The 72,089-nt window shown below is 44.1% G+C and overlaps 2 protein-coding genes and 1 long non-coding RNA gene across 3 annotated transcripts in view; all 3 read right to left on the reverse strand.

The window, feature by feature from the left end:
* The window catches only part of LOC115939761 (uncharacterized), an 18,043-nt gene extending 4,557 nt beyond the window's left edge, over positions 1 to 13,486 (reverse strand). The window contains exons 1-2 of the long non-coding RNA XR_004074532.2: positions 13,297 to 13,486; positions 13,114 to 13,187 (exon numbers count right to left, since the gene is read on the reverse strand). This is a non-coding gene — a long non-coding RNA (uncharacterized LOC115939761). The remainder of the gene's footprint in view (positions 1 to 13,113; positions 13,188 to 13,296) is intronic.
* Positions 13,487 to 17,945: 4,459 nt separating this feature from the next.
* On the reverse strand, positions 17,946 to 25,168 carry TSPYL2 (TSPY like 2). Its single transcript, XM_081808848.1, has 7 exons — positions 24,206 to 25,168; positions 22,864 to 22,941; positions 22,629 to 22,740; positions 22,398 to 22,543; positions 22,164 to 22,261; positions 20,792 to 21,630; positions 17,946 to 18,681 (listed from the first exon to the last, which is right to left on the reverse strand). The coding sequence occupies exons 1-7, from the start codon at positions 25,010 to 25,012 to the stop codon at positions 18,497 to 18,499; spliced, it is 2,265 nt and encodes a 754-aa protein (XP_081664974.1). The 5' UTR covers positions 25,013 to 25,168; the 3' UTR covers positions 17,946 to 18,496.
* A 1,140-nt stretch (positions 25,169 to 26,308) lies between these two features.
* On the reverse strand, positions 26,309 to 50,291 carry GPR173 (G protein-coupled receptor 173). The gene is made up of 2 exons (XM_081808856.1): positions 49,318 to 50,291; positions 26,309 to 30,372 (listed from the first exon to the last, which is right to left on the reverse strand). Exon 2 carries the CDS (start codon positions 30,273 to 30,275, stop codon positions 29,154 to 29,156), a length of 1,122 nt encoding a protein of 373 aa, XP_081664982.1. The 5' UTR covers positions 30,276 to 30,372; positions 49,318 to 50,291; the 3' UTR covers positions 26,309 to 29,153.
* Between the last annotated feature and the right edge of the window lie 21,798 nt (positions 50,292 to 72,089).

Here is a 72,089-nt window from a genome sequence, read left to right on the forward strand (position 1 = left end):
ACTCATGGACACAGATACAAAAATCCTAAACAAATATTAACAAACTAAATCTAGTACCGTATAAAAAGGAAAAGATCATGACCAAGTAGTGTTTATACCAGAAATGCAAAGGTAGTCTACCATGAGGAAAATCCATACACATCATTTACCACATTATCACATTACTGAGAAAAAAAAAAAAACCCATAATGATCCTAATAAACAGAAAAGGTATTTGACAAAAAAAAATTCAACACCCTTTTGTGATTTAAAAACAATAATAAAAACTTCTTAGCATAGTGACAGGTTGGCACTTGCTTTAATCTGGTAACACCTGGAGGAATCTACAGCAAATATCATTCTAAATAGGGAAAAAAGTTAGTGGTGTTTCCTTTAAAATAAATACCCAACAAGACAAGGATGCCCACTACTGTCTTTTCTCTTGAACACTGTACTGGAGGGCCTGTCCATCTCAGTAACACAAGAAGAATAAATGAAAGGCATAAAGATTGGAAAGGGAAAAACCAAGTTGTCATTATTTATAGCTGATATTGTTGTCAACATAGAAAACACAAAAGAATATACAGATAGTAATGATGTACTATACCTTGGCTAATTGAATTTAAATTAAAAAAAGAAAGAAAAAAAAAGAATATACAGACAACCTAGAAGGAACAAGGGCTCCTTGAGAAATGGCCAATTCTAGGGATGGAGCAGGAAAATAACAAGATGAGTAGGGAGCATCTTGTAGCGCCAAAGCAGGTAAGGCAGTGCTAAAAAAACAAAAGATGGAGGCATTTGAAAAGGGACACAGGAGCCAACTTGAAAGAGCTCCCAGTGGCCAAAGCTGGAACAATCTGAGCAACAAGACAAATGACAAAGTATTGGATTTATAATTAAAATTATTAAATAAATACACACAAGTGCATACTGATACAAACAGGCAACTGAATAAATAAGTAAAGAGACAGGTAAATAAACAAATAAGAAGAAATTAGTAGTTTTTACAGAAGAATTCCAAATACTACATGCAAATACACCCCCTTCCAGAGGTGGAGCTTAAATCCCCTCCCTCTCCTTGAGGGTTGGCTGGATTCTTCTAAAGAACAGAAAATAAAAAGGGAAAAATAACAACTTTACCATGGAGACACTTGGCAAACACTACCTTAACCAGTGATTAAGGTCAACATCAATGATGTCATGGGGATATCACATACCTCTGATATAATGTGATGAAAAGGGCACTTCAACTCTATGGTATTCTTTCCAAAAACAACCCCAGTCTAATTATGAGGCAAACTTCAGACAAATCCAAACTGAGGGACAGTCTACAGTATGCCTCAAAACTGTTAAGGGCATGAAAAGCATGGAAAGACTAAGAAACTGTCATAGAGCAGAGGGCAATAGAGATGACAACTAAACGCAATGTGGTATTTTGAACTGGATCCTAGAACAGAAAAAAAGACATTAGTGGGAAAACTGATAAATCCATATAAAGTCTGAAGTTTGCTTAATAATAATATACCAATATGGCTTTCTTAGTTTTGACAAATATATCACGGTGAGGAGTACACAGGAACACTCTGTACTATTTCTTTACTTACTTTTCCGTAACTGTAAAATTAGTCTAAAATAAAAAGTTTGCTTAAAAAAATAAAAGTTTAACAAGGTGAATGGCTGGAATATTGACACAAAAGTCAACTTCATTTCTCTACACCTGCAAGTGAGATAAAACATGTTAAATGACAAGATCTCCCTTATAATAGCAGGAAAACCATAAATACCAAGGAATAAGTCTAACACAAGATATGCAAGACCCTATGCAGGAAATTAGTAAACCGTACCAAGAGACATTCAAGAATTTATTTAAAATGAAAGGGTATGTCATGTTCGTAGCTAGGAAGACTCAGCATCATCAATATATCGATTCTCTTCAAACTGATCTATAGATGCATTGCAATTCCAATATTCCTGTAGGACATGACAAGATGATTCTGAAATGTGTTTGAAATAAGAAAGGGCCAGGAATATATCATATTCCTGAAGAAGAGTAAGATGGGAAGATGTTGCTGTACCAAATGTCAAGATTCTTTATCAAACCAAAGTAATTAAGGTAGTCAGGTAGTAAAGTAATTAAAGCCATGTGATACTGGCTCAGGGACAAAATACTGGCCAATAGCAGAGATCCCAGCAACGGACCAATACAGAAATGGAACTTTGGTGTATGACAGAGGTGGTGCTTCAGATCCCGAGGCTATCCGTGTGGAAAATAATGAAACTGGCTCCCTCCCTCATACCTTTATGCCACACAAAAATCAATTCCATTTGGATTAAGGACTTAAATAGAAAAATAAAACTTTTAAACTTGTATTCCAAGAAAATAAAGAATGTCTTTATGATCGTAGGTTAGGAAAGACAACACAAAAAACTGTGCTGGCTATACAGAAAAGATTGAATGGTTCAACTCACCGAAAATTAGGAATTCCTGCTCACGCAAAGACACCATAAAGGAAAAAAGAAGCCACATAATTGGCAAATGATGAGTATCCAAATAATTAAATAACTCCTACAAACCAATAAAAGTGAGAAAAATCCCAATTTTAAAAATGGGCAAAAGACATTAACAGTAATTTCACAGAAGAAGAAACATGAATGGCCAATAAACATGAAAAAAATGCTCAACCACATTAGTGATTGGAAAATTGCTAATTAAGTCCACAATGAGATACCATTTTACACTCACTATAATGATAAAAATTAAAAGTGGGACAATATCAAGTACTGATTAAGGTGTGGATCAATGGGATCTCATAAATTGTTGAAAGGTATGTAAATTGGCAACCTGCATTTTGGCATAATACTGTCAAGCTGAATGTTTACACATCCTATTAACTAGCAATTCTATTCCTCAGAACATACCTTAGAAAGATGGGTGTATAGGTGTACTAGGGGAAACGCACAAGAATATTCATAGTAGCACTGTTCCTAACAGCAAAAAGCTGGAAACAATCAACAGATAAATGGATGCATACTGTGTTTTATGGTCACGCAATGAACTATTATACAGCACTGAGAATGAACAAGCTACAGTTACATGCAAGAACCCAGGTGAATCTTTGAAACATAATAATGAGTGAAAAAAAGTAAGTCACAGAAGACCACATACAGTATGAGGATATTTTTCACAAAGCTCAAGACCAAGCCAAATAAATAATGTATTGGTTAAACATTTCCACAAATATGCAAAAAATGTATCAAAAAGAGCAAGAGAACGTTAAACATAAGACTTAAGAGAATGGTAATTTCTGGCAGGGGGGATGGCGGGGAATAGGATAGAAAAGGACATAGGGATAGATGTTATCATTAATGTTGCTCTTGGGTGGAGTTGTGACTTCTTCAGTTTTCATTACATTAATTCTTGATAACTCATGTATATAATTTTTTATTGCATATCTAATATATTTTGTATGAACAAACAGAGAATAGAAGAGTAGGAGAAAGTGAGGAATGACAGCTCTTTTGGAGAGTTTTGCTGTTAGGGGAATAAAGAAAGTCACAGTTACATGGGGATGTGTGATAAATCGGGTTTTAAATGTTCTTTAAAGATGGGAGCCATAGGAGATAAATGGAATGACAGAATAAGGGCTTTGGTGAACTGGCTTTCCCTTTAAAACAATGAAAATATGGGCAAACCAACTACAATCAACCATTTCAAAACTTGCAATTAACCAAAGACACAGAATGAAGTGAAAATCATCTGTCTAAGAGAAACTACTGAATCTTGGTGAGACAATGGGTTCTGTGACATTTTAACTTGTAGCTAACTCCCATCCTCTTTCCCTCTCTAGCTCAGTAGTATAGTAGGCAAAGGCTGACGAAATTACAGACAACAGAGAGGCCTGACTGCTTTGGCCAGGAATTTAAAAGGAAATCATAGAGAATGAGACAACCATAGGAAACTCTGAAAAGCCCTGATATATTCCCAGGTATCTAAAGGGCTGCGCACATAGTCAAGGCTATGCACATGCACAAAAAAGAGGTGGAAAAGGAGAGGCCCCAAGTCACTCACTTCTGGCTGACCGTAAGCAGAATGTGAAAGCTAAGCCTGCCTTGTAAACTGGCTAAAGTTTGAAGACACGCCTTCTCACACAGATCCCCTTGGCGAAGGGTGGAAGACATATGGACAAGGCATTTAAGGAAATCCAACCAATCACTGGCTGACCACCAACATATACCTACACAGGTGTGATCTCCTAGGAATCCAGGCTTAAAAATAAAAACAAGAAGTTTTTTAAAAATAAGCTAGCAGAGAACTCAGGGGCCACATAGTACAAGGAATATAGAATCCACAGAATTAGTTGAGAAAAGTCACCAAACAAATAAACAGCAATGAGAAAAACAACAACAACTACATATACACACACATACAACAACCACACATACACACAAATACCACACATACACATACATATCCCAGAAAAACAAACCTTGAGGATAGAAGAGGTTGATACCAGAGTTGTTAGAACAGAGTATCTAAAATGCCCACTTTTGGGGGCGCCTGGCTGGCTCAGTCAGAAGAGCATGCGACTCTTGATCTTGGGGTCATGAATTCAAGCCCCATGTTGGGTGTAGAGATTACATAAACAAATAAAAACTTTAAAATAATGCCCAGTTTTTGACAAAAAATTATGAGATATGCAAAGAAATAGCAAAGTATGTTACATGTACAAAAAAAAGCAGCCAAAAAAACTTGTCCCTGAGGGAGTCCATGTTTGGAACTTAATAAACAAAGACTTTAAATTATTACTATAAATATTTTCAAAGAAATAGAAGAAAGTATATCTATAGAATTAAGGAAAAGTTTGAGAACAATGTCTCACCAAATAAAGAATATCAATGAAGACATAGAAATCATAAAAAGAATTATTAAATCTGGAGTTGAAAAGTATAATAACTGAAATGATAAATTCATTTAGTGGGGCTCAACAACAGATTTGAGCTGGCAGAAGAGAGAAAGGGTAAAGTTGATGATAGGGCAATAGAAATTATACATTCTGAAGAGCAGAAAGAAAAAAGAACCAAGAAAAAGAAATGGAGCTTCACAAACCTATAGGACACCACCAAAAGTACCAACATATGTGTAATGGGAGTACCAAAAGGGCAAGAGGAAGAGAAGGGGCCAAAATATTGCAAAGGTGATGAAAAATATTAATCTGTACACTTAAGAAGTAAATGCAAGTAGAATAAGCTCAAAGAGATCCACACCTAGACACATCATAGTGCAACTGGTGAAAGCAAAGACAAAAAGAAAATCTTGACTGCAGCAAGAGAAAAATGACTTATCACATATATGGGACCTTCAATAAGGTTAACAGCTGACTCCTCATCAGAAACCATGGAGGCCGGAAGATAGTGTGATGGCATCTTCAAAATAGTTACAGAAAAAGACTGTCAACTCAGAATTCTGTATCTAGCTAAACTGGTTCTTCAAACATGAAAGAGAAGTTAAGATAAACAAAAACGGAAAGAATTTGTTGCCAGAAGACTTATCCTACAAGAAACACTACTTTCAGGCTTAAATTAAAGGACACTAAGTGGTAACTTGAAATAGGTATTATGAAAAAAAGTATTTTTATTTGTACCTCTTATTCTCCTATCTGTTTTAAAAGACAACTGTATAAAGCAATAATAATAAAACTGTGTTCATGGGCTTATAATGTAAGAAGTAATTCGTATAATAATAACACTACAAAGAAGGAAAGGGGAACAGAGGCATACTGGAACAAAGTTACTATTGAAATTAGAATGAATTCGAAGTAGATTGTTTCCAGTGAAGATGTTAATTGGAATTCCCAGGGCAACCATTAAAAATCTAACTAAAAATATATATAGTTAACAAGGAAATTAAAAAGTTAAAGTAGAAAATATCTACTTAACACAAAAGAAGAGAGGAACTGAAAAACAAAGGAACAGAAAAGACAAATGACATACAAAAAGCATATATTAATCCTTCACAAACACTTCCAAAAATAGAGGAGGAAACACTTCCCAGCTCATTCTATGCAGCCAGTACTACCCTGATACCAAAACCAGACAAAGACATCACAAGAAAACTGTAGACCAATATACTGTTATGAATATAGATGTAAAAATCCTCAACAAAATACTAGCAAACCAAGTCCAGCAACGTATAGAAAGTATTATATAACATGACCAAGAAGGATTTATTTCAGGAATGCAAAGTTGGTTTATCATCTGAAAATTAATCAATGTAATATACTATATTAATAGAATAAAGTACAAATGCCAGATGATCATCTCAATAGGTGCAGAAAAGCATTTGACAAAATCCAACATCCATTCATGGCAAAAAGACTCAGAGAACTAGGAGTAAGAGAGAACTTCCTCAACTTGATAAAGGGTACCTATATAAAACCAACAGCTAATATCACAGTTAATGGAGAAAGACTCAATACCTTCCCCTTAAGATCAGGAACAAGACAAGAATGTCTGCTCTCATCACTTCTAGGCAACACTGTACTAGAAGGTCTAGTCAGGGCAATTAGTTAAGAAAAAGAAAGAAAAGGCATCTAGATTAGAAAAAGAAAAGTAAAACTATATCTGCAGATAACATAATCTTATATATAGAAAACTCTAAAGAATCCACTAAAAACCTATTTGAGCTAGTAAGCTCAGCAATGTGACAGGATAGAAGATCAAGAAATAAAAACGTATTTCTATGCACTAGCAATGAACACTCTGGAAGTGAAATTAGGAAAATAATTCCATTTATAATAGTAGCAAAAAGAATAAAATACCTAGGAATAAATTTAACAAAAGAAGTATAAGACTCGTACACTGAAAACTACAAAACACTTCTGAAAGAATTAAAGAAGATCTAGGGGCGCCTGGGTGGCTCAGTCGTTAAGCGTCTGCCTTCGGCTCAGGTCATGATCTCAGGGTCCTGGGATCGAGCCTTACGTCAGGTTCCCTGCTCCACAGGGAGCCTGCTTCTCCCTCTCCCTTTGCCTCTCCCCCTGCTTGTGCTCTCTCTTGCTATCTCTGTCACTATCTGTCTCTATCAAATAAATGAAATCTTTTAAAAGAAAAAGAATTAAAGAAGATCTAAATGGAAAGACATCTCATGTTCATGGATTGGAAGTCTTAATATTGTTAAAGGCAATACTTCCTAAATGGATATATAGATCCAATATAATCCCTATAAAAGTCCCAGCTGTTTTTCTGCAGAAATTGACAAGCTGATCCTAAAATTCATATGGAAATGCAAGGGACTTAGAATAGTCCAGTCTTGCAAAAGAAAAACAAAGTTGGAGGACTCCCATTTCCTGATGTCAAAACTTACGACATAGCTATAGTAATCAAGACAGTGTGGTCTGGCTTAGTGACAGACCTACAGATCAATGAGGCAGAATTGAGAATCCAGAAAATTAACCTCTACATTTAGGATTTATGGTCAGTTGACCTTTGACAAGGGTTGCCAAGACAATTCAAAGGGGTAAAAATACTCTTTTCAACAAAAGGTACTGGAACAACTAGCCATCCACAGGCAGAAGAATGAAATTTGGACGCTTGCCTCACACCATACACAAAAATGAACTCAAAATGGATCAATGGATCACCGACCTAAAGGTAAGAGCTAAAATCCATACAATTCCTAGAAGAAAAAGCAGGAAGAAAGCTTTGAGACCTTGGGTTGGGGAATGTTTTCTTGGCTATGATGCAAAATGCTCGAGTGAGAAAAAAAATCGATAAATTGGACTTTCCTCAAATTAAAAACTTTGGTGCATCAAAGGACATCATCAAGAAAGTAAAAAGACAACCCACAGAATGGGAGAAAATATATGCAACTCACATATCTGACAAGAGACTTGTGTCCCAAACATATAAAGGACACTTACAACTCAACAATAAGACAATCTAATTTTAAAAGGGCTAAGGATTTGAATAGACATTTCTCCAAAGAAGATACACAAATAGCCAATAAACACATGAAAAGATGCTCAACATTATTAGTTATTAGGGAAATGCAAATCAAAACCACAATGAGGTACCCCTTCATACTCACTAGGATGTCTATAATAAAAAGACAGGCAGTAAAAAGTGTTGGGGAGGATATGGAGAAATTGAAACCCTCATACATTGCTGATGGGAATTTAAAATGGTACAGCCACTTCTGTGAACAGTTCCTCAAAAAGTTAAACATGGATTTTCCACAGGGCCAAGCAATTCTCACTTCCTAGGTGTCTACCAATGGGAAAAGAAAACACACATCCACGCAAAAACTTGTGCACAAATGTTCAGAGCAGTATTATTCATAATATCAAATGTGAAAACAACTGAAATGTCCATCAACTGACAAATGGATAGGATACACAAAATGCTGCATAACCATATAATGGAATATTATTTGGCAGTAAAAAGGAACGCTACATCAACAACATGGATGAACCTCAAAACCATTACGCTAAATGAAAGAAGTCAGTCATAAAGACCAATGTATTATACGATCTTGTTTATATACAATGTCTAGACTAGAGAAATCAATAGATAGAGACAGAAAGTAGAATAGTGGTTACCTATGACTGAGGGGAGGGGAGGTGTGGGGAGGGACTGCTAATGAGTATGAAGCTTCTTTTCTTGGTGGGGATAAAAATGTTCTAAAATTGATTGCAGTGATGGTTGCACAACTCTGTGAATATACCAAAAAACACTGAATAGTACCCTTTAAAAGGCTGAATTTTATGATGTTAAATATACCTCAATAAAGCTGTAACAGAAAGATGGGAACAATAACAGAATGTGTGCTAATGGGAATGATCTTGTAGAGAGGGGGAAATTGCTGAAGCAATGTCTTCAAGTAGGTAAAAGAGGATGGGGTCTAGTTCCAAAGTAGAGGGACTGGATTTCGATGACAGCAGGGCCAGTTTATCCATAATAACAGAGAAGAAGGCAGAGTATGCGGATACAGATGCTGTTTGGTGGTTAGGTGTGTGGTGATGGGAATCTATGCAGGTTTTCTTCTTCTGGTTTTGTTTTTTTTTTTAAAGATTTATTTATTTATTTGAGAGAGAGAGAGCATGAGAGGGGGAGAGTCAGAGGGAGAAGCCAACTCCCCGCCGAGCAGGGAGCCCGATGCGGCACTCCATCCCAGGACTCCAGGATCACGACCCGAGCCGAAGGCAGTCGCTTAATCAACTGAGCCACCCAGGCGCCCATCTTCTGATGGTTTTGATCCTTCAGTCAAGTAGGCAGCTTGAGCATAGGATGGAAGGAGTGGTATCAGGAGATTTGAGGAGAGAGAAGATACAAAACAGTTCAGCTAGGAACGTAGGAGAGTGAATGGCCTAGGGAAGTGCAGTGGGGTGGGCAGAGTTGAATTTAACCAGGGCTAGGGTTTTGCCCTATAAACATGCTCAAGTGTAGAGGGCCAAGGAAGTGAGGATGTATGCAAAGGAATGATTATCATGATGGACCATGGAATCTAAGATGATTAAAGGAAGGACATGGGAACACGGAGGAAGTAAAGGGTAGTGAAAACGTTCAGTCTTGGTGGTGTTGAGGGATTGTTGGGAGCTGGGGAGCTAGAGGGAGTAGACTAGAAGGATAAGAAGCACTGTCTGGATGGCAGGATGCCTGAAACAGAGTATGGAGGTGGTGCAGTCATAGGTACTGATAAGAAGAAGGGTAAGACTGTTGGAGAGGGTGGTTGAGGTGGGGTTGTAAGGCAAGAGCATTATAGGAAAGCAGATCACAGAACTGAGAGACAAGAACATTGGAAAGATCATCTATGAGGATATTAAAATCACCAAGAAGTGGGACTGGGGTAGTGTTAAAGAGTGACAGTGAGCTAGTAGCTAAATTCTAGGAAAGAAGTATGACGGGGGCAGGTATGTGTATACGTCTATACCTGACTATAACACAGATGGGTGGGTAATGGTCTAGTCTGATGGTTTGAAATTTAAAGCAAGGTGGTTGTGGGGCGCCTGGGTGGCTCAGTCGGTTGAGCATCTGACGCTTGATTTCAGCTCAGGTCATGATCTCAGGGTTGTGAGATGGAGCCCTGTGTTGGGCTCCACTCTGGGCATGGAGCCTGCTTAGAGTTCTCTCTCCCTCTCTCTGCCCCTCCCCAACTCCCTCTCTAAAAAAAAAAAAAAACAAAAAAAACCCCCAAAACAAGGTGGTTGATATGTACATAATCTTAAAGTATCTCCCCACAAATCACTTACTAATTACAAAGGAAAAAAGAGTAACTATACTGGAGAAACCTGGCAGACACCACCTTAAACAAATAGTCAAAGTGAACAAAACCAGTATTGGACCAACTGACATCATGTGCCTTCTGATGTAAAGCACTGAAGACACATCTCTTCTGTGGTCTTCTTGCCAAAATTACATAATGTAACTATAATCACAAGGAAACATCAGACAAACCCAAATTCTATAAAATAGCTGGCCAGGACTCTTCAAAAGTATCAAAGTCATGAAAGACTAAAGAACTGTCCCAGATTGGAAGAGTCTAAGGAGATATGACCACTAAATGCAATATGGGATCCTGAATTAGATCCCAGAAGAGAAAATTTATATTAGTGGAAAAACTGATAAAATCTGAATAAGTTCTGTACTTTCATTAATAGTATTTTACCAATGTTAACTCCCTAATTTTGATAATTGAACTGTAGTTGCATAATTTATTAATACTTAAGGAATCTGAGTGAAGGATATATGAGAATTCTTTGTACTATTTCTAGAAGTTTTTAAATCTGAAATTATTTTAAAATAAAACTTTTTTTAATTCTAAAAAAAAAAGGTGGTTTGAGGAGGAGAGAGAGAAAGTGTCTGGGAAGGTCAATTAGAGTGAGGACACCTACCTTCATGTCTTGGCCTCCTGGCAAGAAGGGTTTGAGGGGGCTCCTGGGGAGCAGCGTGCTCAGGAGAAAGCCAATTTCTATTCAAGCAGTGGTTCTCAGCAGGGGGGTAGACAGTCAAGGGATGTTTTGGGGCATTTTTGATTATCACAATAACTGGAGATCACTAGTGACATTTAGTGGCCATGGACCAGAGGTGATCAGCATCCTGCAGTGCACAAGACAGCTCCACACAGCAAAGAATTGTACTGCATTCCATACAACTTTAGAACATCCCACCAGACAACAATGTAAGTGAAAAACCCGTTCGTTTCATTCACTCATTTCTCCATTCATTCATTCAACAAACATTTATTGAAAGAGCCTATTCTATCCTAAGCACTGTTTTAGGTAATAAGGATACATCAAGGTACAAAAAAGACAAAAATCTCTGCCCTTCTGGAGCTTACAATCCAGCAGCAGAGTCAAACAATAACAAACACAATAAAGGTGTAGATTATATATCATAGAAGAGGGTGAGGAGCACTATGGAAAAAATTGGGGTATATGCTAGGGGAGAGCTGCGATTTTAAACAGGATGGTCAGGGTAGGCCTCACTGAGAAAGTGACATCTGGGTAGAGGCCTGAAGGAAGTGAGGGCATGAGCCTTGTATATATTGGGGGGGAAACTCCTTCCAGGTCCAGGGGATGGCCCAGTACAAACCCCTGAGGTGGGAGTGTGCCTAATATGTTCAAGTAGCATAAAGGAGGGCAGTGTGGGTAGAATAGAGGGAACAAGTGGGGAGAATGGTAGGAGAGAAGGTCAGAGAGGTTAAGAGGGCCAGATCATGGATTTTAGTATGTACTGACTTCCCAGAAATTCAAATTAACCATATAAATTGAGGGAGGATTGCACTTGGTTTTGTTTAAAACTTTATGAAGAATTATTCATGACTCGGAAAATCACATCACCCTACCCATGGTTTCTGAGTCAGCAATCAACACACATGTAAGTGTCACATTCCCAGATACAAGGATCATTACGTGCAAGACCATTCATTATGTCTTCTAGTGAAATTATATCCCAGCCTTTACATATTGAAATATATTGTTTTATTAGAAATTACTCTTCCTTTACTTCTCCCTTATATTACAATTAGGACATTACATTACATTGGTTTGGGAGGAATTATGTGTGGAGACAGATTCTATTATCTATACACTTCATTTCAGGATAGTGAAAGGGACGTTTCAAAATAGAAATTATAAAAATGGAGCGTTGGGTCCAGTAGGTATGAGAACCACTAAGGCATGGCAAGAAAACGAAGGAACTATTCAGAAGCCAAGGTGAGAATGGAGATTTTGCTGGTGACTGACAGTGAGTTCCAGAAGGCCTGGTTAAAGGATTTCAGGATGGGGACAGAAAAGAGGGCTGTGTGGAGATGTAAGTAGGAGAATCCTGGTCTTCTTGCAGTAACCAGCATAATAAAGGATAAAGGGCCTGGTTCACTGTTTCATCTAAGTTGCCCCCACCCTGGAGGTCTCTGCCTGTTTAACACAGTAGGGTGGGGAACAAATAGGGTTCTTTCCTCAGCCAAAGCCAGGCTCCATTTTGTTTGTTTGTTTGTTTTTGTTTTTTACCCACAGAACAGTCCAGAGCCCCACGCTAAGCTCACAGATGCTCTCAGGCCAGACTCATTGCTATAAACAATGCACCTCTAACCTGCTTAGAGAGATGGGAAAGAGACATAAAGATGAAAAAAGTAACAGAAAAAGAAGCATTCAGAAAGAAGAATCAATGGGGGTAGGGTCAGAGACAGGCAGGGAGAAAACAAAGCCAAAGACCAAGAGAGATCATGTATTTTTTTTTTCAGTCACGACAGTCATCATTTATTGAAAATTTTCTAGGGGCCAGGCACTGGGCAAAGTGATGTACATGTATTGTCTCAGATGGAGATTATTAGACTCCCATTTGACAGATGAAGAAACTGAGGCATAGGTGATGTAGATGGCTCAAGGTCTCATGGCTAGTTTTAAGTGGTAGCGTCAGGGTTCAGCCTTCTGGGTCTGGGCTGTCTAGTATGTCTCAGAGAAGGAGACAGGCAGAAATATCGAGACACACAGAAAGATGGAGAAGGAGACGGAGAAGAGCGGCAGAGAGATGGAGATTTACAGGCACGTAGACGATCACGTGAGCTGCAGACCTGCACAGAACCGTTTCCCAAAACACAGGGGTGGGCATGGGTGATGGGCTCCGCAGGGTACTCACCTGGTTGTTGTCTGCGGCTGCAGGGGCACTCGCCCTCCCTTTGCTACCCGCACGATCCTCCGCAACCCGCTGACCTAGGGTTAAGAGGCCGCCCAGGTAAAAGCTCGCCCAGGCCCCACCCCTCATGCTCCAGCCCGGCCTCTTTTCCTCACACCCCCCACCCCCGTCTTTACAGCGTCTCACCAGACACCTCCTGCCCTCCGCGCCGCCGCTGCCGAGCGCGAGCAGATTCGAGGGGGGCCGGCGGCTGGACCTAGTGAACGCACTGGACGCGTCCCTCCAGCCGGCTGGAGAGCTAGCGGGTTAGCAGGCCTCCGCGGCTACTGACCGCTCTTGGGCTCCCATTGGAGGAGTGCCCTCCTGCCTTTCCTGGGATTGGCTGGAGATGGAAACACTTTAGTTTTACCCCCCCAGGCCGGGATCCAGGCCGAAGAAAACTCCGCCCCCCTGGGGGTCTTTGATTGGTTTATGAGCCAAGCCCACCCTTCCATAAGATTGGCCAGGAGAGGAGGACTTGTCGTTGACATTTACCAGGCTGTTTGACAGGCCTTCGGTAATTAGTTGGCAACACGCAGACGCGAAGCCCAAAGTAGGCTGGGCGGGAGTCACTGAACAATCGTAAATGCCCGGCTTTCTTGACGTCTTACTCTCCGTAAGCCACCTTGCGTAAGCCCACGCTCTAAGAGACACGACTCTACCTCCCACCTGCAGGGATTTCTGAGCCAGGTTTCTTTCGCTCAAAATGAGCGTAGTTCCTAATTTCACCCATGGAGGATGAGGTGGTTATGGGGGTGTAGCCAGTCACCCACCAGCCCCTGCCGCTAAGACATTGGTCAAGTGACAACCTCGCTAGGAGTCTTAGTTTAACCATCTGTGAAATGGGAAGATAATTTTTAAAAATCCTTCCTAACAATGCCTTTGTGAGGATTGAGAGTACACAAACTAATTGCCTGGAGCATATATAGTTAAGGTCTCCCCTTTTAATTTCTTGCCTTTCTCATTGTTTCAGACTGAGGAAACTATGGCCCAGAGAAGCAAACTGATTGGCTTGAGGTCACACAGCAATAAGATCCTGAATAAAACTCAAGTTCTGTCCTCCAAAGGAAAGCTATTTAAGAAGGAAGGAGAGACGGGAAGGACATTTCTATTATCAGGGGTTCTTAATTGGGTCGATGGACCTCCAGTCTGGTCTGGGGACAGGGTTTGGAGGGGCCCCTGCATTTGGATGGGAAAAAGTATACATCTTTAATTGAAATTTAGCATTTTTTCAGTAAAGAATGTAACAGAGTAGTAGTATCTGTGGTTCTGTCACCAATAGAAATCACAGAGATTTTCGTATCACATTATAGATGTTGTAGATCTGTTGAAATATCATGTAATCTCATCTCTATTTTAATATGATAGTCATTAGACCCTCCACTAGATCTTATGATTTAAGGGATTAGTGAGGAACACATATACTACCATAGCACATATCTGCTTTTTCCATATTTTAATAACTATATTTCAATATAATCAGTTTCTTTTGTAACTCTAGGTACTTTATTTTATATATTTAAAAAATATTGTTTTCTGAGGAAGGGTCCATAGGCTTCACCAGATCGCCAAACAGGTTTATGGCACAAATTGTCAAACTCTGGGAAGGAAGACAGACCTGGTTTATCATGTTTCTTTATTGTATCCTTATCACCCAGTTTAGTATCAGACACACATTGGTGTTCAATAAATTTTCCTGAATGAATAGGATTCCTCCTCAACCAAGGAAGCCAGTGCTGGCACTCTTGGTCACCTGAGAAGGAGGGATATTCCTGAATCTGGTTTTGTCCCTGACAATCTGCTTTTGTTCACAGAAGTGTGTGGAACTTTGAAAGTTTGGTCCCAGGAGAACCTGGTCCCTGAGAACCTCATCCCCATGTGCAGGGCCCTCTGCTGCAGAGGAGTGGGGTAAGCTGTGAAGGATGCAAAGACAAGTAGCTTCAGCATGGGAACAGACCCTGGGGCACAGCAGGCCCTTGATTCCTCATCCTCCACCTGGTTCTCCTTCTGGTTTCTGTTTAGGGTCCCAGCAAAGGGGGGGGGGCTGTCTTCTTTGGTTTTCAGCAAAGACTATATTTTGCACTTGGTTGTGACCTTAAAGACCTTCAAGAACAGCCCTCGGTTTTGGAGGCCCAGACTGGGCAGGACCTGAAACCACACCACACACTGAGGAGTGAGGACACAGGAAAAAGATGTCACTCTAGGCAAAGAACACCTTCTCCTCCCATGCCTCAATCCAAAACATGAGCACCCTAGCCAAATATATTAGAATCCCAAAATTGGCTCCTAACAGTGTCCCTGAAGCCAGATACCTTCTCTGACAAGGTGAGTGAAAAGGAGCCTCAAATGCCAGGATGAGGGGCTGGGGATTTGATTAGGGGAGCAGAGAAGAATCAGGGAAGACATGATGAGGGCCAGGCTTCGGAGGTCTGCTTCAAGGCTCATCTCCATCTTGGGATCCTAGGCATGTTGCTTCTCCAGGGCTGATCCCCCAGGAAGATTAACCTAAGTTTGCAGATGGGAAAACTCAGGCCCTCTAGCGAGGGTGATGGAATCACATTGTGAGGCAGAGCACACTGAAGGAAGGATACCCAAGCTGTTTTTCTTTCAGACTGGCTGGGATCCTTTCGCTAGGCTGACCTCTTCCCCTGGCCCACTCCAGGCCCTTTGCCCCTGCTGTTTTCCCCTCTACTTCACCCGCTGGTCATTGGGACTAGCTCCTGATTGTGCATGTAGGTATCTCTTCCCTCCCCACAAGATGCCTTTGACTCAGGATCCTGAACTCTCAGCTCTGGCCAGGCTAGAGTCTCCTCTACCCACCTCTGACAGTGCAGTCCCAGGTCAGAACCAGAGGAATCAAAGCCTTCATGCTCCCCCCCGAAAACATTTATCAGAATCATGGAGTAGGTCAAAGATCTGGTGTTCCAACTATTTCAGAGTTGGCCCAGGGAGGGAAGGGGCCTTGCCAAAGGTCCCACAAGAACCTGGCAGTCATCCTCGACTCCTCTCAGTCCCCTCTTTTCCCATATCTAAAGCCCATTGATTCCAGCATGTAAAAAGCTCTCACAGAACAGACAGGTTTCTTGTGCAGGAGAATTCCAATTAATTTATGTAGATACTTCCCCCTCAAGGAGATGGAGCTGAACTCCCCACTCCCTAAGCATGGGCTACACTTAGTGGCTTCCTTCCAAAGAGTATGGTATGGAAAGGGGGCTGGGGCAGGGAGGCGGAGTAACTTTACTGTGGAGAAGCCTCACATACACTACTACCTCAGCCAGGTGAGCAGAGTTAACATCAACAGTGATAAGACATATTGATAGTATGTACCCTTGATATGATGAGGATGGCATTTTCCTTCTGTGATCTTCCTTCCTCAAACCCATAACCCTAATCTAATCATGAGAAAGCACATCAGACAAATCCCAATTGAGGGACATTCTACAAAATACCTGACCATTATTGCTCAAATGTTGATGACTCTAGGTTATCAAAAACCAGGAAAGTCTGAGAAACAGTCAGTCACAGCCAAGAGGAGCCTGTGAGGACATGACAACTAAATGTAATATGCTATTCTGGATGGCATCCTGTAACAGAAAAATTACCTTAAAAACTAAGGCAATCTGAATAAAGTATGGACTTTAGTTAATAGTATTGATATTGGTTCATTAATTGTGACAAATGTACCATGCTAATGCAAGATGTTAACAATGGAGGAAACTCGCTGTGGGGTATATGGGTACTCTCTGTATTATCTTCGCAATAATTCTATAAATCTTAAACTTTTAAAATAAAAAATGTACTTAAAAAACCTCCCATATCCGCCCATTACACCATTCTCACCTGAGGATAGCGTCAATTTCCTCACTGCTCTCCCTCCCTCCAATCCATTCTCCTGGCATCCAGCAGAGGGCATTCTCCGAAACGGAAATCTGACTGTATCTGACGCTTTCCATTAAAACATGGGCGTTGGATGGAAAATTCTGGAGGTATATTGCAGAAGACCAACCTGTATATTTGTATAAGTTATCATTATGAGCCACAAAGAATCTGGAGGTATTTCTGATGTCCGCCGAAATAAAGTTACTCTATCCAAAATCTAAAACAAGTAAGCCTTTCCAAGCTCTGCCTTTCAGACACCCAACTCCCGACCCCTCCCCCACCCCATCACACAGCTACCTAGTAATTTCCCTCTGCTTTCCCCTTCTCTCTATGCACTCTTTGGCTCGAGCCATCTTTTCTTGCCTTCTCTTCCAGGCCCAGTTCCAGGAATCCTGCACCCTCTAAAACGGGAGAGCATTCCTGCATTATTAGGATGTAATGTCTTGACAGATTATCATTTTTTAAAAACTACATGCAAATGAGAAAAATGGATTCCAATGGCTCCCCATGCCCAGCTCACACTAGGCCTGAGGAAAGGTTTGACGCACGATAAATAAAAAGATGAATCACTGAACAAATGGATATTCTAGGGCGCAGGGCGTTTCTGTGCGCCTGCGCAAGAGGGGATGGCGTGGGAAGCTGTTTGCTACCTGCCGGGGTCCATTGCTGCCGCTGGTAGGGGGTGGGGCTTTCTCAGCCTCGCCCTGCCATTGGCCAGGATGGTCCGCATTGGTCTGACGCAACACCTCTGCGGCCTGCAGAGCTCTCCCCGAGAAAGCCAAACATCCCCCCCCCCACCCACACACCACCATCTTGCAGACCAATGCATAGAGGAGACAGCGATTTGAGGGTCTGTGAAAGAGAGAGTGGCTCCTGGGGATGGCTCGCCAAGCAGGACAAAAGACTAGAAGCAGCACTTTGAATTTGCTCAGAATTTTATTAGGATTACCAAGGTTCACAAGGAACAAGGAGGGGCTTCTGGGGGAGGGGGGGTAGGAACACCGCAATGACAAGCGGCCTTGCATAGACACCAAGGCGGGCTAGCGGGCACAGCGTGGGGCGGGGCGCGAGGGATGGAGGGAAAGAGAGGCTTGGGAGAACAGGGTGGCAGCAGAGCCCCCCAAGGCCACAGCGGCCCTCCCCGCTTCGGGATCAAGGGTGTCCACTCCACACAGCACGAGGAGGGGGATAGAGGGGCCCTGACCAAGGCATCACAATAAATACGTTTAGCAGCACACAGAAGCCTGCAGGGGAGGAGGGCCAAAAGGAAGGGGGAATCCCCCTTTCCCTCCCCCCAAAATAAGAACTCTGCAATTACTAAACCATAAAAATAAACTTTTAACCCGTGTACGAAGTCGGTCACCCCCCAGAAGTGCAATGTGGGGCCGCGCGGCCCTAGCTGAGGGGGAGGGCAAATGGGGCAGGGGGAGGGGGATACAGAGAGGCATCCCCTGCAAGGGTAAAATGTTTATCCAGTTTTGCCCCTCTTCCCCGGGTTGGCCCAAGCATTTTGGACCTGAAGCACCTCCTCCATGTCGGAATCTTCAGAGTCTTCTCCTCCTTCTGAGTCTTCTTCGATCCCTTCCTCGTCGCTTCCTTCCTCATTATCGCTTCCATCCTCATTATCGCTCTCCTCCCCTTCTTGTTCACTGTCTGCAAGGAGGGAGAGAGGCAAGGAGGGGAAAACCGGAGGGTGATTAGATGAACAGGCAGATGTCATTCTTTTTTTGTTGTTTGTTTAAACAATAGAAATTTATCTTCTCACAGTTCTGGAAGCTAGAGGATAGCACTCTTAACAGGGAACAGAGCCCATAGCCAGGGTTTTGGGGGCCTGGAACACTTGCTAAGCACCTCTGCTTGGTGTGTGTGTGTGTCTGTCTGTCTGTCGTGTGTGTGTATGTGTGTACACTCAAGCAAGCCTGGAGTGAGGGAGGAGTGGAAGGGAAGCAGGAAAGCAGGGTGGGCTCCCTGTCTCTGGCCTATCAAAATTGATACATCTCTGAAAGTCGCTTTTTCTCGCGTGTAATGTGTTAATGTGTGTGTCTTCCCGAGCTCTGACCTCAGCTGAATAAACGTTCTGTTCATTCCAAGGCAGCTCCCCCACTCCTTCTCCACAGTCTGATCCAAACAGGCCCAGTCTGTCTTCTTTAGCCCAATTCCCCACCCCCACTCCTACCCTAGGGCTGGGCAGATAGCGCTTCCTCCCCTTCTCTGAAAGAAGATGCCATCCGGTGGCAACTCCTTGTTTCCCTACTCTAACTGAATATATGTCTACATTGAATTTACTCACTCATTCAATGCCTTCTTCCTTGCCCCTGCCCTCAATGGAAATTTGCCAGAGACCCCATGGCCAAAACCCCCAGGAGTGGTTGGTCTTCCAGCCCCTTCTACCTCCCCCAGGGGCCCGCCTCTCCAAGGTCTGCCTGCCCACAGCCAGGCTCAAACATCTCCCTTGCCCACCCTCTACCAATACCTTCCTAGCTAAGGTTTGACTCTACTGCCTTGCCCCTTGCTCATTCCCTCCTATTTCACTGTGGGTCTGGCTCTGCCCCCACTAATATATTGAAACTACTCTTGCCAAGGTCATAGCCCTAAATCCAATGGACACATCCCAGTCCTCATTTTACCTGACCTTTCAGCAGCACTGGATACTGTTGACAATCCCCGCCTTCTGAGAACGTTCCATGACTCAGTTCTCTTCCTAATTCTACCCTCTCAAGAGCCTCAGTTTCCTCATCCATAATAGCACCTACCTCTTAAGAGTTGCTGTGAGGATCAAATGAATTAATAAAATAAGTAAATCATTTAGAATAGTGCCTGGCACATAGTAAACACTTCATTAATGCTAACTGGTCCCAGAATCCAGAGCTAGGATTCTGCTCTGGCTTGTTACCCCCTTTACTTACATCTTCTGACTTCCCAGACATATAACCAATCACCTGCCTGGGCTACCTGTATCATATGTCCGACAAGCCTTTCCAACCCGATGTTCCTCCCTGCATCTCATCAATCCTGCCACCATGTCATTCCCCATCCTAAGAAATGGCACCTCTGTTTGCCAGTCATCCAGGCCAGACCAAACCTGGAAGTCATCTTAAATACTGCCTTCTCCCTCAAACCCCCACATGCAAACCTTCCTCAGCATTTTCTAAAATGCATGCTTTGGTGAAGAGTAAACAATAGCTTCTGTGGTCAAGAAGTTTGGGAAATGCTGGGTTCCACAATGTTTAAATGGGTTTCTTACAGCAGGACTTTTCAGAGCCTTTAAGGTGCATGTACATGTGACTCCACCTGAGAATATTAATGTATGCAGTATGTCCCCAACATAACTGACTACTGGACGTTTTTGTGAGAAGCAGTTTTCAGGACTAGTGAAGGATCCTCCCAAAAGACAAACAAGCCTGAGAGTTCCCTGAAACCCTTGCCTGCGTACAGAGTATGCTGAATTATGTTTGTCACTTCCCCCCTCTTTCTGTGTGTGAGCCTGTCCTTCTCAGTTTTCTACCCACCTTCTCCTATCTCTTCACTCTTCCTGTGTCTTTTGCTCTGTTACAACCTATCTACCCACCACCTAGAAATGGAATCTATTTCTTTGGTTCTGCTACATTTGTAAGTTAAAGGTTCCCTGGCCTTGCTTTGTTTAAAAAGTCGCACAAAATGCTTCTTTTCTCCACAAGAGCAGACTGTATTCATGCCTTGATGCCTTGACCCTGGCCAGCTTTTCTGAGAAAAGGAGGGAAGACAAAAGGGGCTCTAGGCTCACCTTCCTCACTGCCCTCTTCTTCCTCTTCCACTGATGATTCTTCTTCAGAGATGTTCTCTACCTCATCCTCATAGTCATCCTGGTTGTTGCTGTTATCCTGATCCTTGTCAGGGTCATCAATGTCATTCTTGTAATCTTCGATGTCTCTGTCATCATCATCGCTGCCTTCATTGTCACCTTCATTGCCATCATCATCACTGCCTTCGTTGTCGCCTTCATTGCCGTCATTATCTTCATCATCACTGCCCTCATTGTCTCCTTCATTGTCACTGTCGCTGCTGTCCTGGTTGTTGCCATTGCTGCCATGGTTGCCACCTTTGGGGTTCTCATCATCACCATCAGGGTTCTCATCACCATCAGGGTTCTCATCGTCATCAGTATTCTCTTCATTGTCATCAGGGTTCTCTTCATTGTCATCAGTGTTGTCCTCAGGGTTCTCGCTGTTTTCATCAGGGTTCTCATTGTTGTCGTCAGGATTTTCGTTGCTGTCATCGGCACTCTCATTGTTGTCGGTGGTCTCGTTGTCATCAGAGCTCTCATTATTATCAGTGGTCTCGTTGTCATCGGGGCTCTCATTGTTGTCGGTGGTCTCATTGTCAGGGCTCTCATTGTGGTCAGGGCTCTCACTGTCACAGAGGCTCTCGCTAATGTCAGTTATCTCATTGTCAGTGGTCTCAAAGCAGTCGGTGGTCTCCATGAAGTCAGAGATCTTGACGTCATGAATGGTCTCATTGTCGGTGATACCATCGCTGTCTGAGGTCTCGCTGATAATGTCTTCCATTACATGATAGTCATCAGAGTCTTCCAGGATCACCACCTCACACTTGTCCCTGTTTTTACTGTGGAGAAGGCTGAGGTTGAGTATAGGGTTGGTGGAAGGCAAGGCAGACACTGAAAGGTAGTAACTGGGGAGCCAGCAGGCTACAAGGGATCCCAGGGATGAGGTTAGGGTGGGGAAAGTCCCATTTCTGCTCCTGACTACATGACCTCAGGCCAATCACACCCCATTTATGGGCATCATTCCCCACTTGTAAAACATATTGGACTGGGAGCGCCTGGGTGGCTCAGTCGTTAAGCGTCTGCCTTCGGCTCAGGTCATGATCTCCAGGTCCTGGGATCAAGCCCTGCATCAGGCTCCCTGCTCAGTGGGGAGTCTGCTTCTCCCTCTCCCCCTGCCTCTCCCCACTGCTCCTACTCTCTCTCTCTGTATCTGTCTCAAATGAATAAATAAAAAATTCTTTAAAAAAAAAAACAAACATATTGGACTGGATTCTCTCAAAGGTCCCTTTGGCTCTGTAAATCCTGTGTGACATTAGCCTAATCTTTGTCCCATCCCTAACAAACCACCTCTCAGCCACCAAACCCCCATCACCTTTCTTCCTTTTCTTGCTTCTTTTTGTTTGCCCTGTAGCCCCCTTCTCCCATCATGTAGTAGCGCAGAGGGTTAACCCACAGGTCGTTTTTGATAATCTGTTGAAAGAGAGGGTGGGTGGGGGGAAGGGGAACAGAGTTATGAGTACAAGCCCCAGAGCCTACTCCCAATTCCCCAAGCATCCAGAGGCAAGCCTAGCAAGGTTTTCTCTGGCAATGCCAGGAGGGGTCCCACCTCAGCAATCCTGTCAGCCTCTGGGAGGCTGTGGTTTGAGAACCAGCTGAAGAAGCTGTGGTTGGTGTCCTGGTTCCTGTGCCTGCGGGCCTGGGGTTCCTGGCCCCGGTGCCAGCGGATTGGAGTGGAGTGAGACACCAGCCGGCCTGGGGGGAAAGGAGGCTATGGAGAGGGCAGTGGACAAGGACAGATGGGGTGGGGGTGTGGATTTTCCCTAGGGCTGCCTCTTACCAGAGCGGTTGCGCTGGAACTCCTTGACAATCACCATGTTTGTGAAGTAGGGGTTTGTCTGGAAGTACAGCTTCATCTTGTAGCCCATGGAGATATGTCTGAGATCCTGTACCTGCTCAGGGTATAGGTAACGTTGGAATACCCACCACACCAAGGCCCCTCCCACCCCACCCCCCTCACCTCCAAGGGCCAGATCCTTTGCCCAATCCTAGTAAAAATGTATCTTTGGCCTGACCTGCAGATTGGTCAAGTAGCGGAAAATGTCTTCATCACGTCGGTTGATCAAGATTGAAATTTTGGGGTGGTTGAGGAACTGATGGAGGGAGCAGTTTAGGTCAAGGAGTGACTGTTCAATGAGAGAAGGAGGGAGGGAAGGCCAGGCAGGGCAGAGCAAAAGAGAGGCTGGAACAGAATTCCCTCTGTGTTGATGTGATGTGTGTGGAGCAAGTGGACTTTTCTTCCCATGATACTATGTGGTGAGCCTGTGTTTATGTGATGTCAAACCTCTGTATTAGGTTGCCTTGCCTTGGTTCATATTTGCTGTGTGTCTGGGTGCTAAGGGTCTACGTCTCTGTGATGTTGTGTCCCTGGATGCTGAGAGTTTGTATTCAGAAGACATTGTGTGTCGGGGGCTAAAGGCCCATGCCCTAGTGATGTTATATCTGGTTGCTGAGGACCTGGAGTCACATGATGTTATTTGGGTGTTATAGGTCTGGGTCCACATGATATTGTGTATCTGGGTCTGAGGGTTTGTGTCCAAGTGATGCTGTGTGTCTGCAGGCTGAGGACCTGTGGCCACAAAATACTGTGTGTGCCTGAGTGCTGACAGCCTGTGATCATGTGATACTTTGTAGGAGAGTGCCAATGGTCTATATCCATGTAATTCCCCCAGTAAGTTAAGCCCGTGTTCCTAACATGTTGCATGTATGTATGTACGTGCCCGAGAGATAAGCTTTTCACCAATAGTGAATGAGATTCTTCTTACTCTCTTATTTCCTCCATTTAACTCCTTGATCTCCACTTCTAGGTACTCCTTTGCCTGACCCTTTAGGGGCTGGAGCCCCTTTCTACCCCCCATCTCTCCAGCCAGGACTGGGGTCTCCCTAGTATCTAAGCAGAGACCTAACCTTGCAGAGCCAGGTGTGACTTAGGCACCCTTTCTGGGCAATTTCTCTGCTATGTGACCTTCCCCTCCCTCTTCACCATATCTGAGTCAGTTCATCTTCTGTGTGTCCCTCCCCTCCTCCTTTCACCATCTCTGGTCTAATTTTTCTGCTGTGTGCCCTTCTGTTACCCTCCCCATTTCACTGCCTGTGATCCATTTTTTTTATATTATGTTCCTCCTCTCCCCTCTTCCCCATCTGTGGCCCAGGTTTTATGCTGTGTGCCCCTCTCCCCCTTCACTATCTCTATCTAGTCCAGCTTCTCTGATGTTTTGCCCCTCTCCTTCCATTCCTCCTCCACCAAACCTAGTCATTTTTCCAATAAGGGTCCACCCCCACACCCTTCCCCCCCTCACCTCCCCCCCCCCATTTTGTCATGGGCTCCTAGCCCATGAATATAGATGACAAGGATACTGCTTTGACCCAGAAGCCTGGGATATGCTGGATGATGAGGTCTCTGCGCTCCAGGAAGGGTCTTCGCATCTGGATGAACTTGCGCTTCAGACGGAGGAAGGCCTTGCCTGCCTTGATGTTCACCGCCTCCAGGTCCAGTTGAATGTTTTCCAGTGCCTGCAGGATGCACTCTATCTTCTCGGCATTCCTCTCCTTGCTTTCCTTCTTCATCTTCCTCTGCTTCCTCTTCCTCCTCCTCCTCCTCTTCCTCACACTCTCCTTTTCATCCTCGTCGTCATCTTCCACTATGATGATAGCCTCTTCCTTCCCCCTCGGACCGGCTAACCTCTGGTACCCCCACTCCCCTGCGCTACAGGTTTCTAGGGCCTTCTCTCCGGCAAAACTGCTGGGCTCTATAACCTGAAAGTCAATTTCCAGACTTCCCCCAGAAGCCTCCGAAGGAGAGAAGGTTTCTAGGCTCTCCGTGGGAGGGGGCGCCCCCCCATACCCTGACTCCATCGCAGGCTCCCAGCCGGGACTCCCAGCACCCAGGGTGAAGTACGCACGGATCCCTCCCTCCTCCAGAATGACATAGGGCGGCGGTGGGGGCAGAGCGGGGCCCAGGCCCACCCCCCTCATGTCAGCCAGCACCTGTGCCGCCTCGGTTTCCTCCCGGAGCCTCGGGCGCTGCTCGGGTGGAGGTAGGGGCAGTCGCAGGAGCGGCGGCGGAGGCGGCGGAGGCGGCGGCGGCAGCTGGTCGTGCTGAGACGGCTCTGAGCTACTCAGGCGGCGGGCCTTGGCCGGAGGCCCCTCATCCTGGCGGTCCATGGTGACCGCGCTCACAGGTCAGGGGCTCGCACTCGCCCCTTCGCTCTCAGCCAGGCCGCCGCTGCCTCTCACACCTGAAGCTCAGCCGCAGCACCTCACGCGAGCAGCTCTCCTCACAGCCTCGCTCTGGCGTTCCCTCCCACAGCGCCTGCCCTACTCCCTCCGCGCCAAGCGTCCAGGACCCGCCCCCTCCCTGACGCAAAGGGCCCGTTCTGCCTCTCCATTGGCTGCCAGCCTCCGCCGAGACGCTCGCACTCCCTCGACCTCTGCCCGCTCTCACGCAATCTGCTTGCCAACACCACACCTCATCGCTTTCCGATTGGCTCCTCTAGGGCCCGCCAATCATCGGGCTGACTCCCCCAGCGACGAGAGGGACACTGCAGGACGATTGGCCGCAAGGAAAGCTGAGGGGAAGAAGCCCCTCTCCCTCACCCTTCCAGCGTTTTATCCAATGGGAAAAGTACCAGTGGCTCTGAAGACCAAAAAACAAAACAAAAATCAAACGCAGGCTCTGAGCAGGATGTGCTCAAATAAAATTGGGAGAGCCTCGGTGTCGTTTTCCCCCTTCTCTGCCCTCCCCTCAACAACTACGCACTTCTTAAATCTGCCCCTTCCCCTCTTCCCGGCGTTTGTCCCTGTGGCGAACCGTGATGTGGCCCCCGGGGCTAGGGTTGCCCTAAAGGAGCCTGGAATTTAGAAACCTAGGACCTTTGATTTGGGGCCAGAGTTTGACGTGGCGTTCTGCATCTCTGCAAAATGGCTCTAGAAATAATCACACACACGAAAGTAACTTCCTCTGCGTCATTAAAATGATTGTGATTCCGTTCGTCCGCCAGATTTTTCTAGGGTTTTCTATCTCTTCGTCCACTCGATACTTGCCCTCCTTCCAATCCTTTCCTCAGTGTATGCCGTTTTTAATTGCATTTTAGATTTTGGGGGGTCAGATTGATGGTCTTTCCTGACGCATGGTGGTGGGGTTCTGGCTTTGGTCTGGGATTCACATCACGGGTGTGCTCCTCACTTTGTAGCCCTAACCAAATCACTGCCTCTCTCTGAGTTTCGGTTTCCTCTCCTCTAAATTGGGCATCCTTAAGACACGTAGGAAACTGCCCATTGCAGCCTTTCTGTGGTGGCAGGAAATTGGAGGCAACCTAGAGACCCATCACCAGGGGAATGGATAAGAAAAATGTGGTATATGTAGAAGATGGACCACTAGAATGAATTAGATCTACGTACAGCAACAAGGCTGAATCTCTCAAGAACAGAATGTTGAGTGAAAAAAGAAACAGAACAAGATTTATAGTACAATACTGTTTATGTAAATCAAAACACATAACAATACCATATATTTTTCACAGATACACATATATGTAAATAAACACATGAACGGTGAATTGGAAGGACATACATTAAATACACGAGAGTGGGTGCCTATGTGGGAGGGGGTATTGGATCAGGGATGGGTGATGAAGGGGAAGAAACAAAACAAAACAAAGAATAAAAGGGACTCGCATGGGCCAACGATGATGTAGTGTGCCAAGAACTGAGGAGTATGGTCAACTCAATTCTGTGCACCTGAGAGAATAAGTAAATAAATAGTAAATTGAGTGCCCAGGGAGCAGGCTAGCTGGGTAGACTCCCAGGCTTAGGTTTATCCCCCCTGTAACATCCCTCCTCTGAATTTAGTCAAAGCTTACCAAAGTCCCAGCGGTATACAGTGGACTCTTCAGAAGGGCTCCCATCCCCGACTGAGCAGTCCCTCCAGAAGCCATTACTTTGTAGGGGGCATTTTCTAACCCTGTTAGTTCCCCATTCAGGTTTGATCCCCAATTCCCAGTGCCTATTCTCCAAAGTGGTCCACTTTCAGGAACACCTTGTTTGCATTTTGGAGAGGAGACTGATACAGGAGTTGGAAGGGTACCCGGGGGCTCCAGGCTTTGGGAAGAGATGGGGTTCTCAAGTATCCTGTCCCCCCATGTTCAGAGCCTGGGCCAAAGGAGGAAGATTTTATGGGATGGGAGTCTACCCTCTTGCTGCATACATACGTACGGTTTTAAAATTCTTTTCTCCAACCACTCTACTTCCTACTGCAGGCACATAACTCTAGTTTGTCTCCTTTCAATTAGGTGCATACATGTACGTGTGTGTGTGCGCCATATGTCTCCACATACAGGCATTTGCTCACATGTGTGCACCAGGCAGTGGTGCCTCCCCACACAAAGTCACACAGACACAGTCCCACTTGACCATACCTCCCCACATGTGGTCATGCAAACAGGACACACACACACACAAACACACAGAGTCAGAAAGAGAAAACATCCAATATAGCATTGTTCTTTTCAGTTTTCCATTTACAAAATCCAATGGTGAATCCAGGCAGTTAGAAAAAAGAAATGGAGGAAAACCCTCCAGAATGTACCCTACCTACTCCCACCCCTGTGGTTCCCCCCCACCCCATTCCCTGGGAAAGGCACCCCCATCACTATCACTGAGAGAACAGGTACCCTCCACCCCAGCCTCTCAGCCACTCTGGCCTGCCTTTCCAGGGCCACTCCACAGCCAGGCTCATTCATGTCTCTCCTGCCTAGAGTGCCCTCCCCATTCCTCTAGGGTCAAGGCTTCCCCAGTTCTGGGGCTGTCGTGGGGGTAGAGAGGGAGCTTAGGACAACGGTTTCTATCAGGAAGGGAAAGGGGGTAGATAAATACAGATCTCCCCCTCCCCCAGGAAACGAGAGGGGGACAAAAAATCCAGGCAAGGCCAGGCAAAGGAATGCCAGCTTGGCTCACCAGTCCATAAGAACTGGCAGTGATGTGAGCCCAGAGTGGACTCTGCCCTGGGAAGGAGGCTTGGGCTCTCCCACCTGGAGAATCTGGCTGCAGTCTGCTCCACTTTGGGTGGAGGGAGGAAGGGGGAGAAGGGCTGTTCAGGGGAAGGAAGTTGGGGGCTGAGGGCCCAGAAGGCCAAGGGCTACCAAGAGGGGCTTGAGGCCCCCGAGGCTTGAAGGGGACAAAAAGAGGTCAGATAGGAATGGACTCAAGTCCACAGTGCCTTGGAGCTTATATCACTGTGTGTTATACCAAGGCCACCCCCCAACTTTTCATCCTCAGGAGAATAGTGTGAACCCAGGAGACAATTCTGGGGTTGGTTCTGCTCTGACCCCAGGTGCTGGGATCCAGTTACTCTGGGGAGTTTGGCTCTCTCCCTACACTTCCCTGGGGGAATGCTCCTGCCTGTATGGCACCCACATCAGCCCTAGTGGGGCTGGAGTGGATTTCCATCCTCAGGAAGAAGAGTTGGGGGCTGGGGATCCAGGAGGCAGCTCGAAAGAATGCAGCCAAGTTCGGGTCTCTTCAGCTCGAGGTGTGCAGCTCACATCCCGTTCTTCACCTAGCCTGGGCCCATCCCAGGGGTCCTTCTCCCTCCCCTCCTGGCTTCTTGAACAGATGCTCAAGAAACACTTGGGAGGTCTGGACATGGTGGGGAGGGACAGGAAACCAGGCTTGGGACCAGGGTTAGCTTAAAACAACATTGCACACAACATAGCAATTAAACGTCTCTGCTCCCTGGGGACCCAGCACCCCCTTTGGTCCCGGTTGTCAGCAGATGAATTTCTCCTTAAACATCCAGCCCTTGCTAAAGGACTCGGAAGGGGAGGGTGCATGGGAGCAGAGGGGGCAATAAGAGCTCTGGAAGTCTATTTTACAGGACAAATTTCCCACTTCTGGACTATGTCAGAAGGAGAGACATTAAAGCAAGAAAGCCTGTCTCCTCAGCTGTTAGTAGAAAAACCTGCATTCTCAGTCTTAGTTTCTTTTTCTGAATTGTCACTTCTGAGAGAGAGAGGATGAAAGAGAGAGAAAGAAAAAGAGAGAGAGAGAGGAAAGGAGAGAGATTGTAGAAGTGGAGAAGGAGGCAGCGAAGACAGGCCCCACAGCATTAGAAACGCCTCTTTCCCAGTCCCCCACCCCAGTCTCCAACCCTGGGGAGCTGTTGGCAAAGGTGCCTCGATTCCGGGTGGTTCGAGGGGCTAGGGCTGGAGCTCAGAAAGGCTCCTGTATGGGGCCCACCCTTCCCTTACTGCTGGCTCCATCACGGTAGCCATGACCTTCTCCCTGCCTGTCTGCCTACCAGCTTGCTTCACATGACACAGTAGGGTTCTCTGGGAGCCGGGGCACCTCCTGTGCCCCAGCAGGGGGCGTGAGTCCTCAGGCACTTCTTGAGGTCCTTGTTGAGCAGGAAGCAGACGATCGGGTTGACAGCAGCCTGGGCGAAGCTCATCCAAACAGCAGTGGCCAGGTAACGGTGGGGCACGGCACAGGCTTTCACAAACACTCGCCAGTAGCAGGCCACGATGTAGGGTGACCAGAGGAGCAAGAAGAGCAGTGTGATCGCGTAGAACATACGGCCCAGCTGCTTTTCACCCTTGACCTCGTCCATGCCCAGCAGCCGCCGGCTGGCTGCGTGCCCATTCTGCCTGATACCCAGCAGGGTTGGTGGCATGGGCCCACGGCCAAAGCCAGCGATCCAGTTGGCAGCAGCCTGGCCAGTGGCCCCAGGGCCATGGAATGTCCAGTTCTGGCTGATGGCGGGCACCATCTGCACTGGCTTCATCTTGCGGTGACGATACTCGAAGAGGAGCAGCTTGCCATAGACAGCATGTGTAGCTGCCATGAGCACAGCCAACATAAGCATGAAGCCCAGCGTGTCATTGGCCTTGAAGTAGCGATGCTCAAAGATGCACTGGTCCTCCTCGCGGATAAACTTGTAGGTGCCCACATCAAAGACGGGTGGGAAGGCCATGGCCACAGACAGGGTCCAGGCCATGCAGATGACAGCTGCGCATGTCCAGAGTGTCATGCGCTTGGCATAGAAGCGGTGGTGGGCGATGGCCATGTAGCGGGTGACGCTGATGCAGAACAGCATGAAGGCCGCATGGAAGCAAAAGAGCACGGCCATAAAGGCCACAATCTTGCAGCTGAGTGCACTGAAGGTCCATGAGGAGCCATGGCGCACAGAAGCCAGCACAAAGGGGAAGCAGACGGCAGAGCGTATGCCATCGGCCAGGCACAGGTCCAGCAGAAAGTAATAAGGAGCCTTGTGCAGGGCACGCTCCTTGAGCACCAGCAGGGACAAGATGGTGTTGCCCGCCAGGCTTACGCACATGATCAGTCCCAGCAGCACCAGCTTCACGTAAGCTGATGCCGATGGTGGGGACAGTGCGCCGCTCACCTCTTCGGGCTCTCCGGTAGTGTTGGCCATACTGAGGGGCGGGGGCTGCTCCCAGCCCTACGGGATCAGCCAGTCCGGTATTCGATGGGCCGTGGGGGACTCCATCAGTTGTCCTGTTGGGCTGCACCTGCAAATGGGGATAATGGGGGAGACGCAGACAGAGAGAGACAGAGAGATGCCAGCAGGAGAGAGCCAGAGAGAAAAACGTGGACAGAGGCACAGAGACACAGTGAGAAAGGAGAGAACAAAACAAAAATGGTGACAAAGATATAAATGGATACAAATTGAGAGGGAAATGGGGGAATGAGAATGAGAAGAGATAAGAAGAAACAGAACCAGAGACAGGAAGAGAGGGAAAGGGAAGACAGAGATAGAGATGGAGAGAGAAAGAGAGGGAGAGAGAGAGAAACACAAGAAAAAGAGACAGCGAGAAACAGATGGAAAGAAAGGTGAGGAAGAAACAGAAAGGGCAGTGTTAGTGGGTCTACACGGTCTCCGCACTTACTCCCCGGCTGGTGTCAGGCCCTGCCCCTGGCCCACTACTCCTCCTACCCCCTCCCTGCTGGGGGAGGGGGCTGCTTCACCTCTCTGGATGTCCTCCATTACCTGTTTCCTCCCTTGGGGGGGGTCTGTGGGGCGGGGGTGTTGGTGCGGCTCTTCTCCCCCTTTGCAAAGCCCTAAGGTTATGTTCTTCAAACTTTTTTGACTGCTACCCATAGTAAGCCAAACATTTTACATCACAACCTGGTACACATACACATACGTGCCCACATAACTGAACCAAAAGTTTCACAAAACAGTACTGATCCTATGTGTAATGTACCCCGTTAGTTCTATTCTATTTCACGATTTTTTGTTAATGCTGGTAGCCACCCATTAAATGAGCTTTTTTATTCATGATCAGGAATGCGCTTAGCATGCTCAAGAAAGAGTGGGAAGACCAGTGTGGTTGGAAAAGGGCGGGGAGGGGAGACAGTGGTAGAAAGTGAAGTCACAGAAGTGTCTGGAGCCAGACTGTTTAGGGCTGTGGGCCATGATAAGGACTTGGGTTTTTATTTTAAGTGGGGCAGGGAGTATTGTGAATATAAAGATATGAGTGTGCTTGTGTGCATTCATTCATTGAAAAGCGATTTATTGAGCATCTACTGTATGCCAGGCACTGGGGACACAGCTGTGAACCAGATAGAAAAGGATCCCTGCCCTTATGGAGCTGATATTCTAGATGATAAGGAAGATATATAGGTGAAGTATAGGAGGTCAGATGATACGTTCCTAAAAAGAAAAGTAAAGGAGGGAAAGGGGATAGGAAGTGCTAGGGGTGGGGGAGGTATACTTTTAGATGAAATGGACAGGGAAGGCTTCATGGAGGCTGTGTCATCTAAGCAAGGACTTAAAGGAGGTGAGAGTGAGCCATGTGGTTATTGGAGGGAAGAGAAGTCCAGGCAGAGGGAACAGCTAGCGCAAAGGCCCTGAGGTGGGATCACACGTGGTGTATTTGGGAAGAGCAAGGGGGCTACTGTGCAGGGAACGGAGTGAGTGATCAGAAAGCAGTGGGACTTAAGGTCAGAAAGGCGGTGAGGCCAGATCATGTAGGCCATGGTGAGGACTGTGACTTTTACTCTGAGAGGGGAGCCATGGGAGCAGAGGTGAGATGTGATATGACTTGGGGTTGAAAAGGATCCCCCTCGCTGCTGTGGGGAGCACAGACCAGGTGGGGCAAAGGTGGAAGTAGGGAGACTACTCAGGAGGCTCCTGCAGTAATTCAGGTGAGAACTAATAGCACTCTGTGTCCCTTGCCCTGCTTTATTTTTCTTTGTAGAACTATCTCTTCTCATGCACTATATAATTTACTTAAAATTCAGTTTATTGCCTGCCTCTCCCTATTAGAATGAAAGCTCCACAAGGGCAGGGAGTAGAGACTCAGATACTCTCCTCTAGAAGAGCAGTGCATAGCACAGTAGGCCCTCAGTCAAAGGCTGTCATATCAATTGGCTGAGGGACTAAAGGGGCTGGTGGCTCAGGGAGGGCTGCCTGGAGGCATCCAGGTGGGATTTGCTGAAAGGCAGCCTGGGCAGTACAGGAGTGGGAGGGCACGGGCCAAGCTTGGGGGGAGGGGAACAGGAGGGTTCCTGGTGTGTGTGAGCTGTGGGCTAGCGGGGGAGGAGTGTGATAACGTAACATGATAGGTCCCAGAGGGAAGGAAGCAAGCTGGAGAAGCTCAGAACTACTGTTGGGGCTGGGATGGGCTTGAGGTTGAGGGACATGGGGCTGAGTGGAGCCTTTCTACCCTCTCCCTCCCAGGAAGTCACCCCTCGGTATTGTTTCCCAGCTCGCTCCAACCTGGCCTGCCACAGCCACCAGGGGCCAAGCTTTTTTGATGGTACCCCGAAGTCTCAGACACAGTGCCAATAGGCCATGAGAAGGTGCTAGGGCAGGGGCTTGGGAGAAGTGGGGTTGGTGGGCCCCCTTTCAGCCCCCTCAAGGCCTGATAGCTCCCACAGAACTGTGGACCAGCTGACCGCTGGGTGTGTGTAAATTTGTACACACATGCACACACATACTCCTTAGCCTTGAGGGGAAGCAGGGGGAAAGCATTAGAGACAGAGAGAGATTGAATATAAAAGAGAATCAGAGAGACACACAGAGAGTGACAGAGGAGAGAGGTTTGCGAGAGAGAGACAGAGACATAGGAGGGAAAGGGGGAGAAATAAACAGAGAAAGGGGAGCAGGCCTTCCACACAAACAGGAAGAGACAGAAATAGAGACCAAAAGGAGAAGAGTGAAAAAAAGAGAGACACACATAGAAACAGAGTAGAAAGAGAAATAGAGACAGAAAAGTAGAGACAGAGACAGAGAGACAGAGAAGGAGGGAGAGAGAGAGAAAAGTGACAGAGACAAAGGGAGAGAGGGAAGGAGGGAGGGAGAAAGAGAGAGACAAAGACAGATAGGAGAGGGATAATGCCAGGAAAGAAAGAGAGAACAATAGAGAGATAAAGAGACGGGCTGGGAGAGAGGCAGAGATAGAGACAGAGAGAAGCAGAAATAAAGATGGAGAGGGAGACACAGGGAAACACACTAAGATCCAGAAGGCGGATAATTTGTAGCCCAGAGTCTCAGTGAAAGCAAACCAAACCAAACCAAAAAAACACACACTAAAATGCAACAAAACAACACAAAACAATAGCAGCAAACGAACAAAACCCTGGTGTTGCCTGGAAAGCTGGGGCGACTCTACAAGTGAGGAGAGGGTTCTTCTGAGCAGACTGGCAGCCACAGCTTGGGCCCGTCCCAGGCTAAAAGTGTGAGCACACGCACAGAACACATACACACCTGTGCGTGCCCAGACGCCCTCAGAAAGATACGCAGCTACACACAAGCTCACACAGACACATAGGCTCCTGCTATGGAGACCTAGGGACAGCAACCGGCTCACACACAGGGACATGGACTCGCACGCATGCGCACACACGGCATAGGGTCTACGGGTCCTTCTTCCGCAGGCACAGTGTATACACCCTGTCTAAACCGGTGCATCGTCTTCAACAGAGACGTTACTGCCCCCTAGGGGACATTTTGGAAAACCGCAGGAGCATTTTTGGTTGCCACAACGCTGGGGTGTAGGTCGTCCTTCTAACATTTAGGGGTCCAGGGCAAGGATGCTGGCCATCCAGTGATGTGTGGGGCAGTCCCACACAGTCAACATGTGTCCCGAATGCCCTAGGACTTTGGGTTTGTAATGAACCGAACCTTGAACCTAATAACTCTATTTCACATATAAATACAAATTTCCCTCTAGTTTAATATAACCTGAATTACTCAGGAATATAGCTGTCAAGTAAGTCCAGAGGAGACTGCACTTTGTTTGGGGGAGCACTTTCTTTGAGCTGTCAACTATTTCGGAAAATCTCACCCCTAGGCCTTTGCCTGTCATTTTCCTGCACTTTGAGCAAGGGGCAGTTTCTGATTTTTCCCCTTCCAAATCCACATTTATTCCTAAGATGTTACAAGCCTCTAACTACCTTTTTGACTTTCCTGGGGAGTGCCATGCCCAAACATTCACATATCAAAATACAAATTACTACCTTATAAATCACTTTCTTTTAATTAATTTGTATTAGAGTTAATACAATATGCATATCGTATGAAACACTATATGGGTTTTCTTTTGAAATTATATGTGCAGAGAGATTATATTATCTAAGAACTTCATGTCTATATAGTAAAGGGGTGTTACAAAATATGTTACATAAAAGAGGGTGTTAGGTATGAGAGGGCTGACAACTGATCATATACACACACTCAGACACACATGCACATGTAATGGCTCATAAACCCACAATTAAAACTCCCCTAACACACACACACATACACGCACACACACAGATGAACACTCAAATCCTGACAGATAGATACACATATGCAAACCTACTCATACAGAGACTCATACATACAATCTACCTGATTATTCAAATCCTCCCACATGATCAAACAAACTTCTGTGACACAGGCATGTACACAGTGGCATACCTATATCATCACATACAAATACTGTTACACATAATGACACTCAAAGTCACTTGCATATGCCACCATACTCACATGCACTTGAAACCTGCCACATGCATACACACACACAAACACACACATGTATGTACACACGGACAGAACGCCCCTCAGATATCCACAGATATATTTGTATGGAGAAAAAAACAGACAAGCACAAACTGCTCACATATACACACATGTACATACTCTAACACACGAGGCTGACTGATCCAAACCCTTTCACATAAATTAGGCACACTCACCAAAACAGACATGTACATCCTGGCTCAGGTACACAGATACCCATTCATGTACGTACTCACTTATGCAGAGAAGTGTACCAGCTCCAACACACCCTCCCCTGCAATGTGCAAGCATAACCAATCACAAAGAGAAAAACCGCCCATGCATACGAACACTCCTGCACACACAGACAAGGGTACACACACAAGCTTGCTCACATTACTTGATATACACACACCGCAACAGCTCTACACCCAGAGACAAACCCGCACACCTGCACATACCAGCCGACTCCTTCAGGCACAGGTGGAAACATTAGCAGAGCTGTTTGGCTGGTGGGCACCTGCCACAGCAGGGAGCCAGACCAAGAGAGGCTCTAGGGGGTCAAAGAGAGGTTGTAAATGTTTGGATTGCTTCCTGTTGAAACATCCCAGATAGTCTGATTATTACTTTGATTGCCACTCTTGCCCATCAGTGAGGTTTTTTTGGTTTTGCCCATACATGTACAACACCTGTTTTTCTTTTTAATTTGACCTTATTTAAATTTTTCCACAATTTTTTTCTACAAAAATAGTTGCATGACTGTTGCTATTATTATTATTATTATTATTATATGGTAGCAGGCATTCCTAAAGAGAGTATAACTATTTTGTTAATTGCCCTAATTGTTCCTTCTTTATAGAAAACCTTTTTTCCGGGCGCCTGGGTGGCTCAGTCGGTTGAGCGACTGCCTTCGGCTCAGGTCATGATCCCAGGGTCCTGGGATCGAGTCCCACATCGGACTCCCTGCTCTGCGGGAATCCTGCTTCTCCCTCTCCCACTCCCCCTGCTTGTGTTCCCTCTCTCGCTGTGTCTCTCTCTGTCAAATAAATAAATAAATCTTTAAAAAAAAAAAAGAAAGAAAACCTTTTTTCCTTCTAGAACATTTCAGATATAAAAAAGTAGAAAGAGTGACGCCTGGGTGGCTCAGTCGGTTAAGCGTCTGCCTTCGGCTCAGGTCATGATCATGATCCCAGCTTCCTGGGATCGAGTACCACATTGGGCTCCTTGCTCAGTGGGGAGCCTGCTTCTCCCACTGCCTGCCGCTCCCCCTGCTTGTACTCTCTCTGACAAATAAATAAAATCTTCAAAAAAAATAAAAAATAAAAAAGTAAAAAAAGTCCTATAATGAACGTCAGTGCACCCATTGCCCAGATTCATCAACGATCAACCCTTAGGGTCTTGTTTTGCCTATAACATCACCCACTTCCCCCACTTCCAGAGTATTCTGAAGCATAGCTATTATACCATTCATCCATAAGTATTTCACAGTGTTTCTAAAAGGACTCTTTTAAAAACATTACAATATAATTTTTATTATTTCTTGGTTTATTTACTGATTTACTTGCAACTGGCTTTTAATATTAAAAATTAGCCAAATCTGATTCTTCGTGGGATTTCATAATTTATTTCAGAATAAATTATTACCTTTTGTTTTTAGGTAAAATATTTGTCAATAAAAGAATAAAGCCTGACTGTGGTTGAATTGAATTGATTCATTAAAGGGAAAGTTAGGCCTTTAAGGCTTTGTTTCCAGAGTGCTGTTCTCTTAAGAATGCAGAAGACCTCAAATTTGCTTTTTTTATTTTTTATTTATTTATTATTATTATTTTTTTAAAGATTTTATTTATTTTTTGACAGAGAGAGAGGCAGGGAGAGAGGGAATACAAGCAAGGGGAGCAGCAGAGGGAGAAGCAGGCCTCCCGCAGAGCAGGGAGGCCGATGCGGGGCTCAATCCCAGGACCCTGGGATCATGACCTGAGCTGAAGGCAGACGCTTAACGACTGAGCCACCCAGGCGCCACCAAATTTGCTTTTTTTAAAAGTCAGTTTTCAGAAGTCACTAAGATCTGCTGGCCCCTTCAATACTTCATATTCAAGTAGATTTAATTTTTAAGATATTTCTTTTCCCATCAAAATGGATTTCTTGATTAAAGCTGGAAAATCAGGAGACTCACAAGACAAACACAGTCTCCCTCCAAAAACTCCAGGATCTCCCTAATTTAAGCAGTTTAATAAGGATTGTCCCAAATTTGGATCCAGCTGCCAAGTAAGCCCTCTCATCCTCAACCTGTATGTCCGATTTGTGTGGAAAAGTTATCAAAAGAAACTTCATACTGGGTGTTATACGCAACTGATAAACACTACATCTGAAACTAATGATGCACTATATGTTGGCTAACTGAATTTAAATTAAAAAGATTTCAAAAAAAGAAACTTCATTTCCCAGTAGGCTATGTTGGTCAACTGGCCATGAAACACTCTCACGAAGAGAAATATTTGGACTTTTAAAAGCATCTCAAAATGCAAATTAAGAAACCTGGCTCTTTTATGAGATGGGTTAGAACATTCTTTTTTCTTTTTAATTTGGGTTAGAAAATTCTTAGATGGAGCTCAACAAGCTAGTGACAGGATTGCATGATTAACAAGTAAAGCTAAGATGCCCCTCCCAGTAGTATCTCAGCGTTCTGCCAGGAACGTTCTAGCAGTCTGCCAAGAAATTGTCCACATCATATTTGGGACCAGTGAAGTAAAAAGAACAGGAAAGAGGTCACTTTCAATTATTGCTATTAGGAGACACAGTGATGATGGGTCAAAGGACCACTGAAATGACACTAACTCAGAAGACTGTTGAATCAAAAGGGTTTTCATTTTATATTGATGCATCGCTAGATGTTGATTAATTGTGCTCAGTTCAAAGTACTAGTCAGAGAGCCCGAAGAGAAATGCAAGAAGCACCAAAATAAACTAAGGTTGAAATATTCAAAGTGATACATGAATATTTTCTAATATCGTGGATACTCTGCATTAGTCTGTGGACTACTGAGATGGCATGAAGTTTACATCTGGAATTTGTTCTGAAAATGCCGAGATTCATGCACCAAGGAGCACTCACCTATAAAAGTTTACCTGTAGGTCTAATTTCCACAGTAAATGATGCTAGGTGAATTTGATTAAATCCAAGGTACTACCCACCCGTGTGTTGGATTTCTGTGAAGCTTTGGGATCAGTACACTTTTCTCTATTGTTTTAAACCTAAGTGTGTAAGGATTCTGTAAAAGATTTATGAGCTAAAAGAAAATTTTCAGCATTTTTTTGTGAATGATTCTCATTTGCAGATTTGATGCTTACTCATTTCAACAAATGGCTCTTTGAGCACATGAAAAAAATTACATCAAAAAATTTTTAAGACACTCAAAAATATATGAAAGTATACTGTCAAGGTTTATGGATTCAAAGCCAAACTTCAACTTAGAAGTGAGGTCATGTATGGTTCCCTGGGTGATACTTAGTTGGTGCTATTAAGTTGACTACTAAAAAAGACTTATTAAGATGAGTAGAGCAATGTCTGTGTCTACTTAGGGCAAAAGTTTCATCAATTATTTTGAAATACTCAGAATGAAAATTTTTGGTTGGATTCAAAATGCATGTGCATTTGTTACAAGAAATTTCAACATCACATTTGATTAAAAGAAAAGAAGTGTTAGATTTTAAAAAGGATCCTATCTTTGAAGCACAAAATTCAAAGACTATGAATTATCCAAGTTCTGATTATTGATAAGAAAGGAGTTTTAACCAGTAACCCTCTCCCCCCCCCCAAAAAAAACCTCTTTGGCCATTTGCTGCCACTAGTCATGCAAGCAGTTTCCTGTTGATGATGACCACCAAGAGACAGAAGAGATCATTAGCTATTTATTTCGAGCATAAAACCTGGGTCTCTGCCTGGCCATGGCAAAAACAAGTGAGTTATCAAAGGGAGGTGAAACAGGGATGAATAAGCAGTTAGTTGTTGCATTTCTTAAGAAAGATTGGTATGGGGCGCCTGGGTGGCTCAGTTGGTTAAGCGACTGCCTTCAGCTCAGGTCATGATCCTGGAGTCCCTGGATCGAGTCCCTGGATCGAGTCCCTGGATCGAGTCCCGCATCGGGCTCCCTGCTCGGCGGGGAGTCTGCTTCTCCCTCTGACCCTCCCCCCTCTCATGTGCTCTCTCTCATTCTCTCTCTCTCAAATAAATAAATAAAATCTTAAAAAAAAAAAAGAAAGAAAGAAAAAGAAAGATTGGTATGGTGTGAAAGTGTCAGAGAAACCAAAATGGTACCTGATGACCCCAAAGCTAATGCTTTTAAGGTGAGCTTTGCTGACCTGCAGAATCATGCAGCTATGTGTCACACATTCAAGCTAATTACTGAGGACATTAAGGCAAATGGTGCCCGCACAACCTCCACAGACTCGGTCTTACCTTCATCAACAAGCTTTTCAAGATCAAGAAGTAGCAGGTCACAATAGAAGTTTATATCTGTGTCAAAAGTACTAATGGTTATTTGTTTCTTTTGTTTTCTTTGGGTTTTTACCAGGAAATACAATAACTTGATGTAGAACATTGATGCTCAGCACAAACTACTTTACCAAATCATGATGGAAATGTCCATAAAGGAGTCAAATTACCCTAAAATAAATAAAGGCAGTCACAGTCAAAGGCTCAGGAGTGGGCATGAATGCTGACCATTACAAATTTGCACGAGTCAATAAAAGTTATGTTTCCAGAAGTGAGTTCAGTGTGCTATGAAAAAATCCCGAAAATGTTTTACTTGAAAGTTGTATACAAAAAAGTTGTATACAAATTCAATATTTAATAACTCCCCTAAAACTTTGCATTTTTTGTTTTCTTCATCACAATTTGTATAATGTAAAGAAATGTAAGGAATTTCTTTTCGCCAAACCCCAGTACCCCTAAATCCTCTTCAGTTTACTTCAACGTGCCATATAGATATTTCACTTTTTCCATGTGCCAGATTGGGAATGCCCTAAGACCTTCACATCCAGTCACACCGCATAGACACTCTAGCACACATGGAAAGATAAGTGCACACAGGAACACGTGTACATCAAGAATCACATTTGCACTCACATCCAGACTTACACCAGCTGATAAGCACAATCAGGTGTATGTGCACTGGTACACACACACACACACACACACCTCTTCTACACAGAAAGTTAGGCATGTGTGTAGGTACCCACCTACCGGCAAATCATGCAAAGATATACGAAACACACACAAACATACACACATACAGATAACCACCCTTCATTAGAAATACAGGCCTAGGCAGAGAAAAACTCACCACACACATGGGCACATGCAGACACATACACATACAAACCAAATCATATGGACCTGGGGCGACTGGGTGGCTCCGTCAGTTAAGCGACCAGCTCTTGATTTTGGCTCAGGTCATGATCTCAGGGTCATGGGATTGAGCCCCACTGGGGCTCTGAGCTGGGCGGGGAGCCTGCTTAAGATTCTCTCTCTCTCCCTCTGCCCCTCCTCCCCCCACTACTGCACTCTCTCTCTTAAAAAAAAAAAATAACAAAATCATATGGACCTACATGCTTTCAGACACAATCATGCATGCATAGACATAAGAACTGACATTCACACACAGGGTAAGTCCGATTCACATCCTATAGATCCTCCCCGAACCCAGGCTCTTACATTAAGAGATTATAATCCACTATTTTATGGAATACTACTCAGTCATCAAAAAAATGAAATCTTGCCATTTGCGACAACGTGGATGGAACTAGAGGGTATTATGCTAAGTAAAATAAGTCAGTCAGAGAAAGACAATTATCATATGATCTCACTCATATGTGGAATTTAAGAAACAAAACAGAGGATCATAGGGGAAGAGAGGAAAAAATAAAACAAGACGAAAGCAGAGAGGGAGACAAACCATAAGAGACTCTTAATCATAGGAAACAAACTGAGGGTTGCTAGAGGGTTGCTGAGGGGATGGGGTAACTGGTGATGGACATTAAGGAGGGCACGGGATGTAATGAGCACTGGGTATTATATAAGACTGATGAACCACTGACCTCTACCTCTGAAACCAATAATACATTATATGTTAATTAATTGAATTTAAACAAAAAATAAAATAAATAAGATCCACTACCTTATACAAACCTTGCCTTGGTACACACACATTATACACACAGTACAGACATGCTCACACATACTGGCTTATCGCTCAGGTTCACTGCCACGCACACAGAGGCAGGCACGCATAGACAGAGCAACGCAGACTCACGCATACATAACCATATGGCCACCAAGGCTTATAAACACAGACACAAACCCTCAGATGCACACACCCATTCACACCTATGCATTCATTTCTACAACACAAATACAAAGATCCTAGTACACGGCCATATGGACACAAATCCTTTATACACACACATCATCATCATCATATATAAACCTGGATATTAGCCTTCCTACATGTATAGACTTAACAGGGATTGACGCGTACACATCTACATCCTGACTACTACAAACCTGTTTACATCTTCCGATAAAAACATACTGGTGTGTGTGCGTGCACACATGCACACACGCTCATATATGCAGCGTACCAGCAACACAGGTAACATCTGCACTCACGGGGACACACATCACCACAGATACAGATGTGTGCATTCATACACCCAGATGTACACTGGGAAATACACATGCGTGGCCAAACCCCTCCATTGACCTCCTAGACACATACTTCCTTTCTCATACACTCAGGGTTTTATATACACACTGGGACACATATAAGTATAAAGCTAGTTTTATGTACAAAAACACTCACATACACACAGAATCAGCTCACTTTCTTACACATACACACGGATACAGATAATGGGGCAAATATGCACATAGAAACGACTCTGTTGCATTTGCAGATGGACACATACTGTTACTTACACACCAGGCATGTCAATAATTGTAGTACTAGGTAACGTCTGATATGGCACAGAGGACTTATTATGTGCCAGGCACTGTCCTAAGCACTTTCCAAATATTAACTCATCTGATCTTCACCCTATGAGATAGTCTTATTACCCTTACTTTACAAAGAAGAAACGGGGGCTTAACTGAGATTAGGTGACCTGCCCAAAGCCCCACAGCTAATAAATGGCAGAACTAGGATGCAAAGCCAGAGCCTGGCTCCGGAGACCTTGCCCGCTGAACTTACTCACATGGAGAAACACACTCATCTCACACACACATACAGATTCACACCACTCTAGCACAAACACATGCACACACAAGCCACGTACCGATAGCCACACCCATGTGTGGCTACACAAACATGGATTTGCTCAGCACATACACAAACATGGATGTGCTCACATTTACGGACACTCTAGCAGAGGCATATATGCCCTAGGAAAGATATACACATTCCTACACACACCCACAATCACACACCCCACCCAGACACACCCACACTATCAAACACACAAAACACCCAGATACACCACCTGCGAACCGTCTGGATAAATCCACACTCACGTGCAGATACACCCACAATCTCAGATTCGTTCCCACACCCAAACACTCTCATACACACTATGTAGATATGCTCACATGCACACACCCTCACCCAGATACACTCACACACCCCACACAGATGGACCTATATACTCTCTTTCACACACCACCCAGATATACCCTATCTGTCTCTCACACACCAGCCAGAGAGATGCCCACAGTTCTTACTTAGATACACCCACACTCACACCCCAACCCAGATAGGTGCACATTCTCTTTCTTACACACACCATTCAGACACACCCACTTTCACACACATACCCAATACTGATACAGCCACACTCTCACACACATCCCATCCTCACACACACACACACACACACACACACACTTCAAATACACCTACATTCACAGCCACTCCACCCAGCTACAGCCACACTTATGCGAACTCCCAACTCAGTACACCCACACTCTCATATGCAACATTCAGATATACTCAAACCCATAGACACCCCTAACCTAGAGCCCTCATATTTGACCCAGGCACACCTACAGTCTCTTTCACACATGGTATCAAGACACACACCCGCAATGACACACACACCATTCAAAGACACTACACTTACACACAGCCAACCCGGATACTCACACTCACAAATTCCCAACCAAGTACGTTCACACACACAGGTACCTACACATTATCCAGAGACACCTGTTCACACACAAATCCTATCCATATACACCCATATTTTTCTCTCTCTCTCTCTCTCTCTCACACACACACCCCAAATACAGTCCCACTCACACAGCCCAACCCAGATACATCCACCCTCTAAAACATATACACCATCCAGATTCATCCCAAATGGACCATTGAGATACACACACACATCAACTAGATACACTCTACTACCATCTAAATACATCTGCATTCACACAAACACATTCCACCCAGATATATCCAAGTCTCACACATACCATCAATTTATCCTTCCCCAAACACTCCACTGCCCAGATACATCCATGCTCTCATCCCCTCCACACCACTCAGATGCACTCACACTCCAAACACACCCTTTCCACCCAGATATGTCCCCCAGACTCTCTCACACACCCCATCCGGTTATAAACACCCTCACACACATATCCAAGTACATACACACCCAGATACACAACCAAAGCTCTTACAATACACCACCCAGATATACCTTACTACACATTCCACCACCCAAATACACCTGTGCTTTCACCCACCCACCATTTAGATACACTCATATCCAAACACACTCTACCCAAAGTATACCCACACACTGTCTCACACCCAGCCCACATGTACCACTACACTCTGTCTCACACACCATCCAGATATATCCACACCTCACACACATGACATCCAGATATACCCGCTCACATCCCCCAACCCAGTTAAATCCAAACACTTACAACCATCCAGCTACACCTACACATTCCTCCCACCAGATAACATCTATGCTGTCACACGCCCACCACACTCAGAAACACCTGCACTCTCTTTTATACATACACACAATCCAGATCCCCCTCTCTTAAACACCATCATCCAGAATACCCACGCTCCACACACCTAATGCAGATACACCCACACTCTCTCACACACACCTCACACACATCTCATCTACATACACTCCCACACACCATCCATAGATACTCCAATTATATATACACTCACACACATCCCCATCATCACCCAGATGTGCCCAGATTCTCTCTTACACACACACACCATCTAGATATATTCCATCACACATTTCCACTGCCTAATAGACTTATATGCTCACCCACCCAGACACCATCCAGATATACCCATACTTAAATGCTCCCACCCCATCACACCCATACTCCCTCATGTACACGCTCTACCCAGAAACACCCATGCTCTCTCCTAACACAACACAGATACATCTACACTATAAAACACATACATCATCCAGACCCCCCACTCTCTCTTGCACCATCCAGATACAGCCATACCCACATATTCCTCAAAAACACATGGCTTCACACATTCCCACCCAGCCATACCCAAATTCTCATACTATCCTCCACTCAAATAGGCTGATGTTCTCACAGTACCTCACAAATGCACCATTTACATGCACCCACACTCACACTCACCCCTCCCAAATATAGCCAAATGTCTCACATACATATCTTACCCAGACTCTCTCTTACGTGCATACAACTCAGATCCCTTCCCTCTCTCTCTCTCTCCCCACCCTCATTCTCTTACCAAATATACCACCTTCTCCACACACACACACACACACCATACTCTACCCAGATACACCTTTACTTATACATATACATTGACATCTAGATTTCTGCCTGGATGGCATAGTTTGGGTGCTCTCCGTGAAAACCATTTGCCAACCTTAGACACATACAATGCCATTTTGTCCTGGGCCTTCAAGGGTGGGGGGATGGGAAGCGAGGTCTTTGGGTTTCAAGAAATCCATTTCTAAAAGGTCACAGGCCCCCTTCCCTAGGAAGACATCAGCCATGATTGGTTCCTACTTCTTGAGAGTGAGTGATGACAAGAATTATCCTGAGACACCCTCCCCCCACCGCCCCGCAAAAGCCCAGCACATGGTTGAGGCCAGGGAGGTCCCAGAAGAGGGTCATGGATTGCTCAAGTGTTAGAGCTCGCCATCCTGTAGGGTATCTACCCAGAGCCGGCTATGGTCTAGCAGGGTGCCACTGAGTCTTAGACATGCACATCAGTACATGCTGGGCTGTGCACACAGCATCACACAGACTCATAAGTACCCTCCTTTATCACTCCCTCGGGGATTAGACCTATCTGCATAGGCCCAAGGCCAAATGTCTCTCCCTCTCACATACAGACCATCAGACCAGCACATGCACAAATACCTACACTCACCCGTATGCATAGACACACTCACAGCAGTGCACACTCACACTGCACTTGGTCCCACGCCTGCACATCCATTTACTCTCAAACATAGGTGTACATGCATTGCACACATTCACGTGACATAACGCCTACGAACGACCCACATTCACTCACAAACACAGGTGTACACACAGGCATACTTCCACATGTCCACGGACAGGCAGACTCAACATCACACCCCATGAGACAACGAACAAACAGGACACACAGAGGTGAGCTCCCAAATGTATACACACACATACCCAGATGTGACCACATAAGCATTTTCACACACACTCACGTGTGGGTGTACTCATGTACATAAACACCCATTGACCTGCTTGTCAACGAGACGATGTATTCATATACAGACGTTGTAATACACACAGACATATACATACAACTGGGAGTGGATGCCCATGAGCACATTCACATGCACACAGATGTGTATATCATTCATTCCTATATGCACACAACCAGACATGGAGACACAAATGTACTTACAAAACACACTCACACAATCATAATAAGAATGCACACCATGTGTGTTCAACACATGTTCACACACCCATATGAGAAGCCATGCAAACAAATGAAGATTCATTTATATTTAAATTCTCAGATAGATTTGGACACAAAGCTATGTTCACACACATGCACACATGGAAGAACAGTCACATACTTATACATCTGCACAAGAAGTGATAACACTTAGCGCATACACATGCAAAGACATACACACACAAACATATGTATGGCATGCAAATTCAGCCACTTACACTGTTCTATGATGTATGTTCCATAATAAATACAAACACACATATACAAATAATTAGAACTACACAGACTGGTACATTCACACACCTGTACATTCAGACAGGCACACACAGGCATATTCTCACACACACACACACACACACTTAGATGTATATGAACACATGGGCAAATATAAAGACATGTTCACTCAAATGCACACACAGCCAGATGTTCACACATACTAGCATATACACACACGTACACTCATGATCACTCACAGGCTTATCCACACTCACACATTCACACTTGTACTCAGAAATTCAGACAAAACACATATTGAGGTATGTGCACCAGGTATTACGAAATCTAGTTATTCGTGCATACAACCAGACTTGCACTCACACATAAGAGTGTACCCACAAACACAATCAGACATGTACCCAAATGCATTCTTTCACCTATGCACACAGCCTTTTGTGCATGTATACAGAGGCATAGACCCCCCCAGAGCCATAACCATACACAGAATCAAATGTGTACACAATGGCACACAAAATATGTTTTCATGCACAAAACATGTATTCACACATTCCCCCCCATACACAATTAGTTCTCTTTATATGAGGGTGATCATCTACACTAACACTTCCCTAACCAGAGTGAGCCCATAGGTCTGTCTACAGACCTATGTACTCAAACACACACACAGACATACACACAATTGAAAATGCTGGAGAATCCACATGGACATCAACGCACGGACCTACTCATACACATACACGCTAGACATGCCCACACAGAAGCATACTGACACACACAGACCCTCCCATACATGCATGGACACACACACACACGCCCTCACACTCACAAACACACCATTTAGATATACCTACACTCATGTGCACATATAGACACACACAAATGTACACAGATAAGGCTAGACGTTCATCTAATTGGGCATGCATACCCAGGCACTCTGAAACCCTCATACTCATATGCATACAACCAGACATGGACACTCAGAGACAAACTGATACCACACACATATACAACTAGACATTCAACAGGCCTGTTGGCTCACAGAAACAAAATCTGACCCAGCCTCAGAATCAAACATGCCCATTTGCTCACCCAGACAGACATGCAAAGTCATACCCACTCCCCTGTACACACACAAGCCTATCCAGACACTCACACACTTGCACACACCATCGTGTGGTCTGGTTCACACACAGACTCATATACATCCATAATTCCCACGGACAGACACATATGCTCACAGACTGCACACGCTCACAGTTACACATATATACCCACTCTCAGGTCCAGGTGCCTCCAAACCACAGCCTGGGTCCTCTCCCTTCCACACCAAAATCTTCTTCAGAAAAGTCTACTCTATACCCCAAAGCCCTACCCCTTCCAACCCTCACCACGGGGTCTTCTGGGTCTCAGACTCTCCTCTCCTCCTCCTCCTCCCCTGGCCTTAAGGACCCTCCTCCAGCCACCCACACCTCACTCAATGTTCCACCACATCTCCACACCCAGAAACCAGCCAGCAGACCCCACTGTCCCCCCCAGTCCAGGCTCTAGGTTAGCAAATCCCTGGGACCCGTCCCCCCATGGGTCTGACTGCTGCATGGGCCACACCCCAGCTCTACCCGAAGCCCTGCGATCTCAGAAGCTTCAGCCTTGTCTCCAGGCACTGCCAACCACTGACCACAGGCCCAACTCTTGCCAAGTCTCCCCTCAAAAGGGAGACGCCTACATCACCAGGGCCAGGAATGCTGCAGGCTGCAAGCCAGGCCTCTGCTAGCTCAAAGGAGCTCAAGCCTGTGTGTGTGTGTGAGCACACACACGCGCGTGTGCACAGGGGCAAGTACAGGGAAAGGAGACTGGAGTGGAGTGGGGGTGGGAGGCTCTGCCCATAGCCACCACTTATCACTCCCTACAAAGGGAGAGTGACAACACTGAGCTGTTCCTGCCTCCCCTCCACTCCCCAACCCCCATTTGCATACCCTGGAGAAGAGGGGCCAGTCCCTCCTCCAAATAATCAATAACAACATTAATCATGAATAATCAGCAATATCGACCATGAGCTTTGCTGATACTGTCTCAGGGCTACTACTATGCACATCCTTTACTTGCATGCACCAACTCATTTAGTCACCACACACGCCCATGATGGAAGGGTTACCGGTCTCTTCGACCGATGGGAAAACTGAGGTTCAATAAGTGGCACACTCTCACTCAAGTTGCAGAGCTAGTAGTTGGGGGAAGCGTCCCAGGAGAATCCACGTTCTCCATGTATCGGGCTTTCCTGCCCTTCCAGACATAGGGATCACTGGCCACTGTGCACAAGGCCATAAGATCTGAGGGTCCCAGTCACAACATGGGCATGTGAAACAGAGATAGAGAGCCTTGGATGGAGGCTCGGGCCCACCCTGTGGCCCCTGCAGGTTGTGTGGCATGGTCCTGGCCCCCAGGTCCTGGTTCCAGCCCGGGGCCTGGAAATGCTTGCCACCTCCACCCCACTTTCCCTACCGCGGCTTCCTCTCCCCGGGGAATCACAGCAATATCCTCAGTGGGGAGGGAGCAAAAGTCTGTGCTACCTGTGGGGAGAGACAGGGGAAAGTAGAAAGGAAGGGAAGCAGAGAGGGAGGGAAGAAGGAAAGAAAGAGTGGGGGGTGGTCTGGGCTGGCATCCGCTTCTCCGTCATGTCTACCCACCTGCCTGCTCTCACACACAGACAGAGACACACATACCCTGCATGCAGGCCAAGGAACCTGGAGGAGAGTGGAGGAGGAGGGAGAGGGGGAGAAGCCAGCTGCAGGAGGCTGAGCCTGCCCAGGGTGCAGGCGCGAGAGCCACTGCCGGGCTCCCAGGCATGCCTTCCATTGCTAGCACACAAGGGAATATTAACACAGCCTCATGCCCCAACGCGACCATAATGATAAAAACAGACCCTGTGTGGGGAGTGGGGAAACAGGTGGTAGTTCCCTTTCTCATGGGACATTTGGGATTGAGGAAGATGGAGATGGCTAGAGGACTCTCCAGGCTTGGGTGCCCAAGTAGTCCTTGTGATGGAGTGGGGATGGGGGGTTGGGGACACACTAACCGAGTCAGAGAGAGACAGAGCATGGCAGTGATGGAGACTCTGAAATTTGTGTGGGGAGACAGAAGAGAAATCTCAGCCCCCCCATCCTGGGTGGAGGGATGCTGACTACTTACCTGGGCTCTCTTAGCAGGGCTGTCTTGGAATCCCGGGAGGGGGCTCAAGCTGTCTCACCCAGGATAAATCACAGCCCAGGCCACATTGTGGGACCCTCAGTGATCTGGCGGCCAGTGACACTCCTGCTTCTGTTGCCGTGGATACAGCAGTCGGGCTGGTCTAAAACGCAGACATTAGGGGAAGCAAGCACCGGAGGGGTGCACCGGGCAGGGCTGGGGGCGTTGGGGAACACCAAGTGGGCAGCACACAGCCTTGGGGTGCCCAGCTAGCTGGCAGGTGAGGGTCCAGGCAGGTGCTTCTCCCACTACACACTCCCACCCCCATCTTCATGCCACCGCCAAGCTGGGAGGGGGGCCAGTTCTGGCCCCTACTATCCGTCTGCCCGCCTGGCTGCCGGTCCCCCCTCCCCCCGCCCCGTCTGCCTGCTGGCCGCCGCCTTTTGTCCTCAGAAGACACGGTCCCCGCGGGGCCTCTGCCAAGCCTCTAGCAGATGCTCAGGGGCCAGGGCTCCTCTCTGGGAGCACTCTGGCCATGGCCTGGGAGAGCCCCAGGTTGGGGGGCTCTCATCCAGGCTCACCCCGCTCCCCAGGCCTGGCGGGGATGGGGAAGAGGTGCAGGTCCACAGCCAGAGGCAGCAGCAGAGGTGGTGTTGGGGAGGGGATGGACGCCAGAAAGAGGGGGTGGGGTGGAGAGAGAGGCTGGCCTGATAGCTGTGTCCCGGGTTTTAGATCCGGGTTGAGGAGGGTGGCTCAGAGCATCCGGGGGGGGGGTCCTGATGCAAAACGGGGGCACAGTGGGCCTGCCGGAGGCACGCTCCTGGCCTGGGAACCACCCCAGCTCACACAAATCCAGGTCCCAAGATGTTGGGGATCCCCAGCCTGGACGGGGTATCAGTGGGGAGCCCAGGGCTTTAAGCTGGACCCCACCCGGCCTGTCTGTCCCCCCCTCTCCTCGATTTGCACGGTCCCTGCCTCAGGGGCGGGCGGGGGAGGAAGGCAGGCAGGGAGGGAGAAGGAGGGAAGGAGGGAGGCTGAGCAGGCAGGGAGACTCCCAGCCGCCAGCCAGGTCCTCCCTGGGGCGGGGCGGGGCGGGGCGGGGCGGGGTGGGGGCTGGCGGGGCTGGGGAGCCGCGGGCTCGCGGGCTGGCCGACTGGGTGGGGATGCTGGCGTGGCGGCCGTGCTGCCAGGACAATAGCTGGCTGGGGAAGTCAGACTCCGGCCTTTCTCAGATGCTTGAGGGAGGCACGCGGGGAGGTGGGGAGAGGTGGCCAAGGGGCTGCTGAGAGAGCAACTCACCTGGGCTTACAAGTGCGGAGGAGGCAAGGATAGGGGGCCGGGGTCGGGTCGGGGCAGAAAGGTCCTGCGGAAGTTTCTCAAAAGCTTTGGGATGGGAGGGATGCTTAGAGCTCCGCGAGGTAGGATAGATAACCTCTTTTAGAATGGGTTCTGCGGGCATTTTCCCACCAAGGCCTGTGGGCTGATGGCAGGAGAGGGGCAGGGAACGCTGCTCAGCCCTGAACAGCCCCTCTCAGGACACGTCCCGGGCCACCCCTACTTTCTCTGTGCCAGTAGACAGGCACATACTGATACCTAAGGCCATGTTCCAGGACAGCGGAGTGGGACAGGTGAGGAGAAAGCTTAGTAGGCAGAGATTTGAAGACAAGGGAAAAAAATATTTCTGTCCTGAATGTATTAAATTGGGACCAAATGATGCCGTAGTGGTTCGCTAATTCATAGCATTCGAAAACTCCAAGTCTCTCCATAGAAACAATTTTCTTTCTTTTTTTTTGTTTCCTTCTCTCACCCATTGGCTCACTCTTAAAAATGGCTTCTTGCTAAGCCCAGTGGTGGGCACTGGAGATACTGGTGAATCAGACTTGCTTTCTGCCCTTAGGAAACTCTTGCTGTGCTACCAATCCGTGGTCCTGCAGCCCACCTGCATCCGAATCCCCTGCAGAGCTTGTGAAATGTGGATCCCCAGACCTACTTCCCAGAAATACCAATCTAGGAGGTTTGAGATGAGGCTCCAAAACCTGTATTTTGATAAGGCCTTCAGGTGGTTATTCTTATGCTTACGGAAGTTTGGACACCATGCTTTGGAGAGGGAGAAAAAACCATGAGTCAAAGATAAATTCACAGTGGAAATTAGCAAATATTTTGAACTGACTGATAAAGACAATATTATATTTGAAATCCTGTGGGGAGCTGCTAAGGCCATGCTTAGAAATGTATAGCCTTAAATTATATATTATTTTTCAAAAGGTGGCAAATCCATCTCAAAAAGTTAGAAAAAGCAAATTAAACTTAAAGAAAGTAGAAGGAGAGAAATAACAGATAAGAGTAGAAATCGACATGGGAAGCCTGGGCGGCTCAGTTGGTTAGATGTCTGCCTTTGGCTCTGGTCATGGTCCCAGGGTCCTGGGATGGAGTCCCACGTGGTCAGGATCCTGGCATAGTGGGGAACCTGTTTCTCCCTCTGCCTGCTGCTCCCCCTGCTTGTCCTCTCTCTCTCTCTCTGACAAATAAATAAAATCTTAAAAAAAAAAAAAACGAAATCAACAAAACAGAAGAAGAACTATTACAGAGAGGATCAACAAAGCTAAAAGTTGGTTCTTTTTTTTTTAAGATTTTATTTATTTGACAAAGAGAGAGAGAGCACGAGCGGGGGGGGGGGCGGCAGGCAGAGGGAGAGGGAGAAGCAGGCTCCCCACTGAGCAGGGAGCCCGATGCGGGGATTGATCCCAGGACCCCGGGATCATGACCTGAGCTGAAGGCAGATGCTTAACGGGGCTCGATCCCAGGACCCCGGGATCATGACCCGAGCTGAAAGCAGATGCTTAATGACTGAGCCACCCAGGCGCCCCTAAAAGTTGGTTCTTTTAAAAAACTAGAAAAATGATAAACCACTAAAACTGATCCAGAAAAAAGTATATAGAAGGCACATAACTAGTAACAGGAACAAAAGGAGGAAGTACGATATGGGTCATGGATACATTAAAATATAAGACAGTATTATGAAGAACTTTATATGAGCAAATTCGAATATTTTGCTAAGTGGGAAAATTCCTGGAAAAATACAATACACTAAAACTCACACAAGAAAACAATTTAAGTAAAAATCCTATAACTATTAAATAATTGAATTTATTTTATTTTTTAAAAGATTTTATTTATTTATTTGACAGAAAGAGGCACAGCGAGAGAGGGAACACAAGCAGGGTGAGTGGGAAAGGGAGAAGCAGGCTTCCTGCCGAGCAGGGAGCCCGATGCAGGGCTCGATCCCAGGACCCTGGGACCATGACCTGAGCCGAGGGCAGACACTTAACGACTGAGCCACACAGGCGCCCCAATAATTAAATTTATAATTAAAAAGCTTTCCATAGTCCTCCAGATTCAGAGACTGTCAATGGTGAATTCTACAAGATTCTTAAAGAAACTCACTAATTTTTTAATTTTGTACAAATTCTTCCAGGAAATTGAAGAAAAATTGTACAATCACTTCAATATATGCAAAAAAGCATCATGACAAAGTTTACTAAGAATGTAAGGGAAATTCCTTAATCTAATACATGTTATCTACAAAAAAGCCTATAGCAAATATCATACCTGATGAGAGATGCTGAATGCTTTCTGTAAAGAGGCCCACAATAACTACTTTTATTCAAATTGTATGGAGTCCTGGCTAGTGCACTAAAGCAAGAAAAATAAATAAAAGACATAAGGATTAGAAAGGAAGATATGAACATACAACTTCATTAGTTAAGAAAACATGAAATAAATCAACACACTAAAATGACTAAAAAGAAAAAGACAGTACTGAATGTTGCTGAGAATGTGGAGTTGACCGAAATCCTCATAAAATGTTGATGAGAGTATAAATTGATATAATCACTTCGGAAACTCCTTAGCAATATCAACTAAAGGTGACCATATGCACACCCCATAACCCAGCAATCCTTCTAGGTATATGCCCAACAGAAATGCTTATATATGTTTACCAAAGACATATGCAATAATGCTCATAAAAGCACTATTTGTAATAGTCCAAACTGGAAACGACTCAAATGCCAACAACAGAAACATGAGAAATATACTGTGGTATATTCACACAAATACTACACATCGATGAGGAGAAATGCCCCACACATACACATAATATGGATGAATTCTACAAACATTAAGCTGAGCGGAATACACCACACACAGAAGAGCACTCACTGTATGATTTCACGTAAAGTTCTGAAACAGGTGAAACTAATCTATGGTGATAGAAGTCAGATTCGTGATTGCCTTTAAGGCCTGAGTAGGAGGCCTAAGGAGACTTCCGGAGTGCTAGGAACGTTGTGTTTCTTGATTTCCGTGCTGATTACATGGGTGGTTACTTAGTAACAGTTCATTGAGAGCTGTGCATTTATGCCTCCTTGTACCTTTCTTTATGTGTGTTATACTTCAATCAAGAAAGTTTTTTAAAATGAGGGAGTAAAATAAGCAGATTGTTTCATCCTAATGGGCGGTAAAGGTGGGAACTGGGAGCTGTGGGCGCTCAAGGATGTCAGGGCAGTGTGGGGAGAGGTGTTGATACCCAAGATGAGTGTGGAAGAAGTGAAAGTGAGTTGGAAGAAGTTTAAGAGGCAATATAGTGTAGTGGCTAAGAGCATTTACTCTGGCTCCAGGCTGCTTGGGTTTGAATCCATGCCCCTCACCCTCCTTGCACCTCAAGTTCCTTATCTGTTAAATGGGGTCATAATAGTGCTTACAGTATAGGGTTGTGAGGACAGATGAGGTAATATTTGTAAAGTGTTTATACTAGCGCCAAGACATATAATTAGTACCATGCACATCTTAATTAAATAAAAAAAAGTGGTGGCCTAGGTAAGTGGAACGTCCTGTGCAAAAGTTTGGGGGTCCCAGACGGCAAGATGCGCTTGGAGCACGGTGAAAGCAATTTGCTGTGGCCTGGGTGAGGGATGTTACTCTGGCATGGGCCAGGCCCTGAATGCCAGGCTGAGGATCTCAGACTTTCTCTTGAAGACAGAGATCCTGACCTTGACTCTTGCTATCTTGGTTTTCCCTCGGTTAGCCTCTGACCCATGTCCTTCTAAAGCCCTCACAGAAAGGATTGTTCTGGTGAGGCCACTGGAGATGGTGAGGAACAACAATGAGGAAGGAAGGGCTTACAAAGGAGCATAGGAGAGACCAGCTGAATTCAAGCCCCCCACCCTATCCTTCACCCTGAAGCAGCCTTCTTCCCTTGGCAGGGGGAAGAAAGGGTTCTCCAAAAAGGCCTGTCTCTATGAGATAAGCACATAGGAACCAACAGGCAGGGCCACAGTGGGAATAGACAGGGGAAACTGAGTCATACACTTATAGCCACAGTCTCCCATCTTGAGTCCACTCCAACATTCTAGGAATGGGAGAACCTTGCTTTCCTTCTGCTTGTGCCCCTCTGTCTACCCCCTGAGCAGGTGGGGACAGAAGCACATTTTTAGAGGATTTTAAATGTTCTTTTTTTCCCTCTTGTTCCTTTCTCAGAAATGACAGTACTCCACCACCAGGTGGGCAAAAACATCTTAGTGGGGCTGCTGTGTTCTGCTTGATGGATCCAGTCTGTATTGAATTGGGAGAAAGAGTGCCATGTTTTACCACTCAGTTAATCTTTAAAAAGTTTAACAGTTTGAAGTGTGAGATGTAATATACAGATAGAAATGTACATAACATTTTTGCATGCAGATTAACAAATAGAAAGTGAACACCCATGTAACCACGGCTCAGTTCAAGAAATAGAATAGTAATGGTATCCAGAAGCCCCTAGCATTAATGATTCTTTTATTTTAAAGAAGATAAAACACCTTCCTATCATAAGGAATGTTCTACTTGGTCTCTAAACAGCTGGGAATGGTTTGGTACATTTCTCACCCATGTTTAACTGTCCTAGTTACTGAATCTAAACAAGGCTTTTACCCCAGGCTTGAATAAAAATGCTTCTTTCCAATTTATTCTACAATTTTTCTTAGTCAGGGCTCTCATTCATTCTCTCAACAAACTTTAGTTTTTTATGAACATTTCAAACATACAAAGAAGAGAATAGCATGAACACACACACACACACACCAGGAAGATTGGACAATAAGATTGTCGTATTTGTTCCATCTTTTCCATTTTTTTCTTTCGTTTTTTTTGAAGTATTTCAAAGCAAATCCCAGGCATCACATCACATTCCTATATACTTCGGTATGCATTTCTAAAGAGGGACATAATTTTAAAACCCCTATGCCTTTATTACACTTAAGCATAGCAACAATTCCTTGTTAATGTCTAGTAATAAGCAAGTCCACAGTCACCAAATTGTCTTCATAATTAAATGTCTTTTTACAGTGGGCTTGTTCTAATCAGAATATACTGCACTGTCTGATGTGTCTCTTGAGGGTCCGTTAATCTAGAGCAGTCCTCTCTTCCTGCTTTTTTTTGTGTCATGCTCTTGACTTGTTGCAGTTGTGCTATAGAAGGACTCATCTTCTGATTTTGTCTGTTTGTTTCCTGGGAGTGTCATTGACCATGTTCTTTACTCTCCATTTTTCCTGGAGATAGAAGTTAGCCCTGAGGGCTCTATTGCACTCAGGTTTTATATTATCATTATTATTCTTGCAAGAACACTTCATAGGTGATGCTGTGAGATTCCTATTTCATCACACCAGGAGGCATACAATATCTGGTGGTCCTACTTTTAATGATGTTAAGGTTCATCAGTGGGTTAAGGTGGTAATAGCCTGATCCCTCCATGGAAAATTTCCCCATCAACCATTTATCTAATGATCTCAGCTGTTGATGATTGTTGCCTGAATCAGTAATTTTTTGAAAACTTTTCTAAAATTCTATCAATTTTCTACATTCTTATGTAAGTAAAAACTTTCCTTCATCAACTTGGGCTATTGTGTTACCCAGAATACAGTTAAGACAAGATAAAGGTGTAATTCTGTCATTACAAATGCCAATTTTAGAGTAACTGATGCTTTATGGTTCCAGTGGTTCAAATGAGGTTTTTGTTTGGACTATTTCTTTGTTTTTTGCTTCTTCTTGTTTTTAGTGTCACTCTGAACTTATGGGTTTTTAAAAATATATATTTAGTGTGTTTCCATCCCTTGTAATCATTCTGTTTGATGTTCAAATTATCCCTCATTTGGCTGGTGGGAACCCCTTCTAGTTTGCTTCTGTGCTTTTTTGATGTGACACTAGTAGTTTTTGATAGTTTTCTTGGTTTCTAGTATGAAAAGATGTCTGGAACTCATATTGGGCATTTCCTGCCCCAGATCTGGAATATATATATATAATACTTACACTTTGCATTCCCTGTGTTCTTACGCAAAGGTAGCAGACTGGATATACTGTTTTCACCTTCTACAAGCATCTATTGAGTGGTTATATTTCCAGCACTGGGCTGAGCAACTCAGGCAGGAGCAATCCCACTTATCACCATGTTGTAGGGTATTTTTCAGTATTACAGTTCATTAAGGCTGCTGCTGTTATCTCTGTCTCACAGGACACGGTGCTCCTGGGTGCCCCTCAGTGTGACTTGTTTATCTCTTACTATCTTGCAGTAAGCACTGACAGTGACAAACACTTGTCCCTCAGCATGTCAGAAGAATAAACATATTTTTAATTCCACAAGTTATGCATGAGAACATGCACATTGTGAGATGCTTGAACAACACAGAAGTGTATGAAATAACAAGCCATTGTTTGCCCTCACTCTCACCCAATCCCGCTACACTTGACTGAAATAATTATTCCGATGGTGGTTCCCAAATGGTGGTTTTCTTTTCTTTTTTTTAAATTGATTTTATTTATTTATTTGAGAGAGAGACACACACACAGAGATAGCTAGGGAGAGCATGAGCAGGGAGGAGAGGGAGAAGCATGTTCACCGCTAAGCAGGGAGCCCGCTGCCATGCGAGGCTCCATCCCAGGACCCCAGGATCATGACCTGAGCTGAAGGCAGACGCTTAACCGACTAAGCCACCAGGTGCCCCCAAATGGTGATTTTCTAATTCCATTATTCCTTCTACATTTATTAGTTCACATTCTACAATAAGGAAGAGCTTTCTCTTCTCCTTTATTTATTTCTTTGTTCATTTATTTAGTTTTGTCATATGGATTTGTGGATTCTCATTTTTTTCAATGGGTTATAAATGGCAACATTCATTATTTATTTTGATGCCCAAATTGTCCCAGAATTTGACAAGGAGAGTCTTTTCATGCTTGCTTTTGTGTCCTTTTGATATGCCCATCATTCCTTGAACACTTCCTTATTTTCTGGAACAGCAAGATGTTCCAGGCTCATCTTGTACTTTTCCTGTACTAGCTCTGGAATCAGCCACTTCTCCAAGAATTCAGCCTTGGTTCCTTTTGTTAGAGATACCAAGATATGGGTATTAGGTGTACTCATTGCTTCTAGGCCATTTCAGTGGACAGAGCTAGTATAGGAATTCATATATATATATATATATATATTCATATATATATTAAAAATCTATCTATCTATCTATCTATCTATCTATCTATCTATCTATCTATCTATCCAATCTCTGTTATCATCTTAAAAATCATGAGTTCATCCTGGTACTCCAATTCCAATCTCAAACCTCAAGGTTCATTCTAGCCTTCTCCCTTTCTATATTTCTAACTCCCTTCTCTAACAGTGAGAAACCTGGTTCTCATTATCCACAATATACTTACTTGTTCGGTTCTATTGTATACACATTCTAACGTATACACATTCAGTAGTTTCAGAACTGCCAACCCACACCACTGTGAAAAATAAAGCTACTAACAAGGGCTTAATATTTGTTTACAGTTCTTTCTGTTTTTCCCCTTCAGTGTAGTTATGTTATTCATTTGAATTAGGCTCATTTGTTTCTGTTTGTATTCCATTTTGTTTTTCCCCCATCATTGTTGATTGATTGTGTAAAACATTAACATGATTTTAAAAGTCAAAACTATACAAAAAAATATAACCAAAGAAGTGGGAATAATTCCCATCCTCTGTACAACATTCCCATCCTCCAATCCTTTTCAACCCATTCCCACTCATCCCCTGTGGGTAATAAATCCCACTAGTTTCTGGTTTACCCTTACTGTGTTTCTTTTTGACAAACAAACAACATGTGTTTTTCATTTCTACTTCTTACACAAAATTTAGCATACTATAGATCCTGTCTTGCACTTTGCTTTTTTTTGCACTATTTGCTTTACAAATAAATCCTGAAAATGTATATACTTACAAAAACATTTTAGTGGTAAACTATAATGCAGAAAAGTACATAAAACATACATTCATTTTATTTATTTATTTTTATTTAAATGCAATTAGCCAACATATAGTACATACTTAGTTTCAGATGCAGTGTTCAATAATTTATCAGTTGCATATAACACCCAGTGTTCATCACATCACGTGCCCTCCTTAATGCCCATCACCCAATTACCCCATCCCCCCCACTTCCCCTCCAGTAACCCTCAGTTTGTTTCTCATGGTTAAGAGTCTCTCATGGTTTTTCTCCCTCTCTGATGACTTCCCATTCAGTTTTCCCTCCCTTACTTGCACTGTTTCTTATATTTCACATACGAGTGAACATACATTCATTTTTTTTTTAAAAGATTTTATCCATTTACCTGAGAGAGAGAATGAGAGACAGAGAGCATGAGAGGGAGGAGGGTCAGAGGGAGAAGCAGACTCCCCGCCGAGCAGGGAGCCCGACGCGGGACTCGATCCCGGGACTCCAGGACCACGACCCGAGCCGAAGGCAGTCGCTCAACCAACTGAGCCACCCAGGCGCCCAACATACATTCATTTTAAAAGAATAAATATATAACCACCACACAGGTTAAGAAATAGACATTGTCAGCACCCTAAAAGTCCTCTGGGTGACTTTTGTCAATCATGGCTCCCTCTCTCTCATCCTGAATGTTACGGTATTTACTTCCTTGCTTTTCTTTTTTCTTTCTTTTTTTACTGAACTATAACTGACATATAATTTCTTTGCTTTTCTTTATGGTCAACCACCTTAGTTTAGTTTTGCCTTTATTCAAGGATAACACACACACACAAAAGTGCACAAAAATTATTGACAGCTTGATGAGTTTTCACAAAACCAGTATACACAAGTCAAGAAACAGATCATGACCAGCACCTTAGAAGCCCCACCTGTGTCCCGTCCCAGCCACTACTCTGACTTCTAAGACCATGGTTTACTTTTGCTCTTTATATAAGTGGAAAGCTAATAGAGTATGTGCTTCTTTTTTTAAAATTTTATTTTATTATGTTATGTTAATCACCATACATTACATCATTAGTTTTTGATGTAGTGTTCCATGATTCATTGTTGAGTACGTGTTTCTTTTACTTAATTATGTTTGTGAGATTTATCCACTCTGTTGTCTGAAGATAGTTAATTCTTATTGCTGAATAGCATCCCATTGTATAAATATACCACAATTTAAAAAGCGGCTTCACTGGCATCGCTGGGAACTTGAGTTGTATATACATGGCTTGTAAAAGAAAGAAAAAATAACCTGCAGATCACAGCACCATAGGTGAGACAGACAAATGAGGCAGAGTTGCAGAACAAGCTCTCCATGAGGGTTATATATGTGGAGCTATGGATAAATGGACTTTGAGATGTTGGAGGTAAGGTTTTTTTTTTAAAGATTTTATTTATTTGTTTGAGAGAGAGAGACTGAGAGAGAGAGCACATGAGAGGGGGGAGGGTCGGGAGGGTCAGAGGGAGAAGCAGACTCCCTGCCGAGCAGGGAGCATGATGCGGGACTCGATCCAGGGACTCCAGGATCATGACCTGAGCCGAAGGCAGTCGCTTAACCAACTGAGCCACCCAGGCGCCCCTGGAGGTAAGTTTTGAAGGATGAGAAGATAGGATCTCTCTAAGAAGATATATACAATGGAATATTATGCAGCCATCAAAAAACCCGAAGTCTTGCCATTTGCAATGACGTGGATGGAATTAGAGGTATTACGCTAAGCACAATAAGTCAATCAGAGAAAGACAAGTATCATATGATCTCACTGATATGAGGAATTTGAGAAACAAGACAGAGGACCATAGGGCAAGGGAGGGAAAAATGAAACAAGATGAAACCAGAGAGGGAGACAAACAATAAGAGACTCTTAATCTCAGGAAACAAACTGAGGGTTGCTGGAATGGAGGGGGTGGGAGGGATGGGATGTCTTGGTGATGGACATTGGGAAGGGTATGTGCTATGGTGAGCACTGTGAATTGTGTAAGACTGATGAACATCAGACCTGTACCCCTGAAACAAATAATACATTATATGTTAAATAAATAAATAAATAAAAAGATACAGGGAGAGAGACAGAGAAAGAAAGAGACAGGGAGCTGCCAGGCAGAGGGAGAGCATGGTGAAGATCTGGGAACTGGTAGCATTTTGGGAAGGCTGAGTCAGAGGGAGCTGCATTTAGAGGTGGAGGGGAGAACTGAGGTTGCAGGGTAGGTTGGTAAGGCAAAGGATGTGTCACAAAAGTCCTAGAGTGCTAGGATAAAGATGAGACTCTATCCCTTAGGGGATTGGAACGCTATTGAAAGATTGTTTTCTCTCCTCTTTGTTCATTTTTTCCTTTATATTTATTTTTATTTTTATTTTTTAAAATATTTTATTTATTTATTTGAGAGAGAGAGAGTGAGCACGAGCAGGGGGGGAGGGGCAGAGGGAGAGGGAGAAGCAGACTCCGAGCTGAGCAAGGAACCCCATGCGGGGCTACATTCCAAGACCCTGAGATCATGACCCGAGCTGAAGGCAGACGCTTAACCGACTGAGCCACCCAGGCGCCCCCATTTTTTCCCTTAATTTTTAAAGCAGGGGCATCATATGGACTATTTTGCAGTTTAGAAGGGTACCCCCAGCCGTGGCAGGAATGATGGATTAGAGGCAGAAGAGCAGGAGGCTAGGAGACATATTGGTGGTTAAGAGTGAAAGTCCTGGAGTCAGGCTTCCAAAGTTTGTTCAGCCCAGTTCTCTCTTGATCTCTAGACTCTCATATCCAACTTTCCACTCAACAACTCCACTTGAATGTTTAATAGGCATTCTCAAACTCAACACAACCAACAATGATCTCCTGACCTTACCCCTAAAACCAGCTCCTCTCGCAGTCTTTCTTATCTTGTTGGCAATCCCAATCCTTCTGGTTGCTCAGGCCACATTCTTAGAGTTCTTCTTCACTCCTCTCTCTTTCACACCCCACATCCAATCCATCCTGAAGGCTACTAACCTATCCATTCTCATTTCCTAGATTCCATATAAACGGAATCATACAATATGTTTTCTTTTTTTGCCTGCCTTCTTTCACTCAGCATAATTAGTTTGAGATTCATCCTTGAGGTTGCATGTGTCAATAGTTCATTCCTTTTCGTGCTGAGTAGTATTTCATTGTATTTATATACCACAATTTCTTTAGCCATTCGCATGTTGATGGACATTTTGGTTGTTTCCAGTTTTTGTCTATTACAAATAAAGCTGTTATGAAGATTTGTGCACACAGCTTTGTATGGACATATGCTTTCATTTCTCCTGGGTAAATACATAAGAATGAGTAGGCTGGATTGTATAGTAGATGTGTGTTTCATTTTGTGAGAAACAGTTAAACTGTTTTCCAAAGTGGTTGTAGCATTTCATTCCCATCAGCAGTGTATGAGACTTCCAGTTCCTTCATTCCTTGCCAAAACTTGCTAACGTCAGCTTTCAAATTTTAGTCATTTTAATAAGTGTGTATTAGTACTTAATCATGGTTTTGATTTGCATTTCCCTCATGACTAATGATGATGAACATTTTTTTCACGTGCATGTTTGTCATCTGTATATTTTCTTTAGAGAAGTGTCTATTCAGATCTTTTGACCATTTAAAAAATTAGGTTGTTTGATTTCTTATTATTGAGTTTTAAGAGTTCTTTACATATTCTGGATACAGGTACTTTATTACATATATACTTTGCAAAAATTTTTCTCCCAGTCTGTGCTTGCTTTTGAATTTCTTTTCTTTCTTTTTTTTTCTTTTGAATTTCTTAACAATTTCTTTTTGAAGAAAAAATTTCTAGTTTTGATGAAATCCAAGTTATCAATGCTTATTTTATACCCATGCTTTTTGAGTCCTAGTTAGGAAATATTTGCCAAACCAAAGGTGACTAAGATTTCCTTCTATGTTTTCTTTAATAAATTTTTGTAGTTTTTGGTTTGACATTAAGTTATATGATCCATGTTGCATTAATTTTTGTATATGTTGTGAGATAACTGTCAAAGTTCATTTTTTTGCATATGGCTGCCCAATTGTTCCAGCACCATTTATTGAAAATATTATTCTTACCCTCATTGAATCACATACTTTTGTGGAAAATTAATTAACTATATATATATGGGCCTATTTCTTGACTTCTTTTTCACTGATCTTTACACCAATACCACATTGTCTTGATTACTGTAGCTTGAAATCAGGTAGTGTAAGTCTTCTAACTTTGTTCCTTAAAGAATTTTTTTTGACTATTCTAGATCCTTTGCATTTTCATTTGAATTTTAGAATTGGCTTGTCAATTTATGCCTCTTAGTAATATTGGGTCTCCCAGTCTGTGAACATAGGATATCTTTCCATTTATCTAGAACTTCTTTAATTGCTCTTAGTAATGTTTTGTAATTTTTGGTGCATAGGCCTTGCACATTTTTTTGTCAAATTTATCTCTAAGTATTTTATATATTGTAATGCTATCATAAATGGTATTTTTATTTCAAATTCCGATTGTTACTTGCTAGTATATAGACATGTAGTTTATTTTGAACATTGAGCTTTTATCCTGCAACCTTGCTAAACTCATTTGGTAGAGGTTTTTTGTTTTTGTTTTGTAGATTTTTTAGGATTTTCTATAGACAGTATGGTAATATGAAAAAAGGACAGCTTTACTTCTTTCTTTACAATCTGGATACTTTTTATTTCTTTTTCTTACCATACTGCAAGGGCTAGAACCTCCACTACAATGTTGAATAGAAGTGGGGTCAGACATTCTTGCCTTATTGCTGATCTTAAAGAGAAAGCATTCAGTCTTTCCTCCATAGAGTATGATATTAGCTGTAGGTTTTTTGAAGATGCTCAACATCACTAATCATCAGGGAAATGCAAATCAAAATCACAATAAGATATCATCTCACACATCTTAGGATGTCTGTTATTAAAAAAGACAAGGGATGACACATGTTGGTGAGGATGTGGAGAAAGAGGAACCCTTGTGCACTCTTGGTGGGAATGTAAACTGGTGCAACCACTATGGAAAACAGTATGGAGGTTTCTCAAGAAATGAAAAATAGAAATACCATATGACCCAGCAATCCCACTTCTGGGTATATACCAAAAGGAAATGAAACCACTATCTCAAAAAGATATCTGCACTCCCATGTTCACTGCAGCATTATTCACAATAGACAAAGCATGGAAACAACCTGTGTCCATCAACAGATGAATGGATAAACGAAATGTAGTTTGTGTGTGTGTGTTATATATGTATATATATTATACATATACATATATACACATACAAATACATGAAAGTTATATATATATGTGCATATGTATGCCTATATAACTTATATATACACACACACAAAAGAATATTATTCAGCCTTAAAAAAGAAAAAAATCGGGGCGCCTGGGTGGCTCAGTTGGTTAAGCAACTGCCTTCAGCTCGGGTCATGATCCTGGAGTCCCGGGATCGAGTCCCACGTCAGGCTCCCTGCTCAGCAGGGAGTCTGCTTCTCTCTCTGACCCTCCCCCCTCTCATGCTCTCTATCTCATTCTCTCTCTCAAATAAAGAAATAAAATCTTTAAAAAAAAAAAAAAAGAAAAAAATCTTGGGGCGCCTGGGTGGTGCAGTCGGTTGAGTGTCCCACCCTTGGTTTCTGCTCAGGTCGTGATCTGGGGCAGTGGGATCGAGCCCCACGTTGGGCTCTGTGCTCAACACCAGAGTCTGCTTGAGATTTTCTCTCCCTCTGCCCCTCTTCCCCTCTCTAAAAATGGATGAATAAATATTTTTTTAAAAAAGAAAACTACTTTAAAAAAAGAAGGAAATCTTGCCATTTGCAATAGCATGGATGACCTTGAAGGGCATTATGCATGATATCACTTATATGTGGAATCTATACAAAAAAGTTGAAGTTATGGAAATAGAAAGTAGATTGGTGGTTGCCAGGGGCTGAGGGGCAGGGGGAAAATAGGGAGAGGCTGGTAAAAGGGTAAAAACTTTCAGTTATAAGATGAATAAGGTCTGAGGATATAATATATAACAAAGTGACTACTATAGTTGATAATACTGTGTTATATAATTGAAATTTGCTAAGAGAGTGAAACTTAAGTGTTCTCACCAAAACAAAACAAAACAAAACAAAACAAAACAAAAAAACCCACAAAAAAAACCACAGGTTAATATGTGAGGCAATGGACATGATGGTGGGAATACCTTCACAATGCAAACTTACATCAAATCATCATGTTGTACACTTTATTTTTTTCTTTTCTTTTTCTTTTTAAAATTTTATTTTTTAATTCAAGTATAATTAACATACAGTGTTATAATAGTTTTGGGTGTACAATATAATGATTCCACCATTCTATACATGAGTTAGGGCTCATCACAATAAGTCTGCACTTAATCCCCACCACCCATTTCACCCATTCCCCCCACCCATCTGCCCACAATTCCATTTGTCAGTCATACCTCAATAAAGCTGAAGAATTTTTTCTATTGCCCCTTTTTATTTCTTCCTTGACACAATATTTAGAAGTGTTATTTTGCTTCAAAATATTTGCATATTTCCCAAATACCTTTTAAAAATTTATCTCCAGTTAAATTCCATTGTGTTGAGAGAAAATACTTTGTATGATTTCAATCTTTTAAGTTTATGGAGATTTGTTTTTTGGCCCACAATATGGTTGTATTAGTTTCCTAAGGCTGCCATAATAAATTACCACAAACGTGATAGCTTAAAACAATAGAAATTTATTTCACATTCTGGAGGGCAGAAGTCTGAAATCAAGGAATAGGCAGGGTTCCTTGTAGAGACTCTGAAGAATAATCTGTTCCATGCCTCTCTTCACCGGCTTCTGGTGGCTTCCAGCAATCCTTGGCATTCCATGGCTTATAGATGCATTACTCCAATCTCTGCCTCTGTCTTCACATTGCCTCCCTCTCCTTGTCTCAAATCTCCCTCCACCTTTCTTTTATAAGGACACCTGTGGATTTAGGTGGATTTAGGTTGGATTTAGGGCCCACCCCGACTGTCCTGGCTAAAGCCTCTAGTCAGTTTAGCTTGTTGCTCTCATAGAGATACCAGCCTTCTCTTAATTGCTTACCGGAGGATCGCCATTATTTTTGAGAGTATACTTAAGTTTGAACTTCTACAATTTCTGTTTCAAATAAAATCAGTTCCTTTGAGGACAACTTGGAGTTCTCCCTTATGAACTGCCTCTCTCCTTGGGCAAAATCTCTGAGCCACTGCTCCAGGCACTGGGGGAGGGTGGTAACTTCTGCTTTTCCCAACTGAAACCTCTTCTCATGAGTGAGCTGGGGCAAAGGCTCTAGAGGCTCTAGTATTTTTGGCCTGCTGTGCCTGGGGTAAGGTTTCCACCCTATGAGCGGGGGCTGGATGGAGGAAGGGAACACCAGACATGTCAGACACTTTCACTAGGAATTTGGCCTCTGCAATGGGAGTGGGAGTGGATGAGAAATGCCCCCTCCAGTGAGATACTGTATCCCTTGATTGGGAGCTGAATGGAGAGGGAGCTCCATTTTTTTGGCCACATCCTCCCAAAGTGGACCTTCTATCTAGCTAAGTTGGGGGCTGGAGGATGGAATGGGTCATGGCTCAAGTGCCACAGACTCTCACTGTGAGATTTAATAGATTTTCTTGAATAAATGTTTCCTTCTTTGTTGTATCCCCCTAGGGCAATTTCTGGAGACTATTAAATGTTTTGATTGTAAAACGACATTTTTTACTAGTCCACAGGGCTCCTTGTGTTGCCATTCTGGAAGTGGAATCCCATGAGTGGCCTGTCCTTTTACTTTTAACCTATTAGTATCTTCACATCAAATCGGGTTTCTTTCAGGCAGTATATAATTGAGTCCTGCTCTTTTATTTAACCTCACAATCATTGTCTTTTAATGGAGTCATTTAGATCCTTTATATTTAATATGATTATTGGTCTGGGTTTACATATTCCATATTATTATTTGTTTTCTATTTGTCCCATCTGTTCTTCATTCCCAGTATCTTCTTTTTATGCTTTTAGATTAATGTAGTAGTTTTTATTCCATTTTATCTCCTTTGTTGATTTTTGGCTTATTTGCTATACTTTTACTTTTTGGTAGTCAATTCAGGGTTTATAGTATATACCTACAATTCATCACCATATACTCAAGTAATATATACCACTTTGAATAGAGTATAAGAATTTTACAACTATATAATTCCATTTTATTTCTTCCAGTCTTTTCTTTTGCATTTGTTGGCATATATTTTGCTTTTACTTATGTTATAACCCTCCCAGTATAATATTATTTTTGCCTTAAACTGTCCATTTTTAAAGTTATTTTTAAAATTTAAAAATAGGTGGTTTATATTTATACACATATTTATCATTTCTGATACTGTTTCTGAAGGACTTTTAAAACCTTTTTTTTTTGGAGAGAGAGGGTGAGTGGGGGGAGCGGCAGAGGGAGAGGGAGAGAGAATCTTAAGCAGGCCCCATGCTTGGTGTGGAGCCTGACGTGGGGCTTGATCTACAACCCTGAGATCATGACCTGAGCCAAAATCAAGAGTCAGACACTTAACTGACTAAGCCACCCAGGTGCCCCTAAAACCTTTTTTTTTTAATCCTGCATATTTGCTGATGAATTCTTTGAGAATTTTTATCTCTAAAAAAAGGCATTATTTGGTCTTCATTATTGAAAATTATTTTGTCCGTTTTCAATTTTAGTTTGACAGTTCTTTTCTTTCACTACATTAATGATGTTGCTCCACTGTTTTCTTGTTCCCATTGTTTCTGAAGAGAAATGTGCTGTTATATTTTATCTTTGTTCCATGTTACATAATGAGTCTCTTTTTTTCCCTCTGTCATCTTTTAAGATTTTCTCTTTTTTACAGCTTTTAAACATTTTGATTACAATGTAACTCAGTGTAGTTTTCTTTATGTTTCTTGTGCTTGGGATTCATTGAGATTCTTGGGTGTGGATTTATGGTTCTCATTAAATTTGGAAAATTTTCAGCTATTATTTCTAAAAATATTTTTTCTGTCCACCTCCCTTTGGCAACTACAATAATATGTATATTAAGCAACTAGATGTTGTCCTACAGCTCGTTATTGCTCCATTCATTTTTAACAAAGCTTCTTTTTTTCTTATGTGTGCTTCATAGGAAGTTTTTTTTTTAAAAAAAATCTCATTATGGTTTCAAGTTCACTAATCTTTTCTTCTGAAATGTCTAATCTGAGATGTCTAACCTGTTAATCTCTACAATGTAATTTTCATCTCAGACCATGTATTTTTGATCTCTAGCAGTTCAATTTGAGTCTCTTTAAAAAATAACTTTAGGGGCACCTGGGTGGCTCAGCCAGTTAAATGTCTGCCTTCAGCTCAGGTCATGACCCTAGGGTCCTGGGAACAATCCCCGCATCAGGCTCCCTGCTCGATGGGGAGTCTGCTTCTCCCCGTCCTCCCCACTCCTGCTCTCTCTCTCAAATAAATAAAGTCTTTAAAAAATAACTTTATGTCTCCTGTTAACATGCTCACTCTTTCCTCTATTTTTTTCAACACACAGAATACATTTATAATAGCTATTTTAATGTTCACATCTGTTCACTATATCACCTGTGTTATTTCTGGACCTGTTTCTATTGATCGATTTTTATCCTCATTATTGGTTGCATTTTTTGTTTCTGTGCATGCCTAATAGTTTTTTTTTAAGATTTATTTATTTATTTTAGAGATGGGGAGGGACAGAGGGAGAGGGAGAGAGAGAATCTCAAGCAAACTCCTTGCTGAGCATGGAGCCTGAAGGGGGGCTCATCATGAGATCATGACCTGAGCAGAAATCAAGAGTTGGATGCTTAAGCGACTGAGTCACCCAGGCACCCCTGCCTAATAGTTTTTTATTAGATGCCAGACATTGTGAATTTTACATGTTGGGTTCTGGTTTTTATAATAGTAATAATTCCTTTAAGCAATTTTGAGCTATGTGCTGGGATGCAGTTAAGTTACTTGGAAACAGTTTTATCCTTTTGAGGCTTGCTTTCTAGCATTATTAGATGTAACCAGAACAGTCTATAGTCCAGGGTAAAATTTCTTGATGACTGAGGTAATAACGAGCTGAGAGATCTACCCAATACCCTGTATATTTTGAGGTTTTTCTCACCTCTGGTAGGCGAGAAAATGAACTATTTCCATCCCTCTGTGAACTCTGGGGTTGTTCCACCCATTCTTTTCTGGTGGTACTTTTCCCTGGCTTGGGTAATTTCTTCACACATATGCGCTGATCAGAATTCAGCTGGAGACTCCCGGGGAACCCTATGCAGATCTCCAGAGCAAGTACACTCTCTCTTTTTGCAGTTCTCTGCCCTCCAAGCAGCTCTCTTTTCTCTGGTCTTCTACTCTAGGACTTTTGCTTGTCGTGGCCTTCCTGAAATCTCAACTGTTTCCTCAACTCTGGGAGACCATGGGCCTCTGGGTTTCCTCTCCCTCCACTGATGCCTGAAAACCCTCTTCACGCAGTAGGATGGGGGAAATGATACTACTTCCCTCATTTCCCCCTTCTCTCAGGTATCAGGGTCATGAACTGCCTGTTGTACCGTATCTAGGAATCGTCTGTTCCAATTTTTAAATTATTTAAAGTGGGAGGATAAATCCAAACCTGTTTCTCCATCATGGCCAGATCCAAATCCTGAGTCAGTCTTGAATTAATCCTCGGATGCTGTGTTAAGAGGATTGGCTATCTTTCTCATATGACACGTGTGGGTCCTGTGATGAAGAGGTTCAAGTAAACTCCCAAACTTCTGTCAGTGTAAGGGTGTAACAGTTGTTGCTATTCTAACAATGGCCACTATTTATGATAACGAGGATGTTACAGAATTGTGTGTAAAGCATGTGGCATGTGGGCACCATTAAAGTGCATCTGCTACTAGAGGCAGAAGGGAATACAATTTTAGGTCAGTACACCTAGAGTCACAAAGGGCAGTGTGTGAATCCAGGCTTTGCTGTGGACTAGCAGGGGGACCCTGGGCAAGTTGTCTAACCCCATGGTACATCAGTCTCCTCACCCACTGGTCTATTAACAGAATCAGGGGTGAATGTGGGCTGTTGCACCCACTCAGAGGGGAGAATGCCAGGAAGTGGGTTGTGAAGGTTCATCTGGGTCCAGGAGTGGAGGGTCCCTAGAACATGGGACCTCAGCATGTCCCACCCAGCATTGCAGGGAGAGGCGGGTGTTGCTTGTATCAACCTTGGACATGATCCTGCAAGTGGCTAAGAGGCCCCTGGAAAACAAGACCCACAGGATGAATTCTCCAGCCCATGGGACATGTACAGGGAGGAGTGACTGACTGAGATTGAGAGTACTATGGATATCTAGTCTTTCCACTTCATGTTATGAGGACCATATTTGTTTCAGGGTCTGCTCGGCTTTGGCTTCCTCTATGGTGTCAGCAGCTACTGCTGTCACTGACACTGCTATGGGAAAAGGCACAGCCAGGGGTTACGGGCAGGACCTCAGGGGTCAGACATACCTTGGAGTGAGTGTTGACATCTCTCCTCCTGCCTCTGGTGGGCTTGAGTAAAATAGCTGATACATAGTACATCAGTTACTCATCTGTAAAACAGTGACTAATAATAATAACAACCACCTCCCAAGGAAGTTACGACTATTAACAGAGTTAACTGATGGTCAAAATAGGGCATCTGTGGAAACAGTAATAATGACAAGAACAATAATAATACTGGCTAGTGTTTACCTCATATTTATTCTCTGTCAGGCCCGGTGAAAACTCTTGCTTGGATCATCTCATTTGCTTTTCACTACAACCTACAAGGATTGACACTGTTTCACGGTGAAGAAGACTGAGGCACAGAGAGAGTGGGGGAAGATCCCCAGTCATACAGCTGATATGAAGAGAACAATCTGAGATCGGCACTCAGGAAAACACTGAAACCCAAGTTCCAGACCACCGCCAGGAATAGGGGTATGGCATGGAGGGGTCCATTCCAGAAGGGGCTCTCCTGGGGCTGAAAACTCAGAGAAGGAATCAGAGTGGGCTGCTGTGGGCAGTGACTACTGGGAAGACACACCAAGAGGATGAAGGAGTCAGAGGGCAAATGATGATGCCTTCCAGATGGTGGGGACCAGAGTACTGATCCAGGACCAAAGTACAGAGGAGAAAAAGACCCAAGATGCATTCATTCATACATTTATCATTTCAATAGCATTTCCTAACCTCTTGCTGTTTTCTGAAAGGGATCCAGAAGGGTTTCAGAAAGATCTGTCTTGGAACAGAGCCCTCAGACCCAATCTCACTCCCAGACATATTGTTCTATATGACTTATACAGAGCTAGACTGAACCACAATTTTTGTCAATTTAATTTGTTTCTATAATTTACAACAACAGGAGATGACAAGAACCCAGACTTCCAGCTTCACTGGGAAAATCACAGCCCCTGGCCATGCAGGGATCTCATTCTGGATGCACCCTCAGATGGGGACGTTATTAGTACCCACCCTGAAGGCTGATTGGCAGGGAACATATATCATACTCAAGAGCTGCTCTTCCACACCTTGAGATGAGCTGGGTTCTCTTATGCACATTAACTGCCTGGCCCTGGGGCAGGGAAGTTTGAGAACCCTGTTCCTGGACACCCTCCAGATGTCCTCACAAACAAATGCTCTGTGGAGCAGATATTCTTTTCATCACATGACTTTGCTTTATACAGTTACTCAAATAATATATGAATATGGGCCAAGTGTAAAAGATTCCATTAGTACATCAGTGCCTTCCTGGGCCTACCCCTGGAGTCAGTTCTGGGTGTTTCCTTCAAATATATTTCTCTGTATTTAAAACACACACACACACACACACACACACACACATACATTCACTGAAGGTCCCACTATGAGCATCTCCCATTTGTTCTCTGCTCCACCAATTATTGGCATATCTAAAAAAAAAAACCCTGATCTGTATAGACTGGTCCCTTCATTTGGTTCCATGGCCAGTGAGCACTCCATGGTAAAACATAAACACTTCATCTCTCAGTTACCATCCAATGATCACTGACTATTAATGGACATTTAGAGGTTTTTCCTGATTGATTGCTACTACTTTCCTATACACACAGCTCTGTTCATGTGGGTGTTGATTATACATTCTTTTAAGGGGAATTGCTGGGGCAAAGATCAGGCATTCACTGATCCAATCAGCGCCCATTATGTGCTAGGCACTAGAGAGACTGAGGATATTGAACAAAAACAGTCCTTGTCCTCACTAGCCTAGTTTGCTAGGATTTTTCATGTCGGTAGATGCTGCCACGATGCTGTCCATCACTGGTCCAGGAGAAGAAAAGCTTGTTGACTGGTATCCTCACATCATTCTTGGGGCAGGAGCTCTGATGTACTAGACACTTACAAATTTGACTTCATCAAGATCTTCAGGGTCTAGGGATAAGACTCT

Source organism: Leptonychotes weddellii, chromosome X, assembly GCF_054177405.1.
Source record: "Leptonychotes weddellii isolate Sample4059 chromosome X, ASM5417740v2, whole genome shotgun sequence".
NCBI lineage: Eukaryota > Metazoa > Chordata > Mammalia > Carnivora > Phocidae > Leptonychotes > Leptonychotes weddellii.

Coding starts and splice junctions, on each gene's coding strand:
- TSPYL2 (XM_081808848.1), bottom strand. CDS start 25,012: ATGGACCGCCAGGATGAGGGGCCTCCGGCCAAGGCCCGCCGCCTGAGT. Junction 22,942..24,205: donor CAGGCTTCTGGGTCAAAGCA/GTATCCTTGTCA, acceptor TCCCTCCATCAG/TTCCTCAACCACCCCAAAAT. Junction 22,741..22,863: donor GCTACTTGACCAATCTGCAG/GTCAGGCCAAAG, acceptor TACCCTGAGCAG/GTACAGGATCTCAGACATAT.
- GPR173 (XM_081808856.1), bottom strand. CDS start 30,275: ATGGCCAACACTACCGGAGAGCCCGAAGAGGTGAGCGGCGCACTGTCC.